The 72,089-nt window shown below is 38.5% G+C and overlaps 2 protein-coding genes and 1 long non-coding RNA gene across 4 annotated transcripts; 1 reads left to right on the top strand and 2 right to left on the bottom strand.

Moving 5' to 3' along the window:
- Positions 1–18,820: 18,820 nt before the first annotated feature.
- Positions 18,821–20,256, bottom strand: LOC122435352 (transcription elongation factor A protein-like 3). The gene is given in 2 exon segments (XM_043459476.1): positions 18,821–19,713; positions 20,064–20,256. Coding segments are annotated over 2 exon segments (798 nt in total). The 5' UTR covers positions 20,213–20,256; the 3' UTR covers positions 18,821–19,064.
- Positions 18,851–21,793, top strand: LOC122435354. The gene is made up of 3 exons (XR_006267645.1): positions 18,851–18,936; positions 19,212–19,282; positions 20,265–21,793. It is a non-coding gene; the product is annotated as an uncharacterized LOC122435354 (long non-coding RNA).
- Positions 21,794–29,954: 8,161 nt separating this feature from the next.
- TCEAL4 (transcription elongation factor A like 4) lies at positions 29,955–32,120 on the bottom strand. 2 transcript variants are annotated; one of them, XM_043459477.1, is made up of 3 exons: positions 31,970–32,120; positions 31,318–31,390; positions 29,955–30,962 (listed from the first exon to the last, which is right to left on the bottom strand). In XM_043459477.1, exon 3 carries the CDS (start codon positions 30,934–30,936, stop codon positions 30,250–30,252), a length of 687 nt encoding a protein of 228 aa, XP_043315412.1. In that variant the 5' UTR covers positions 30,937–30,962; positions 31,318–31,390; positions 31,970–32,120; the 3' UTR covers positions 29,955–30,249. The 2 variants fall into 2 exon arrangements, with proteins under 2 accessions (XP_043315412.1, XP_043315413.1); XM_043459478.1 differs by having other exon boundaries at positions 29,955–30,957.
- Positions 32,121–72,089: the final 39,969 nt, after the last annotated feature.

Genomic DNA, 72,089 nt, shown 5'->3' with positions numbered 1-72,089 from the left:
GATCTTAGTTTTCTGAATGTTGAGCTTTAAGCCAACTTTTTCACTCTCCTCTTTCACTTTCATCAAGAGGCTCTTTAGTTCTTCTTCACTTTCTGCCATAGGGTGGTGTCTTCTGCATATCTGAGGTTATTGATATTTCTCCTGGCAATCTTGATTCCAGCTTGTGCTTCATCCAGCCCAGTACTTTGCATGATGTACTCTGCATAGAAGTTAAATAAGCAGGGTAACAGTATACAGCCTTGACGTACTCCTTTTCCTATTTGGAACCAGTTCCATGTCCAGTTCTAACTGTTGCTTCCTGGCCTGCATACAGGTTTCTCAAGAGGCAGGTCAAGTGGTCTGATATTCTCATCTCTTTCAGAATTTTCCATAGTTTATTTTGATCCACACAAAGGCTTTGTCATAGTCAATAAAGCAGAAATAGATGTTTCTCTGGGACTCTCTTGCTTTTTCGATGATCCAGCAGATGTTGGCAATTTGATCTCTGGTTCCTCTGCCTTTTGTAAAACCAGCTGGAACATCTGGAAGTTCACTGTTCACGTACTGCTGAAACCTGACTTGGATAATTTTGAGCATTACTTTACTGGTGTGTGAGATGAGTGCAATTGTGTGGTAGTTTGAGCATTCTTTGGTATTGCCTTTCTTAGGGATTGGAATGAAGACTGACCTTTTCCAGTCCTGTGGCCACTGCTGAGTTTTCCAATTTTGCTGGCATATTGAGTGCAGCACTTTCACAGCATCATCTTTTAGTATTTGAAATAACTCAATTAGAATTTCATCACCTCCACTAGCTTTGTTCGTGGTGATGCTTCCTAAGGCCCACTCAACTTCAAATTCCAGGATGTCTGGCTCTAGGTGAGTGATGACACCATCGTGATTATCTGGGTCGTGAAGATCTTTTTTGTACAGTTCTTCTGTGTATTCTTGCCACCTCTTCTTAATATCTTCTGCTTCTTTTAGGTCCGTACAATTTCTGTCCTTTATTGAGCCCATCTTTCCCTGGAGAAGGAAATGGCAACCCACTCCAGTACTCTTGCCTGGAAAAATCCATGGATGGAGAAGCCTGGGAGGCTGCAGTCCATGGGGTCACAAAGAGTCAGACACGACTGAGCGACTATCTTATCTTTTGCATGAAATGTTCCCTTGGTATCTCTAATTTTCTTGAAGAGATCTCTAGTCTTTCCCATTCTGTTGTTTTCCTCTATTCCTTTGCATTGATCCCTGAGGAAGGCTTTCTTATCTCTCCTTGCTATTCTTTGGAACTCTGCATTCAAATGGGTATATCTTTCCTTTTCTCCTTTGCTTTTAGCTTCTCTTCTTTTCACAGCTATTTGTAAGGCCTCCTCAGACAGCCATTTTGCCTTTTTGCATTTCTTTTTCTTGGGGATGGTCTTGATCCCTGTCTTCTGTACAATGTCATGAACCTCTGTTCATAGTTCATCAGGCACTCTGTCTATCAGATCTAGTCCCTTAAATCTATTTATCACTTCCACTGTATAATCATAAGGGATTTGATTTAGGTCATACCTGAATGGCCTAGTGGTTTTCCCCACTTTCTTCAATTTAAGTCTGAATTTGGCAATCAGGAGTTCATGATCTGAGCCACAGTCAGCTCTCAGTCTTGTTTTTGCTGACTGTATAGAGCTTCTCCATCATTGGCTACAAAGAATATAATCAATCTGATTTTGTTGTTGGCCATCTGGTGATGTCCATGTGTATAGTCGTCTCTTGTGTTGCTGGAAGAGGGTGTTTGCTATGACCAGTGCGTTCTCTTGGCAAAACTCTGTTAGCCTTTGCCCTGCTTCATTCTGTACTTCAAGGTCAAATTTGCCTATTACTCCAGGTATTTCTTGACTTCCTACTTTTGCATTCCCGTCCCCTATAATGAAAAGGACATCTTTTTTGGGTGTTAGTTCTAGAAGGTCTTGTAGGTCTTCGTAGAACCGTTCAACTTCAGCTTCTTCAGTATTACTGGTTGGGGCATAGACTTGGATTACCGTGATATTGAATGGTTTGCTTTGGAAATGAACAGAGATCATTCTGTCGTTTTGAGATTGCATCCAAGTACTGCATTTTGGACTCTTTTGTTGATTATGATGGCTACTCCATTTCTTCTAAGGGATTCCTGCCCACAGTAGTAGATATAATGGTCATCTGAGTTAAATTCACCCATTCCAGTTCATTTTAGTTCGCTGATTCCTAGAATGTCAACATTCACTCTTGCCATCTCCTGTTTGACCACTTCCAATTTGCCTTGATTCATGGACCTAACACTCCAGGTTCCTATGCAATACTGCTTCTTTGACAGCATTGGACCTTGCTTCTATCACCAGTCACATCCACAACTGGGTGTTGTTTTTGCGTTGGCTCCATCCCTTCATTCTTTCTGGAGTTATTTCTCCACTGATCTCCAGTATCATATTGGGCACCTACCGACCTGAGGAGTTCATCTTTCAGTGTCCTATCTTTTTGTTTTTTCATGCTGTTCATGGGGTTCTCAAGGCAAGAACACTGAAGTGGTTTGCCATTCTGTTCTCCAGTGGACCACATTCTGTTAGCAGAGATAGGGGTCTGGAATTCTCAAGGAGGAGGAAACGACAAACATCTTTTTTTTTCTCTACATTCTTTAGTCTTAGTCACATAAAACTTATTTTTCTTTAAGTCCTGAACTGATGATTACTCAACAAACAACTCAGTTTAAACTCTGTACTAAGGATTATATAACAACAATGTATCCTGCTTGAGAACAGTTTCTCCTTCCTGAAAACCTTCTGGCTAATCCTGTTATCTTAAAATGTAAATCATGGGAGTGAGTCTAGTAAGATCTTTACAACCTCAAGACATTCTTTTGATTTATTGTAATAACTAATTTATAAAGTATATAACTCCCTTGCTAACACTAGTGAAGGGGGACACTCTCCACCCCCCTTCTGATGTCTATGTCAGAAGCTTTCTTTGTCCCTTTGCTTACTTTAATAAAACTCTGCTACACAAAAGCTCTTGAGTGATCAAGCCTGGTCTCTGGTCAAGAACAAGCTAAATCTTGTTCTTCGGAGATCAAGAATCCATAATCTATTACCATAATCAATTGGGAGTCATTTCTTTAACAAATATAGAGCTTAATAATGTCTCACATTTCTCTGAGGCTCTGAACATTTTTTGTCAGCTTTCTTTCTTTCCATTGTTCAGATTGATTAATATCTATCAGTTTATCTTCAAGTTAACTAATTAGTCTGCCTGTTTAAATCCACTGGTACACTGGGAAGACCCAGAGGAATCGGGTGGAGAGGGAGGTGGGAGGGGGGATCGGGATGGGGAATAAGTGTAAATCTATGGCTGATTCATATCAATGTATGACAAAACCCACTGAAATGTTGTGAAGTAATTAGCCTCCAACTAATAAAAAAATTTAAAAAATAAATAAATAAATAAATAAATAAATCCACTGTTGAATTTTTCTTTTCAGTTATTGTAACTTTCAATTCATACCCGAATTTGTATTTGTTTTCTTTTTAATTCTCTTTATTGATTTCATATTGTCATCACATCTTCCTTTAATTTTTTAATCATTTTTTTTTAGTTCTGTGACTACATGTATAGCAGCTACTTTGAAGTCTTTGTTAAATCTGAAATATGTTCATTCTCACAGGCAGTTTTTTTCTTCCCACAGGCAGTTTCTGTTGCCTGTTTTTTTTTCCCCCTGATATATAGGTCATACTTTCCTCTTACTTTGCATGTCTCATAAATTTTTGTTGAAAACAACATATTAGATAATATAGCAACTCCTCCTCCCCATATGGGGCTTGTTATTGTTTTTTTCAAGGTTGTTTAGTGACTAGCTAGGTAATTTTAGATAATTTAGATTATTTTTGGTAATCCAGCTAGTCTCTAAATAAGTAATGCCTGTGCCCACACACATAAGATGTGTGAAACCTCTTTTGTTGTTCCTCAGTGTGCACAGCTTTAGGTATGCCCACAGTCACCTTGGAATGACAGTGCTTTTTGGCAGGACTCTCTTTGTCCCTGACCAAATGCAACAACTAATTGCCACTAAAACACCACTAATTGCCTGCTGATTGCATTACTGTTTTCAACAATACCCTGAGGCATAAATTATTCTGCAGACTGAGATTAGTTCTGCTCTCAGGCCTCCTAGCTCTCTCTTTCCAGGTTTTCTCTGGTAAATGAGTTGACCTACAGTTTAGTTTGTATTGCCAATTAATCTATCAATGTCCTCTCAATTGCTTTTTACCATGTGTGGTGTTATGTGACACCATTTCTGATATCAAAGGCAGTGCATTTTTCAGCAGCAGCCAATTTTCTGATTCTCCAGCGCCAACTGGCCTGCTGATTGCTCTATTGTTTTCAACAATGTCCTGAGGCATAAATTGTTCTGCAGACTGAAATTAGTTCTGATCCCAGGTCTCCTCCCAGCTCTCTCTTTCCCAGGTTTTCTCTGGTAGATGAGCTGACAAGCAGTTTAGTTTCTATTTCCATTGAATCTATAAATGTCTTCTCAGTTGCTTTTCACCATGTATGGTATTACCTGACACCACTTTTGACAACAGAGGCAGCATGTTTTTCAACACTAACCAGTTCTCTGAATTTTCAACCCCAACTGGGTGTCCTGCAAGTCAATTCAATTCTGAGACTAACATCACTGGTTAAAGATTGAGTCCTAGAAGAATATCTCCACTTCAGACAGCAGCCACAAATGGGGTGCCCTGGTTGCCTACACTTCTGCCCTGCCAACTACAAATTTGGGGATGCCCATGACCCTCTGCTCAGTTTCAATAATTTACTTGAACAACTCACAACCCTCAGAAAAATGCTTTAGTTTCTAGTATTGATTTTAAATGATACAACTCAGGCATAGCTAAATGGAAGAGAGGCATAGGGCAAGGTATTGGGGGGAAGTAGAAAGGCAGGGCTTCTTTGCTGTCTTTAGACACACCACTTTCCCAGCACATTCATGTGTTCTCCAACCCAGAAGCTTCCCAAACCCTGTCATTTAGGGTGGCTTATGAATGTTTTATTACATAGGAATGATTGATTAAATCAACCAATGGTGACTGAACTCAATCGGCTGCAAAAAAAAAATAGAAATGAGTTTTTTTTTTTTTCCTCTCTCCTGAAAAACAAGGAAAATAAAGAGAACAGTGAACAGGCTAGAGAAGAAACATAAACTGGCCTGAAAGAGCTAGCTAATTTTAGTTTTAACTATTACTAATCTGGATTTCCCTAGTGGCTCAGATTGTAAAGCGTCTCCCTACAATGTGGGTTCAGTCCCTGGGTTGGGAAGATCCTCTGTAGAAGGAAATGGCAACCCACTCCAGTACACTTGCCTGGAAAATCCCATGGACAGAAGAGCCTGGTAGGCTATAGTCCATGGGGTCGCAAAGAGTCAGACATGACTGAGTGACTTCACTCACTATTATTAATCTGTGGTGTCTGTACTAGATCTGTTCTTCAGAAAGCTAACCTATCACCCCCTAATACTGTGTAAATTAAATCCTGCACCTGGTATTTACCCTTCCTGCACTCTCTAGTAGCAGATTACCTCTTATAGCTGTTTACATTTCAGAAAGAAGGTCACAGGCCAATAACCCAGATATGAATGGACCCAATTATCAAGCTGCCTGATGCCAGCAGTGACTATTTTATAATGCAAGAAGAAGAAGAATACAAAACCTTCACTCACTCTGGACTATGAGTTCCACCTATAAGATCCCCAGTACCCCAGGAAGGAGCACACAGTTTTTAGCACTAGCCTACTGTGTTTCCCTTTTGTCAGGCAAAAATAAAACTACTCTTTAAAAAAAAAAACAAACAACTCTTTTCTATTTCCTCCATACTGTCTCCGTATTTCTATTTGGCATTGGTGGACAGGGAGCCAAAATTTTTGGCAGGAAATCTCCAGTCCTTCCCTCTCCAGAGGTCAGGGAAGAGGGGTAGGATGTTAAGACTGAAAGTTTCAGCTGTGAATTGAAAAACAATGCACAACCTAAAAGTTGAGAATTGTGTTTTATTCAGTGGCCTTGCTGAAGACTATAGCCCAGAATACAGCCTGTCAGATAGCTCCGAGGAACTGTTCCAAAGAGATAAGGCAGGAGCCACGATATATGGGAGTTTTTATTGAAAAACAAAACCAAAAACAAACATGTGTGCTTGAACATCAAAAGTTATTGTTAATCACAAAAACAGACATCTCAAGTTAATGGTTTTAGTGCTTTTCTATGTATGGTAAAATACAAGAGTCTGGGCTCACTGAAATTTTTCCTTCGATATGAATCTTAACTACCTAGGGCCAGTGTCCTGTTTTTCTTCATCCTGAATTCCCCTCTGGGTGCAGCGTTGTAGGTGGTTGCAGTGGCTGATGGCTTGATAGTAGGCAACATCTTGTCTACCTGAATGGCAGGTAACATTTTTTTTTGTCCATATATCCCTCTAATAATTTATTTGGTCCTTGTGGTGGCCAGCCCCTAACCTGAAGGTATCTGGGGACTCACCATGAGTTACCTCATTAGTATAAACTCAGATGTTATCTGAGAGCTCCAGTTTATCATCATCCTCAATAAAATATGTCATTTTCCATCATTTTCATTTTAACCATCATAATTTATATGAAGTGTTCTCTCCTTTTGATTCTGATTTACATTTCCCAACAACTAATGGTATTGAGTTTCTTTTCATGTGCTTATTGGTTATTGGTTATCTATATGACTTTCATAAATATCTATTCAAATCATTTGCCCATTTTTAATTGGGTTACTTGTCTTTTTATAGTTGAATTTCTAGAGTTCTTTATATTTTCTGGAAATTAGTTCCTTATTAAATAAATGATTCACAAGTATTTTTTCCCACTCTGTGGGTTGTCTTTTCACTTTCTTAGTGGTATCATTTGATGCACAATTTTTTTTTATTTTGATGACTTCTAATCTTATCTTTTGTCACATGTGTTTTTGTTGTCATAGCTAAGAAAACACTGTGAAACCTAAGGACATGAAGGTTTACTCCTATGTTTTCTTCTAAGAGTTTTTATAATTTTAGCTCTTGCATTAATATTTATCACCCTTGTTGAGCTAATTTTGGTGTATGTTATAATGTAGTGATCTAAATTCAATCTTTGGCATTTGGATATCCAATTGTTCCGTCACTATTAGTTTTAAAATGATTCTTCCCCCTTTGAATTGTCTTGTTACATTTGTCAAAAATCCATTGACCCTATATGTGATAGTTTACTTTTGGACTAAATTCTTTTCCATTGATCTATATATCTGTCCTTATGGCAGTACCACTCTGTCTTTTTTTTAATTTATTTTTATTGAAGTATAGTTGAATACCAATGTGTTAATTACTACTGTGCAATTAAATGTCTCAGTTATACATATATATTTATTCTTTTTCATATTCTTTTCCATTATGGCTTTTCACAGTATATTGAATATGGCTCCCTGTGCTATACAGTAGGACCTTGCTGCTTATCCATTTTATATATATATATATCAGTTGCATATACTAGCCACAAACTCCCGCTCCTACCCTCTCCCACCCGCTTCCCCCTTGGCAACCACCAGTCTGTCTCTATGTCCCTGATTTTGTTTCTGTTTCATGGATAGGTTCATTTGTGTCATACTTTAGATTCCACATATAAGTGATATCATATGGTATTTGTCTTTCTCTTTCTGACTAACTTCAGTTAGTATGATAATCTCTAGTTGCTGTCCCACCCTGTCTTGATTACTGTCATTTGTTAGTAAGCTTTGAAATTAAGAAGTTTAAGATATCCTATGTTATTCTTTCTAAACTAAGTTTTATCTATTCTGCATCCTTTGATTTTTGAAATCACCTTGTCATTTTCTACATAAAAGCCAGATAGGATTTTGATAGGGATTGAATTGAATCTGTAGATCAGTTAGGTAATATGACCAATAGAACAATATTGTCTTTTAATCCACAAACATGGAATTTATTTCCATTTATTTAGGTCTTCTTTAATTTTTTCAACCACATTCTGTATTTTCAATTTATAAGCCTGAAATTTCTTTTGTTAAATGTATCCGTAAAATATTTTTATTTTTGATGTCATCATAAGTAGAATCATTTTCTTCAGTTCAATTTCAGATTGCTAATTTCTATATAAAGAAATACAATTGATTTTTGTATGTTGATATTATATCCTGCCACCATGTTCCACTCATGTATTAGTTCTCATAGTTTTTTTTCATGGATTCCTTAGGTTATGCTATGTACAAGACTGTTATCTTCAAATAGAGACATGTTTACTTCTTCCTTTCCTAACTGGATGCCTATTTATTTATTTTTGCCTAATTACCTTGGCCAGAACCTCTAGTACAACCTCTAGAAATGGCAGTAGAAGTCATCTTTGTCTTGTTTCAGTTCCTAGAAGGAAATTTTTTAGTGTTTCATCCTTATGTGTAATGTCAGTTGCATCTTTTTGTAGATTTCCTCTATCAAGTTGAGGAAGTTACCTTTTATTCCTAGTTTGTTGAATATTTTTATCATGAGAAATTGCTGGATTTATTTTTTTTTCCTGTATCTTTTGAGATGATCATGTGGTTTGGGGCCTTCATTATGTTAATTCAGTGGTTTATATTCTCTGCTTTTTCTGTGATATACCAAATTTGCATTCCTGGAATAAATTCCACTTGGCCATTGTGTATAATCCTTTTATATATTGTTAGATTCAACTTGCTGGTAATTTGTTAAGGCTTTTGTCTCTATATTCATAAAAAAATATTGGTCTGTACTTTTCTTGTTGTACCTAGTCTTGTTATGACATCAGAGTAATACTGCTTTCATAGAGTCAATTGGGAAGTGTTCCTCTTCTATACTCTTACAGTAATCAAACAAGGAGACTACTGAACTGAGGTGGCTCTAATGACTTGGTAGTCCATGTAAACAAACCAAAACCTAAGCCAGAGTCAATTCCTATAAGTTTCTCAAGGTTAAGAAGAACAACTAATCACAAGCAGCCAACTAGACTTTCCCAAATAATGCAACCACTTAAGCTATAGCAAATCAAATAATTTTCTTTTTGCTTTGCTTCTATGTCTTCTCTATAAAATCCTTCCCCCTAGGTCCTGTTGGTGGAGTGCTTCTAACCGCTTCTGGTTTTGTACAGCCTAGTTTGCATCAGTGTTTGCTCAGATAAACTTTCAAAAATATTTATTGTGGGTTGTGCTGGGTCTTTGTTGCTGTGCATGGACTTTTCTCTAATTGCAGTGAGTGGGGGCTGCTTCTCTAGTTGTGGTGTGAGGGTTTCTCATACTGTGGTGCCTTCTCTTGTTGCAGAGCACAGGCTCTAAGGTGTGCGGGCTTCAGTAGTTGCAGCATATAGGCTCAACTGTTGTGGCTTCTGGGTTCTAGAGTACAGGCTCAGTAGCTGTAGTGCACAGGCTCAGCTGCCTTGCGACATGCGGGATCTTACCAAATCAGGCATCAGACCCGTGTCTCCTGCATTGGCAGGTGAATTCTTTACCACAGAGCCACTGGGAAAGCCCCAGATAAACTATAAAATGTTTAATATGCTTCAGTATATTTTTTAATTGTCCTGTGTGCTTAGTCACTCAGTCATGTCTGACTCTTTGCTACCCTATGGACTGTAGCCCCTCCAGGTTCCTCTGTTCATGGGATTCTCCAGGCAAGAATACTGGAGTGGGCTGCTATTTCCTTCTCCAGTGGATCTTCCTGACTCAGGGATTGTACCCACGTCTCTTATGTCTCCTGCATTGGCAGGTGGGTTCTTTACCACTAACGTCACATGGGAAGCCCTTTAATTGTCCTGGTGGTATCCAAAGGAGATCACCAATGGTCCTAAGGAACAATGAGCAAGAGCAGATACCTGCTGATCCCACTGGTTCATTGCCTTCTTGCTCTCTCTGGGGGGTCATGAATAAGTCCCTCTTGGATATCCAAGCTCTACTGTTTTTGCATAATGAGTGAGCTGACTTCACTTGAGCATTTCTTTTTCTAGACTGGGTCTGCAGTTGGACTGGTCCAACAAACTGGACTGGGCCAGTGTGAGGCTTCAAGTAAATACATTTTGTTTTAAGAGAGAAAAAGAAAAAATGGGTTTCTTCAAGTCCGAAGAGTCAGAAACTCCTCCATCTGGGATTCCAGTTAACTGGAATTATATGTATATATAAAAATTAAATATAAATATGTATATTATGCATATTAAGTATAGATGTGTATAAAAATTAAGATCTCCAAACATGTTTTTCTGAACAAATGGTTTAATTTTGCCAAAGATAATCTTTTAATTACAGTGGCCACAGTGAGAAAGTTTTAGCCTAGATGAGCTCATCTATTTATAAGATGTCCTAGAGAAAAACAGTTATCAGCCAAATACTCAGAAGGGTAGAGAGAATATTATTTTTCTTCCCCTGCAATTTCTGATGACCCAAATGAGACCCTCTGGGACATGTCATTTGTTCTAGAGCCTATAGATAGAACCCCAGGAAAAAGATGGAAGCCAGTGAAAAGTAAGAATTCTTACCAACTCAGCTGTCCTGGATCTCAACCTGTAGTGTCCAATTAAGAGAGGAAAGTAAAATTTTATGGTGTTCCTTCTTTTCTAAATTCAGACTTCTGTGAGTTTGGTTTGGGGATACCCATTTGTTATTAATCCTTTCCACCCCAATGACAACTATTACTTTCCTGCCTGTCTCTCATTTTGTGTACTGAGGAACTAGCTTGGGTTTCTTCCTGCTGGGGAGCACAAGTTGTCACTGCTTACATGTACAGGCAGCTGAACTGTCAGGTTTGGACCCCCAAGAATATGGCCAGACAGAAATGTGACTTGCACTCCATTTGCAGCTAGTGTCTTACTGATTGTTGCTAGCTCTCAGGGGAATTGTCCAAGTCTTTCTTTCCTTTGGTTGTCGTTGCAAGTGGTCCTGGATAATGGGAAAACTACATCTTTTTACCATCTTTGGAGATGCTTGAAGTGTCCATGGTTAATCCATAAAAGGCTTATTGATTTTGGTTGGAAATAACTTGATAGGTATATATTTGACTTAAAGGTAAAGGGAAAAAAATTAAAGAGTTCAAAACCGCCAGGAATATTTACTGTTTCTGAAAACCTTATAAGATATTTGAGAAAATTTTTCTTTAAAGGAAGCTCTGGTCAGAAGTTTGCCAAATTGGAAGCTGATATTCACAGCCTAATAGGAACATTTTTAGCCCTTTCCCCTAAGCAAGGACTTCCCTGATAGCTCAGTCAGTAAAGAATCTGCCTGCAGTGCAGGAGATCCGGGTTCAATCCCTGGGTTGGGAAGATCTCCTGGAGAAGGAAATGGCAAACCACTCCAGTATTGTTGCCTGAAAAATCCCATGGACAGAGGAGCCTAGCAGGCTACAGTCCATGGGATCACAAGAGTTGGATGCGACTTAGCGACAAAACCACCACCAGCACCCTAAGCTAAAATGAAACTATGTACCCAGAGCACAAAAAACAAAATGAGACCTTCTGAAGTCTTTGTGGGAACATTTACTAAAACATTCCAAAGATAAGTTCAGTTCAGCTGCTCAATCATGTCCAACTCTTTGCAACCCCATGGACTGCAGCACACCAGGCTTCCCTGTCTATCACCAATTCCCAGAGCTTGCTCAAACTCATGTCCACCGGGTCAGTGATGCCATCCAACCATCTCATCCTCTGTCGTCCCCTTCTCCTCCTGCCTTCAATCTTTCCCAGCATCAGGATCTTTTCCAATGAGTCAGCTCTTCGCGTCAGGTGGCCAAAGTATTGGAGTTTCAGCTTCAGCATCAGTCCTTCCAATGTATATTCAGGACTGATCTCCTTTAGGATTGAATGGTTGGATCTCCTTCCAGTCCAAGGGACTCTCAAGAGTCTTTTCCAATACCACAGCTCAATAGCATCAATTCTTTGGTTCTCAGCTTTCTTTATAGTCCAACTCTCACATTCATACGTGACTACTGGAAAAAACATAGCTTTGACTAGATGGACCTTTATCAGCAAAGTAACGTCTCTGCTTTTTAATATACTGTCTAGGTTGATCATAGCTTTTCTTCCAAGGAGCAAGCATCTTTTAATTTCATGGCTGCAGCCACCATCTGCAGTGATTTTAGAGCCCAAGAAAATAAAGTCCAATAATACAGCTCTAAATCTAGAACATATGATTCTTTTGATTTCTGTCTTAGTTGGATATCTTCTCCCTGATATAAAGAAGCTAATTGAAGATAGTTGGATGGGTGGGCTAGCCTCTTGATATCATTCAGGTTTCAACCCAATTCTTTTAAGAATTAAAAATAATTGTACTTGTCTTACAAATTGAGTCTTTTAGAGAACTCAATTTGTGGCTCTAGAAGCAATTAAAGCCTATCTATCATTTTTACCAAATCCTAAATTTGCTCTATTTGTCTCAAAAATGCTTATAGATATTGTAAATGATCAGGATAGTAGAAACAAAACTGTAATTCAAAAAGACACGTGCACCCCAACGTTTACTGCAGCATTATTTACAATAGCCAAGACTTGGAAACAACCTAAATGTCCATTGACAGATGAATGGATAAAGAGGATGTCATGCATATATACAGTGGAATACTACTCGGCCATAAAAAAGAATGAAATAATGCCATTTGCAGCAACATGGATGCAACTAGAGATTATCATACCAAGTGAAGTAAGTCAGAAAGATAAAGACAGATACCATATTATATCACTTATATGTGGAATCTAAAATATGACACAAATGACCCTATCTATGAAACAGAAACAGAACTGGGGACATAGAAAATAGACTGGTGGCTGCCAAGGGGGATGGTGGTGGGAGAGGGTTGAATTGGGAGTTTGGGATTAGCAGATGCAGACTGGCATGTAACAGCAAGGTCCTACTTATAGCACAGGGAATTATACTCAATATCCTGTGAAAAACCACAATGGAAAGGAATATATATATATATATATATATATAAATAACTAAGTCACTTCACTGTACAGCAGTAATTAACACAACATTGTAATTCAACTATAATGAAAAATGAATTTAAAAAATTTACTTCTAGAATGCCCTATTTCATGTTTTTTATACTTTCTAGTTACTGGCTAAAACTTCCATGAGTCAGTCTTTTATCTCCTATTTAGTATGAAAAATTATTATTATTATTATTATTATTATTAGCTGCATTGCACAGCAGATGGGATTTTAGTTTCCCAACAAAGGATCAAACACAGCCCTTGTAGTGGCAGTGGAAGTGCAGTCTTAACCACTGGACTGCCAGGGAATTCCCAGAAAAATTATTTTTAAATTGAGTCTTGTAATTCCAATATCTGGAACTCCTATAGATCTGTATTTGCTGTGTGTTGTTTCTGCTGAATTTTTTTTTCATGTCTGCACTCATTTTGTACCTGGCTATTTTTTACTATGTAGACAGACTATTCACCAAAATGACTGTAGGGTTAGGATGATGTAAACTTCCTGCAGAAAAAATTTACACTTGTTTATGCTAATCAATCATGCAATTCAGAATCCCCTGAATCTTAATATAGGAATTTGGATAATTGAAAGTTGGGCTGTTGATCCAGTAATTTTTTTTAAGTATTCTCTCAGAAATACAGAAATTAGCCCAAATATTTTTCAAGTTCATGTGGTCTAGGATAATCTTTCATAAATAAAAGTTAGTCTAACTTCGTTGGTTTAATTAAAACAGGCATGTCTTCAGAGTTATCAGCATTAAATATGATGCAAACACAGCTTTTTCTATCCAGGTTTACTAAAAGTCATATTATCTCTGTTACAGGATTTGTTAGAAAGAAAAATAATTTAAGATGATGGTTAGCTATTTAATGCCTCAAGAAGTTTTCATGAGTAATCTAAAAGGTTAATTACATAGATGCAATTAAGATAAAACTTCATATATGAACTTTTCAACAGTAATTATGTTTCATGGTATGTCTACTTAAAAATAGTTTCAAAAATCTTTTTGATAACTTGAAAACTTAAAAGTTATATTAACTAATGATGGATATGCATTGAATATCTAGATCATTTTCAGATAAAATAAAATACTGAAACAGACTGCTAAACATGGGTTTATCTACTTTGGCATCTTCTCATAAAGGAACTGAAGATTTTTGGATGTATCAGCAAACATGTGTTGTGCAGTATTGGAAAAATCACTGTCAGGAAGAATATGCTTTTAGAAATTATGAAATATATTTATAAATTTGCCAATCATAGAATGCTTAAGTAACAGGCAGTCCTCAATTGTTTACTTTTTAGTTTCTCTAGAAATTAAGGTTTCTAAGGGTTAAGAATGCTAATCTATATATGTAATTAAAAATACTAGAAACAATAAGGGTAAAAGGAAACAACTGTGTATGAAAAGTAGGTAAAAAAAAAAGTAGGATGTGTGTTTTGGATAAGAAGTATGAAAGCCATGTTTTTGTTAAGGGAAAAGGAGTAATTTTGTTCTAAAGTCAAATGACTGGGTATTCTAGAATGAGGAAGAGGAAAATACAGGAAAAAAACCTGAGGAAAATACAGGAAAAAAACTGGCTGAGTGGGTAGAAAGTTTCAGTAAACAGAATCTTGGGAAAGGAATTTTATGTGTGGTCAAGCTGGCTAAGATTAGAATGGATTTATTTATAAGTTTTTTAAAGAATGAGCTTTAACATCAAAAGTACAGTGGTACAAGGACTTTCCTGACAGTCCAGTGGTTAAGACTCCATGCTTCTGCTGCAGGGGGAAAGGATTCGATCCATGGTTAGGGAAGTGAGATCTAGCCTGCTTAGAGGTATGGCAAGAAAAAAAGAAAGGGAAGGAAGGAAGGGAGGGAGGGAGGCAGGGAGAAAGGGAGGGAGGGAGGGAGGAGTACAATGGTACAAAAAAAGTTTGGCTTTCTCTCCGTTAAAAAGAAAAAGTCTTTTGGACTATTGGTCTTCTCTTGATAAGAGATTGTGAAATGTTTTTCTTTACCTTTTGGGTAATCTTCCTGGAAAGCAAAGATTTTGTCTTACCAAAGAATTTTTTGTTTCATGTTGTCTATATCAGGTCTTTGATTATGTGGGAGAACTGAGTCTTCTCAATGTGAAAAGAGCTATATTTTCATTCAGTTTTGTAACCTTGTGTATTTACCTTAAAATTTTTTTGATTGTCCCTTTGGTTAAATAGATAAGTATTGTTTCATATTGACTTGTGATCCTGTTTAATCAAATGTTCAAACTTTTTGACATTTTTGGCAGCTTCCCAAAATAAAAATCTAAATGGAATCTTTTTGACCTCAAACTAGTTTTGAAATTTCCCAGAGGGTCCTTAGAAAATCTCAAAAAAAATTGTCTCTCACTTTATAAAAGACATGTTAAAACAATTAGAGGGGTTTTTTGGTATTTAAATTACATGGTAAACATTGTCAAATAAGAAATATTATGCTTTCTTAGGTTATATATGTATGGATATATGTTACTAATATAGATATTCTAGACTTGTTTGAACTTCACAGAAATTTGTCAATACCCTCATTGTCCAGTTATTATCTTAAATTGTCATATGGCACAAATTCATGTCATATGCTAATCCAGGATTATCCTTTTCCCTATTTTTCTAATGATATCTTAAATTTTATTGTCCACATGTAATATTTTATAATTAGCATTTGCCTTTCCCATTTCCTAGTAGAAGAAACCTCTGGAACTTATGAAGTAGATAGTGGCAGAAAATTCATTTCAAAAATCTTTGAACTGGGCTTACTGGTGGCTCAATGGTAAAGAATCCACCTGCCAATGCAGGAAACACAAGTTCAATCCCTGGTTCGGGAAGATCCCACATGCTGTGGAGCAACTAAACCTGTACACCTCAACTATTAAGCCTGTGCTCTAGAACTCACATACCGCAACTACTGAAGCCCGAGTGCCCTAGACCCTGTGCTCAGCAACAAGAGAAGCCACCACAATAAGAAGCCTGTGCACTGCAACAAAGAGTAGCTTGGCCTTCACTCACCGCAACTAGAAAAAAGCCCAAGCAGCAATGAAGACCCAGTGCAGCCTAAAATAAAAAATTACAATACAAAATCTTTAAATTACTTCAGAATTAATAAACAATAATAGTTTACTCTGAAACAACAAACTATTCCATATTGTTCCTATCTTTAAATGAAATTTTAATTTTTATTTTATTTTGGTTTTTTTGGCCACATCATGTGGCTTATGGGATTTTAGTTCCCTGACCAGGGATTGAAGCCAGGCCCTTGGCAGTGAGAGCTCAGAATCCTAACCACTGGGATCACCCAGGAATTCTCTAAATAAAGTTTTTATAATTTGGGGTTTTACATTTTTGTTCTGTGAGCCATTTTTAATTCATGTTTTGTATATGGTGTGAGGTAAGGGTACTTTTTTTGTATATTGATGTCTGCTATAGACTGAATGTTTGTGTAACTGCAAAATTCATCCAGTTGGATGGTATTTGGAAGCAGGGCCTTTGGCAATTAAGCCATGTAAGTGGAGCCCTCATGAGGAATTAGTTTCATTATGAAAATGACTCCAGAAAGCTCCCTTGCCCCTTCTGTCATGTGAAGATATCTGGTTATGAACCAGGAATCTGACCCCTACTAGATACCAAATCTGCCAGCATCTTGATCATGGGTCCACACTCCAGAACTATGAAGAATTCCTGCCTGTGGTATTTTTGTTATAGCAGTCCAAACTCACCAAGATGACATACAGTTAGTTGTTCCAGTATCATTTGTTGAAAAGTCTTTCTCCACTGAATTCCTGTGGGTCCTTTTTTTTTTTTTTTTTCTGTGGGTCCTTTTTAAAACATGAATTGACGATATACATGTGGGTCTACTTTTGGACTGTGTCTTATTCCATCAATCTATATGTCTATCCTTATGCCATACTACATAGTCTTGATTACCATAGTTTTAGTTAGCCCTGAAATCAGGCAACAAGTCCTTCAGCTGTGTTCTTCATTTTCAAAATATTTTGGCTATCCAGTGTCCTTTGCTTTTCCATATATTATAGATATTTATAGATAACTTTTGGAGAGAATTACCATATTAACACTATCAAGTCTTCTAATCCATGAATAGGGTATCTTTTTTTAACTCAGGGCTTCTGATTCAATCATAATTAATTAAGTATATGTCTCACATAATTTATTAAACATATGTGAATAAGAAAGTCCTCATTTGGAAAAAGCGACATACTAGTGGGTTAAATTAAAATCCCTAACATTAAGAGTTTTTAATATTTTTAAGAGCACTGTTACAGTTTTTAGTTGGAATTGGTCTGGAATGGGAAGGGATATTTTCCATTTGAAACTCAGTTGTGTAACCCTCTCTGATTATGTGTGGACAAGTCCTTTGAATTTATGTAGGAAACCAACCAGGCGACTTTTTAGAGAGAAAACTCACACTAAGAATGGTATATAAATTTAGATATGGCTTCCCTGAGGTACTGTGGTGTGTAGTTCAAATAGTTATCAACTGTTTTATCCATAGATGTGTCTCAGGATACAATCCCCAGGGGACCCAAAATATATGAGTCCTGTAAGAGATAAGAAACTACTATAAGCAAATATAAAATGAACTAAAATGTTAATGACTATGTTGCTAAGAAATATGTAATATAATGGAGCCCAAACCCCTGGGGCAGTGCCACCAGAGTAGATACAACTCTGAAGTTGGGAGAGGGCGTTTACCCACATTCCTATAGAAGTCAAATAGGGGCTTTGACCCTTTGGGGACTAAAGGGAACCAGAGGGGCTTTGTCACCATAAGGACTCCATCATATCAATACCTGTCAGCAGAGGGTACAGGGCCCAGCAGAGCAGGAATGCCCAGCAGATATGGTAGTATCCAGAGAAGAGTGGCAGTCTCATCTCAGCTGCTGAGACTTGTTTCTAGGTATAGGTGAGACCTACCCTCAGCTGTCTCCTGAGTGTCTGACAAGGTTCAGAGTCCTACTGCTACAAAGTAGCTTTCCCAACACAGCTAACATATTCAGTACCTCATCTGATCCACTCAGCAGATTGTGAGGCAAGTTTTATTCCCATTTCACAGATGACAAGACTGACCTTTAGAGCACTGGATCTGTTGTAACTGTCAGGTTGATTCCTTTAGCTATGAGTCCTAGATGTAATGTTTTACTTATCATTTTACAGTCTGACAACAGGAATCTTCATTGCCCTCATAAGCTCACTGAACATTTCAATTTTTTTTTATCATGTATTGATTTCTAGGAATTTTTTTATTATGACAAACATCATTTAAGAAAAAGTAGAGATGAGTGAGCAAAGACAAGAAAAAGAATCACACATGTTGGGAGCCATAAGATGGTAGAGGACCCAGGAGAAGGGCTGGCAGTGCCCACTGACATAGTTACAACTAAGGGAAGACATGGGGCTGGACATACTTGTGGAGGAATGATATGGAGGTACCATCTAATGATTGGACTCATCTTTAAGTACAAGCAAGACCTATTTTCTGGCTACAATGTAGGAAAAAACTATCACCTAGTTTTTAGTTTTCATGGTTTTCTTCTGTGCACAAATGCATTATGCAAACATTTACTACTTTTACAAAGTGAAGTGTTAGTCACTCAGTCATGTCTGACTCTTTGTGATCCCATGGACTGTAGCCCACCAGGCTTCTCTGTCCATGGGATTTCCCAGGCAAGAATACTGGAGTGGGTAGCCATTTCCTCCTTCAGGGGATCTTCCAGACCTAGGGATCAAACCTAGGTCTCTTGCATTGCAGGCGAATTCTTTACAGTCTGAGCCACCAGGGAAGCCCTTTTACAAAACTGGTTTGATACTATACATTTGGTTCTGAAAAGTGCTTTTTTATTGTTCTTTTTATAGTGTACCATGAACATCTCTTTCATGAACATGGGTGAAAACCCCCTACTGAAACACAGAGCACTGTAGTTGGATCAAATGGCTGCTGGTAAGGACAGTGACACCTAAAGCAAAGTATCAGCTTGAGGATAAAGCACACAGCCTGGCAAGTGACTGCCAGGGAAAGCAGGGTCAGTGATATTCTCATCAAAGAAACCAGAATCAAATACCAAAGCATTAACAATATGGGATATCATGTAAGCCCCTTTGGCTCCTCCCTCCTCCCCTCATTCCCTTGACACCTCGTTGCCCTCTTGAGGTGAATGGATCCTGTACATCTCTTTGTATCCAATGAAATCCACCCATTTTCTGTCTTTTCCTTAGCTCTTCAAGCTGAGTCCTTGACAGATCTCCACATTCTTTCAGCATCTCCTCACCTCCCAGATGCCTTTCCTGTAAGTTGTCCTGATAGTCCTTGGGGGAATCCTCCATCGTCCTGTCCGTTTTTCTTTTTGCCTTCTGGGGCACATAATCTTCAGGAGGGCACTTTTCGGCAGCACGTGACTGGCTCTCTGACTTTGCCTGGGACTCTGGCTTGCCCTTCTTGAGTGGGTTTCCCTCAGCTTTGAACTTGCCTTGCTTTTCTTTCTTCCCCTCATTTGCTGGTTGTCCTTCATCTGCGGTTTGTCTCTCATCATCTGGCTGTCCCTCATTCTGGAGCTCTCACTCCTGTTCTGACTTCCCCTCCACTTCCGGCTTTTCTTTCTCATCTGATTTTCCTTCATTTTCAGGCTCTACTTCATCTTCTGGCTTTCCCTCACTTTCCAACTTTCCTTCATTTACATTGCAGTTTTTCCAGGTTGAGATGTCCCCTCCTTTTCCTGTCCTGGGAGATAAGGGTGGTGGTGAGGGGAGAAGAGACAAAGAGGAGACAAGGGAGACTGAGGGCTTGGGTGGCAGACGGGTCTGGACAGCACTGGCATCTCACCCGCGTCAGGGGTCCCCTGACCTGGCCCGGCCTAGTTTGCCTTCTGCCTACCCTTTACCCCACCATTCCTCCTGCACTGAGAGCCAACCATTCCCTGGAAGGCCCTGCCACCTTGTACCATACTTTAGCATGGCGGGGAGGGTGTATATTGTATCTGGTGGGGGGATGGGAAGTGGGGCCCTCAAATGCTACCCAAGCTGTGCCCCCCAGCCCCATGCCTGTCCAGTGCCCTCCCCTTTTTCACTGACCTGCAGGGATTCTGGCCAGGTTCCTCCTCCTTTTCTAGTCTTGCAGAGTGTTGGGAACAGACATGCAGACCTGCAGACAGACAGGAGATGGAGAGGGACTGCACAGTCCATGGACTGGGGTCCCTTTCCTGAATCTGAGCCCTCCTCATCCTACAATTTTTCCCCTACCTCTCCTGCATCCCACCCACCATTACTTTTCAGGCCTCAGGCACCAGACCAGGATGCTTTCCAAACTATTTTGGATCTCTGTGTCTTCCTCGTGCGCAAGCAACCCGCCGTGTCTCTACCCCTTTACGTGAGGTCAGTTCTTTCCTCCTGGGCTCAGAGTGTGAAAAGGAATTATTTTCAGAATTTGTCTAAGTTTCACCGTCGCACTGCGGGGACACCCCCTCCCCTCCACAATTTCAGGCTCAAAAATGGGTGGAGGGCACAGAGGAGGGCCATCGAGGAGGAGACGGGGCCACCTGCCCATGTTGTGCCTCGCCATTCTCCTCATTCATCTCGGGACCCCCTCCTCCCTCCCCGTCTCTCCCCGCTGCTCCTGGATCCTAGTCCCATCAGCTTCCACCCCTGCCCAGGACGCCAGCAGTGGCCACTTTCACACTGACCTGTGGGGCCCGGGCCAGGTCTGTGCCTCCTTGGGCTTGCCTAAGCCCTCTCGCTCCTCACCCGGGCAGCTCTGGGAACTGGTTCTCTGCGGGCAGGGCGGGCATGGGGGCTGCTCCCCACATCAGCGCCCAGCCAGTCATGTGAGCGTTGCATCACCTGATCCAGGTCCCCCACCCCACTCCCTCGCCCCTAGCCCAGAGGGACCCGACAGCTCTGGAAGGTGGGGGCTGGCGGGGGTGGTGGTTGGAGAAGGAGGCATTACCGATAAAGCAGGAGTGGAGAGGCTTCCTGTCTGCAGGTGCTTTACCTGGAGCATCTCGGGTCCTCACTCATGCCCATTATCCCCAGTTGTGGCAGCTGATCACAGGGAAGGTACCAGATTTTGCCTAGAGCACCACATAGCCCCACAGCCCGCTTTCAAGACTAGCTCCTCCTGACTCTAGAGCCCTGGTGCTAGTTCCACCAGGGAGCTGCGCTGCCACCTTGTGTAACTGTGTCCTGAGCCTCAGCTCTTCTCAGTCCATGTGTTCTCTCTCCCTGACTCTGTCCGTTTTCCTGTAAATCAGTTCAGTTCAGTTCAGTCCCTCTTCCCTCCCCTGAATCTCAGACTCATTTTTGCTTTCCCACCAAAAATATAGGTGAGTGCTTATTTCCCCAGTTTTCAACATAATGTGACATACTTTTTAATTTTCACTGATATAATAAATGAGTAGTAGTATATCCATGGCATTTTATCTTGCATTTCTGTTTAATAGCAAATTAAATATCATTGTGAATTGTCTGTTCATGTCTCTTCCACATCTTTTTCTTTTTAAAAAAATATTTATTTTTATTCATTTGACTGCACCATGTCTTAGTTGTGGCATGTGGGCTCTTTAGTTGTGGTGTGTGAGATCTAGTTCCCTGACCAGGGATCAAACCTGGGCCCCCTGCATTCGGAGCATGGAGTCTTAGCCACTGAACCTCCAAGGAAGTTCCTTTTCTACATTCTTCTATTGGGTTATTGTTCCTTCACACTTTTCAAGTGTTCTTTATACATTATATTAGGCCTTTATCTGTTATAAAAGTTGCAAATATTTACTTCCAACTTGTTAGTTGCTTTTTGACTTTTTTATGATGTATTTCTGCCATGCATTAAAAAAAAGTAGTCACATTTATCACATTTGTCTTTTATTGCATCTAGATTTTTGACTCATAGTTAAAAGCTCTTTTCCTACATGAGGTCAAAGAGGAATTCCCCATTTTCTTTTAGTACTCATATGGTTAACTGTATTTGTCTTAAGGGCATCTATGGTTAAGAAGTAAAGGTTAAGGAATAAACCAGTGTTAAGTGAGTTGAAGCTTTAGAAGACTCAAAGAACTAGAATAACAAAACTCAAAGCCCAAGTCTTATTAAAAGGGAAGGAGTTTCCTAGGAACTTCAAATGTTTCACTTTAAGGGTAATTATAAACTGGAAATAAACTAGCCCTCACAAAGTCTTTTAGCTTGGCTTTGCAACATCTAGGTGGACTAGGTAAAGTTTAATTTTTGAATATAGATTATGGTAGTTTTAGACAGGAAGTATCCTTATGGGCCTAACCAGTGCAAACAAAATCTTCTTTGGAGAAAGATTCCATCATCCTCAGCCTCAAATTATTCCAACAAACAGCTATTTAAGTACAATGCCCATACACAAAGATAACCAGAAAAACAAAGAAAAGAGACATCATAGATAAGAAGCACCATAGGCAATAGACAACACAAGCAGATCCATTAGCTTTGAATTATTCAAATTATCAGATACAGACTACTAAACCACAGTGCTTGGCATCACCAACTCAATGGACATGAGTTTGAGCAAACTCTGGGAGATAGTAAAGGGCAGGAAAGCCTGGCATGCTGCAGTCCATAGGGTTTCAAAGAGTTAGACACGACTGAGTGACTGAACAACAAAACCATGATGCTCAGTGTATTCAGATAAATAAAATCCAATCTTGAAAATTTCAACAGGGAACCAGAAAACCAAAAAAAAGTAGAGAAAAAAGAAAACTCCAAAACTGAAAAATAACAAAGCTGAAATTAGAAACTCAGTGGATGGCTTTAACAGCATATTAGGTGCAACTCAAGAGAATTAAATAACTAGAAATTATATTCAGATGAAATTATCTGTAAGGCTGCACAGGTGGTCAAAAAGATGGAAAATACAGACAGGACGGTAGGATAAGGTCTAATACATGTTCAATTGGAATTCGAAAAGGAAAAGAGAAATGGAACTGTTCAGAGGCAATCTTTGAAGATTTAATGGCTGAGGATTTTTCAAAACTGATGAAAGACATCAATCCATAGATCTAAGAAGTCTAACAAATCCCAAACAGGATAAATAAAAAGAAGCCCATGCATAGAATACATAATAGTGAATTTACAGATAATTCAAGACAAAGAAAAAATCATAAAAATAGCCAAAAAGATAGAGTATGTCTCAAAAGGAACAAAACTTAGGCTAATTACTGGCTTTGCAATGGCAATGATGAAAGCATGAAGATGGTAAAGTGACATCTTTAGTATCTTGAAAGAAAGTAAATGCCAACCAAGAAAATAACCAGCAAAAATACCCTTCAAAAATGAAGGCAAAATAAAAGCTTTATAAATAAACCAAAACAAAAGAGTTTCTAACAGTAGTCAGAAACCAAAGGAAATACTCAATTCTATGGGGCATTCTTCAGATAACAGGAAAATGATCTCAGATGGAAGACTGGGGATGAAGGAAGGAAAAGAAAGCAATTAAAGGTTAAATATCTATCTATAAACCAATACTGCATAAAATAATATTATCTTGTTAATTTATACTGACAACACAGGAGTCAAGAGGACTAGAGTAAAAGTATTTAAAGTTCTGGCATTATCTAAAGAGTATGTATAAGTATAAATTAATGTTAGCCTTTAGTAAGTCAAGACTGTATGCTATAATTACCAGATAACTATTAAGGAAGAGTAAGAGAGTAAAACTTCGAAGCTAATAGAGGGGCAAAAATAAGAAAATAATCAATCCTAAGGAAGAAAAAACTAACATAAACCAGATGGGGTATAAGAGAAGGAATGTGGTACAATGGTTATATCCAATATCAATAGCAGTAAGTACATTAATGTAAATAGTTTACATGAAACAATTAAAAAACAAAGATTTTTGGACTGGAAAAACCCAACTATATACTATTTACAAAAGACATATATGAAATATAAAGATACATAAAGACTGAAAGTAAAAGCATAGGGAAAAAATAACATGAAAACACTAAGCAAAAGAAAGCCATTATAGTTAAATTAATAACAAAATAGACTTTAAAGCAAAAAGCATTACAAGACATAAGCATCACTTAATGATATTTAAAATTTCTATGCATTTATTAAACAGACCTCAAAATAAATAATATTAAATTTGACAGAACTACAAGGAGAAATAAAAAAATACCTTCCATTTCAGTGTTAACACTCCTGTCTCTATAACTGTAAATATTTAAAATGTTGAAAGGGAAAAAAAACACTAACCTAAGATTCTATACCCAGTGAAATAATCCTTCAAATGTGGAGGAGAAATAAAGAGTTTCTCAGACAAACAAAAACTGATGGAATTCAGCATCAGCAAACCTTTCCTTCAGGAAAGATTTTCTTCAGGCAGCAGAAAAATGGTGCAGGCCTGCAACTCAGACCTACATAAAGGAAGAGCATTGAAAATGCAATGAATGAAAGTATAATGAAATCTTTTGTCTTATTCTTAGTTGATGTAAAAGACAACTCTTTATCTAAAGTAATAAAATAACAGTGTATTGAATGATTGCAGGAAATGGATGAGTGAAATGAATAATGAACACTTAAGTTACCTGTACTACATATAAGTGAGGCAGAACAATGTTATTTGAAAATGTTCTTAGTTAAAAATGTAAACTTGAGGAAAATCATTGAAAAACTTTTAAAGAAATATAATTGATACACTAAGAGAGACAAGTGGAATCATGTAAAATACTTAATTAAAACTAGAGAAGGCAGACTTCCCTGGTGGTCCAGTGGCTAAGACTCCACACTCCCAATGCAGGGGGCACGGGTTTGATCCTTGATCAGGGATATAGATCCTACATGCTGCAACTAAACTGAAAGATCCCACATGTCATAACTAAGACCTGGTGCAGGCAAAAATAAACTAGAGAAGGCAGAAAAAGAAGCCTCTGGCAACAAATAGAAAACAGTTATAAACATGGTTGATACTAAATCCAAATATATTGAGTCATTTTAAATATGAATGGTCTAAATACATCAATTAAAGATTGAAGCTATCAGAGTGAATTAAAAAAAAAAACAACTATATGCTGTGTACAAGAAGCCCACTTTAAATATAAAGAGTGAGTGAAAGTAAAAGTTGCTCAGTTGTGTCCAACTCTTTTGAGACCCCATGGACTATATATGTCCATGGAATTTTCCAGGCCAGAATACTGGAGTGGATAGCCTTTCCCTTGTCCAAGGGATCTTCCCAACCCAGGGACTGAACCTAGGTCTACCCGCATTACAGGTGGATTCTTTACCAGCTGACCACAAGGGAAGCCCAAGAATACTGGAGTGGGTAGCCTATCCCTTCTACAGGAGATCTTCCCAACTCAGGAATCAAACTGGGGTCTCCTGCATTGCAGGTGAATTCTTTACCAACTGAGCTATTAGGGAAGCCCTGATAAAGAGTGAGAAGTTAAAAGTAAAGCAACAGAGAAAGATCTGCACTAGTCAAAAAAAACCTGGACAAAAAAAGAAAGCTGGAGTAGTTACATAATTTTAGACAAAGCAGAACAAGGAAGATTATCAGAGATCAAAAGAGGCACTACATAATGATAAAGGGATCAATTCTGAGCAAAACATATAATAATCCTAAACATGTATATGTACATGACAAAAGTGTCAAAATATATGAAGCGAAAACTGATAGAGCTGAAAGGAGAAACAGACAAACCTATTATTATAGTTACAAACTTTAATGCCCCCAATCAGTAATTGACAGATTAAGCAGGCAGAATATCAATAAGGATCTAGCCAGAGAAGGAAATGGCAACCTACTCCAGTATTCTTGCCTGGAGAATTTCACTAACAGAGGAGCCTGGCGGGCTACAGTCCATGGGATCACAAAAAGTCAGACACGACTGAGCGACTAACACATAGTCTATCTGAACAGCATTATTAATCAACTTGATTTAATTCACATTTATAGAACATTCCATTCAACATTCAAGGTCATATAAAACATGAGCTCAAGAGTCCATAAAACCCACCTTAACAAATTTAAAAGAATAGAAATCATAAAAGTATGCTCTCAGTAGACTTAAACTAGAAATCAATAACAGGATAGACGGCGAACCCAAATATTTGGAAATTAAGCAACACATTTCTAAATAACATGAGTCAAAGAAGAATTCTCAACAGAAATTTAAAAATGCTTTGAACTAAATGAAAATACAACATATCAAAATCTCTGGGGTAAAGCAACAGCAACACTTAAAGGGAAATTTCTAGCTTAAACACATATATGGAAAAGAAGGCTATGCTTTCTTCTTAGGAAACTAAAGAAAGAAGAGTAATTTAAGCCTAGTGAAAGTGAAAGTGAACGTCACTCAGTCGTGTCCGACTCTTTGCAACCGCATGGACTGTACAGGCCATGGAATTCTCCATGCCAGAATACCGGAGTGGGTAGCCTTTCCCTTCTCCAGGGGATCTTCCCAACCCAGGGATTGAACCCTAAAGCAAACAGTAAAAAAGAAACAACTAGAGACAAAATCAAAGGAAAGTGAAAACAGGAAAACAACAAAGGAAACCAACAAAACCAAAAGTTGGTTCTTTGAAAAGATAAAATTGTTAAATCTCTTATGAGGGTAACCAAGAAAACAAGAAAGACTCAAATTAACAATATCAGAAATGAAAGTGGGGTTATCACTCTTGATCCCATGGACATTAAGAAGGTAATGAAGTAATAACTATGAGAAATTCTATGCCTACAAATTAGATAACTTAAGATGAAATGGACTAATTACTCAAAAGATACAAACTCCTAAAACTCACACAAGAGGAAAAAGATAACCTGAATAGTTCTGTATCTATTAAAGAAATTGAATCAATAATTAACAACCTTCCAAAGATAGAAATCACTAGGACCAAATTCTGCCAAACATTTAAGGATCACCAGTAAACATTTAGAAATCACCAGTGAATTCTACCAAACATTTAAGTTAGAAATAATACCAATTCTCCACAATCTCTTCCATAAAACTGAAGTAGAGAACACCTGACTCATTCTGTGAGACCAATATTACCCTAATTCCAAAACCAGGTAAAAGATACTACAAGAAAGGAAAACTACAGACCAGTATCACTAATGGACACAGACACAAATCCTCAACAAAGTATTATAAAACTGAATCCAGTAATGTATAAAAAGTTATGTGCCAAACAACTGAAATTTATTCCAGGTATTCAAGGTTGATTCAACATTTGAAAATCAATCGATATAATCCACTACATGTTAACAGACTAAAAAAGAAAAAATATATGATATTATTTGATACAGAAAAAGTATTTGACAGACTCCAACAACCATTCATGATAAACGCTTTCAAGCTGGGAGTAGAAGGGAACTTCCTCAATTTGATAAAGAATATCTACATGGTGACTGAACAACAAAAACTACAAGAAACTAACATTATACTTAGTGATGAAAAAGGAGACACTTCACCTGGAGTGTCAGGAAGAGGACAAGGATGTCCCTTCTCATTGCTCCTATTGAACATCATACTAGAAGTCCTAGCTAGTGCATTAAGACAAAAAAGGAAATAAAAAGTGTACAGATTAGAACTGAGGAAATAAATCTATCTCTATTTGCAGATGACATGACGGTCTATGTAGAAAATGCCAAAGCATTGACAAACTCCTAGTCACAAGATCACAGGATATAAGTTAATATATAAATTTAATTGCTTTCCTATATACCAGCAATGAACAACTGGAATTTGATATTTAAAAGTGCATTTATAACAACATTCCCACAACACAGAATCTGACAAAAGACTCTTAAGTATATCACAAATGCACGAAACTTCACTGAAAAGGATGGAAGAATAAGACACTGATATAGGTAACTTTGGAAATGAGTGGAGTCTGTTAAGACTAAAGACAAAATTTTCTCTATATATATTTTAAAACATATAAAGATGTATAATGTACATACATATATATATATATATGGAGAGAGACAGAAAGAGATGCATATAGATCTTCTTTCTTTATCAACTGAAAGGGCCTAGAAGCAATGATATCCAAATGGTAGGGTGTACACTTAACATCTAAATCTTGGCTTTTAGTACCATTCTCCAACCAAAGGTACCAGAGTCCCTTGGAGAAATGATTGATTCTAGGATTTGGGCAGGAAATATGCAAGATATGACTAGACCATTTTGTAGTGCCAGAAAGTTTTATAAAAACACACACACATGTACACAATGATGGGGGTATGTTAAACAGATGCAAGAGCCAACTCAAAGAACTTCCAATGGCCAAAAGTGGAAAATTTGAGCAATGAAAATATATATAGTAGTATTATAGTCCAAAGTATATTAAATAAATGGGGAGAAATCAAATATGCAGAATTCCAAATAAATGTTGGAGATACTTCATCTTCAACGAGATTGAACATAATACCGCAGTCTTTTAAGTGTAGACTGTGCAGAGTGACTTTCTTCCAAAGAGTATAGTCTAGAAAGGGAGAAATAAAAGAGTAACTTTACCATGTAGAATCCTGAGACCACTACTTCAGCCAGGTGACCAACATTAACATCAACAGTGATAATATTGATAGTATATACCCTTTATATGATGCAATTTTGCCTGTTTGATCCTCTTCCCAAATAACACACCTGTGTAACCATAAGAGAAAAATCAAGCAAACTGAAATTGTGGTACACTATACAAAGTACCTGACCAGTGCTTCTCAAGAGTGTCAAGGCATCAGAAACAGGGAAAGTGTGAGAAACTGTCACAGCCAGGAGGAACCTAAGGAGACATGATGACTAATTGTAAGATAACCTGGATGGGATCCTGGGACAGAAAAAAGACATTAAGGAAAAACTGAGGTATTCTGAATAAAGAATGTATCTTGGTTAATGATAATGTATCAACATTGGTTCATTGTGACAAACGCTTCGAGCTAAAAAGTAACGATGTTAATAACAAGTATGGGGTATGTGGAAACTGCATCTTTGTAATAATTCTGTAAACCTATAACTGGCCTAAAAGTTTAAAGAAACACTATAAGCAAATAAAAGGCTAAGGAAGAGCCAGAGGGGAAAAAAATCACATAGGTAGATGGGTCTGCTGAAATGATAAGCCAGGGCTTAACAGGAATTTCCTAGGAGACAACTTCTAAGAAAAAAGCGTCAGCAGATGAGATTAACAGGTGAGAACAGCACAGCATCTGGTCACAGATTTTTCTCCTGGTTCAATCTCTAGTATCTAAATCCAGTGCAGATGGCTGTATGCAGAAACACACACAAACCAACAAAATACTTGGAAAGGTATGTTTTATAAGATCTTTATAAATAGCAAGACCCAAGTGATAACTGGGTGCTACCCAGGTGAGTTAGGGTAACTTTACTGTAGAGAATTGTCCACCTTTCAGTAGTGACACGGTATTGCCTTAGACCATCATGGTCTCCAGCCCATCAGCCCAGTTGGTGGGAGCCTTAGGAGGGTACAGTTCCCACAAGCAGAGGCATACCGCCCAAGAGTCATGACATTACCCCAGCTGGAAGGGCCACCCACCCTACAGCTATCTGGACTTATTCCTGCACACACTTGAAACCTCCTCAGCCCTCTCCAAAACATCTGATGGGGCTCTGGCCCTGCTAGTGCAGGGGAGAGGGTGGGAAGCAGCTCACATACTCAGCATCTTATTGAATATTCTCCACAGCCCTGGAAGGCAAGTTTTATCCCCAATTCACTGATGCCAAGAGTCTCCCTTACAACAATGGATCTGTAATAACTGCCAAGTTGATTCTTGCACCTTTGAGTCCCAGAGGTAATGTGACTTTTACTCAGTTCACATCCTGGCAACACAAATTTTGTGTGTCTCCACTGCCTTCAGAAGGCACTTCACTGAATAATACTTGATTGCTTGGTATTGCTTTCCTATTTTTTATCTTTCATTATTGCTATGATAAAAAGTAATCTGTGTTTTAAGAGAATATAAACAGATGAACAAAAAAACAGAAAAAAAAATCAGCCACAGATAACCACTGTTGATTTTTAGTAGACAGTTTTCAGTTTTTCCTGTACATGGATCACTAGTAAAGTATCTTTGTAGTTTTACAAAAATAGACTGATGCCATATATATGGTTCTGAAAACTATTTTTGTTTTTAATTTTACAATGCACCATAAACATTTTTCCATGCAATGGATGAAAATCTGCTACTGAAACACAGAGGGCTGCAGTTGAATAATGAGAGCGACACCTAAAGTATAGGATTAGCATAAGGTTAAATAAAGCACAAGGCCTGGGAAATGCCTGCCAGAGGCACTACACAAAAGGAATGTCTTCAAAGCCCCTTTGCGGGGCCCTACAGCCACCCCTGAGTTCCCTTGGGCCCCGTGGGTGGAAGGGGTCCTGTAAACTTTTTTGCATCCACATAAACCCCCCCAATTTCTGTTTGGTTTTCTTCACCTCATCCTCTACCCTGGCCATCTCATCAAATTCTCTTATCATCTCTTCATTGCTCAAATGCATATCATGTATGGCCTCCTTGTATTCCTTGAGACACTGAGCCAGCCCCTTGTTGGTTTTTCTTTTGGCCTTCCTGGGTACATCCTCCCCAGCTGGGCGCTTTCCGCCAGCCCTTAGTTCCCTTGGTTCGCTGGCTGGCTTGTCTTCTTTTGGTTTTCCCTCACTCACTGGCTTTCCTTCACTCTCTGGCTTCCCCTCACTCTCTGCTTTTCTTTCTTTTGCTTTTTCCTCACTCACTGGCTTTCCTTGGCTCTCTGGGTTTCCTTCTTCTGGCTTTGTCTCATTCTCTGGCCTTTCCTTAACCTTTAATATTTCCTCATCTGTCTTTCCCTTGTGATCTGTCCTTCCCTTGTTTTCTAACATTTCTTTGTCTTCCTTAGTAGAAGCTGCTCCTGGTTCTCCTGCATCCAGTGGCTGTTCTTTGTTTTCCATCTTGCCTTGGTTCTCAGGCTTTGCTTCATTTTCACTGCAGAGTTTTTCCATGTTGAGTGTCCCCTCCTTTTCCTGTCCTGGGAGTGGGGCGGGGGAAGAGAAGACAAAGAGGAGACAAGAGAGACTGAGGTTTTGGGGGTGAAATGCAGGTCCGGATAGTAGTAGTCATTTCTTGCCGTTTGTCAGGGATCTCCTGACCTGGCCTGGCCCTCCGTGAATGCCTTTTGCCCACCCTTTACCCCACCATTCCTCGTGCACACGTGAGACAACACTTCCCTGGCAGGCCCTGCCATTTTTCCCTATGCTTGCTCAGCGCGGCAGTGTGTAAATGTGTTGGGAAGTGGGCAGTGGGGCCCCCAATTCTTCGCGGGCGGTCCCTCCACACTCCCCTCCCCTCTGGGTCCCTGTCCAGTGCCCTCCTCCTTCACTGACCTGCGGGGATTCTGGACAGGTTCCTCCTCTTTCTATAGCCCAGTAGAGAGCTGGGAACAACAGACACGTAGACCTGCAGACAGACAGGAGACCGGGGATGCGCATCGGTGAATGCACAGGGACTCGGGTCCCTTTCCAGAATCCCTGCCCTCCTCACCCAACGTTTCCCTCCCTCCACCTCCTCCGCCCCATGCACCCCAGCCGCCATTTCTTTTCACGCCTCGGGCGCCAGACCAGGATGTTTTCCAAACTAATTTTGGATCTCTGCGTCCTTCTCTCCCAAGGGCAACTAGCCTCCCCACCCTTGAGGTCAACTTTCTACTCCACGCACAGAGTGGCAGAGAGGATTTATTTCCACTGCCTCACTGCTGGGGCGCCCCCTAGCTCACAATCTCCGGCTCCAAAATGGACGGAAGGCAGAGAAGAGGATGTGTAGAGAAAGGGGAATGGGTACTCGGGGTGTCCGCTTTCCCCTCCCTCCGCCCAATGGCCGCTTGCTCCCCCTTAGCCGTTTTCCCACCGCCATCACTAGCTACAGTCTGGCCAGCTCCCCTCGACCAGAACCCCATCCCCAACCTTTCTCCTTTCCGCGCCCGTTCCTCCTCCCCCATTCCGGTGTCCCACAGGCAGCGACGAGAACCCTCACACTGACCTGAAAGAACCAGGAGCAACAACTAGGGGCTCGCAGACGGCTCCGGGTCCGACAGCACCGAGGGAGGGCCAGTATTCGGACCGGTGCCCACTTCTGGGCCCAGCGGTCACGTGAGCGTCGCGTCACCCGAGCTCCGCCCCCGTACCCCGCCCACCAGCCGGCGTCTGCTAGCCGCCCACCGCCTCCCTCCGGCAGGTGCCTCTTAACCTCTCTGGGCCCTTTTGTCCTTTTCCTCTTCTTGAGAAGTTGGTCAAAGAAATAATTTTAGTAAAAACCACAGAGGTGGGGACTTACCTGGCAGTCCAGTGGTTAGCACTCCGCGCTTCCACTGCAGCGGGCACGGGTTCTATCCGCGGTGGGAGAACTAAGATCCCACATGCTGCCTGGCGCCACCAAAACAAAACAAAACCTCAGAGGCTTTTTTTTTTTTTTTTAATGGTTTGGGCAGTCTGGGGGAGGAGTCTAACTTTGCTCTTAAATTCCACTGAAAGAACATAGACTTACAAATGAAATCCTATGACTGTGAACTTTAATATTGTACAAAGAGTAGAATATTGCACTTTTAGGAAAAAACGTTACCGTCAAAGTGAAATTGTCCCTTTTTCCTGGTATGCAAAACATAAGTTTTCTAATCAATTAAATATTTAGATCTGAAAATGATTTTATATTTGAAACAAAATGAAAGAATGATTTTTATTTTTAAGTGAGAGACTGAATACACGGACGATGACCAGATGACAATAGAATTGTAACCCACAACCTCTGTAGCAAGCAGCCCCACAAGCCAAACCACAGCCTCTACAGCAATGTTCTGGACTTCTGATCAATGACTACCAGCCTTCCTATTTTTGCCCTGCTGCTAACTAGAGAAATCTAAATATGCTCCCCAAACCAATCACATAAAATACCTCTGGCTCACCAGCGTTTCACTGCCAACAACTTCCAATCAGAGAAAATACGGTCTTCGTTTTTTTCACTCTCAAGTTTTCCCATTGCCCTGCCTCTCTTTAAGTCTCAGCCAAACACAAGTTAGGGTGGCTAACTCCCTTGTTAATAACAAGCTCTGAATAACTAGCTTCTGCTTCTACATAAGCTTTTCGTGTAGAAGGTCTTTAAAAACATAATAAGTGAAAGTTGAACAATTAAGAACAGGATTGATGGATTTGATTACATAAAAACGTAAGAGATTGGGGACACATGCATTTCTCCCTGCTCTTTTTTCTAATTTTTTTAATTGAAGTATAGTTGCATTAAAACATTGTGTTAATTGTTGCTGTACACCAAAGTGACTGTTATGTATACATGTACATTCTTCTTCATATTCTTTTCCATTATGGTTTATCACAGGGTATTGAATATAGTTCCTGTGCTATACAGTAGCACCTTCTTTATGCATTCTATATATATCAGTTTACATCTACTAACCCCAAATTCCTGCTGCTATCCTCTCCCACCTCCCTCCCACCCCCGACCCCTCCCTGCTCTTGTAGAGTGTACTGGTAAAAATTTTCTGCAGGGCAATTTTGTAAATTGTTTAAAAATAAAAATATTTGATATTTTGGTTCAGCAATTCCAACTCGAATATTTACCCATGGAGATAATTAATAAAATGCTAAAATAGAATCTTGTGTTTTAATGTTTTAAAATTCCCATACCAATTATTTATTATGCATTTATCCTTTGCTGGAATTGGGGCTACAGTAGTGATTCTGTAGGCTTTGTTTACAATGGGAAAAAAAGGAACATCACAGTTGTCCATCAGTACAGATATAGTTGCCTATCCCTTCACCAGGGGGTCTTCCCCACCCAGGAATCAACCAGGGTTACATAATCTTCTTAGTATATTTGCTTACCCTGGTTATCTTTGGACATTTGGTTAGAAAAATAATCCTTTTATGTTGGGTGCTCAAAATGCAGTAAAAATAATGATTAACCATCCATAACCCAAAATTACTGTGGATGGTGTGACCCAAAGGATAACCACAGGATGTGGTATTGACCTGTGGAGCAGCAGTCCCCAACTTTTTTGGCAACAGGGACTGGTTTTGTGGAAGATAATTTTTCCATGGACCCTGACTGGGGCTGGTTTGGGAGTGAATCTCATAAGGAGGGCACAACCTAGATCTCCTTTATGCACAGTTCACAGTGGGGTTTGCGCTCCTGTGAGAATCTACTACCGCCACTGACGTAACCAGAGGTGAAGCTCAGGCGGTAATGTGAGCTATGGGGAGCAGCTGTAGGTACAAATGAAGATTCCCTCACTCACCTGCTATTCACCCCCTGCTGTTCAGCCCATTCCTAACAGGCCACAGACCAGTACTGGTCCATGGCCCAGGGGGTTGGGGACCCTTGCTCTAGAGAATACCACCTATGTGCTAGGCACTGTGCTAGTTACCTTATGTTATCTGGTGTGGATTTCATTTATACTTGATGGAAAAACTCATACTTCAGTGAAACAGAATGATTTATAAAGCTACAAGCTTAACTCACTGTAGTACTGAAATACAGTAAGAGGAACAAAACATCTCCAAGTATAAAAGTTTTTAGTATATGATAAAGAAGCATTTCTGTTCAGTAGTAAGGTATAGGTTATTATGGAAAGTAAATTTGTATAATTATTTAAATAGTTAAAGAAGATGAAGAGCCTTATTTTCTGACAAACACTCAAATTCTTTTCAGATTAGGCAAGAAAAATAAAATGAAAAGTTTCTAGATTGGAAGGGAAGAAGTAAAAACTATCTCTATTTACAAATGATATGATCACACATATAGAAAATCCCAAGGAATTCACTAAAGAACTATGAGAATGAAAGAGTTCAGCAATGTGGCAGAAATACAAGATCAATAAACAAAAATTGAGTGTGTTTCTATATACTAGCAATGACTAATTCAAAGAGGAAAGAAAAGTAGCATTTCCATCTAAAATATCAAAAAGAATAAAATACTTAGAAATAAAATTTGAAAGTCCAAGAATTTTATACTGAAAACTATAAAACGTTGTTGAACAAAATTAAAGAATACATAAATAAATGGAAAGTTATCCTATGTTTCATAGATTGGTAGACTTCATATCATTAAGATGGGCAATATTTCCTAAATTGATCTGCAGGCTCAACACAACCTCTCTCAAAATCTCAGATGGTTTCTCTGCAGATTTTGACAAGCTGATCCCAAAATTCATACAGAAATGCAATGAACTCAGAATAGACAAAAATAATTTTGAAAGAGAAGGATAAAGTTTGAGGTCTCACACTTTCAAGTTTCAAAACTTAACCATAGATCTACAGGAATCAAGACAATGTGGCACTGGCAGAAGGACATACAGACCAACAGAATTGAGAATACATAAATAAAGCCTCAGATTTACAATCAATTGGTTTTCAACCAGAATGCCAAGAAAATTTAGTGCTTAAAGAAGAGTCTTTTTAGCAAATGATGGTGAGACAACTAGATATCCACATGCAAAAAATGAATTTGGACTCCCACACCACACCGTATACAGAACTTAAAATAAATGAAGTCCTAGATATAGGAGTTAAAACTATTAAACTCTTAGGAGAAAATAAAGGTGTAACTCTTCATGATCTTGGATTAAGCAATGATTTCTTCAATATGACACTAAAAGTTCAAGTAATAAAAGAAATATAGAAAAATGGGGCCTCACCAAAATGGAAAACTTTTAAATTTAAACAATACAATTAATAAAGTGAAAACACAACCCACAGAAAAATTTTGAAAGTAATATGCCTGATAAGGGACTTATATCTAGAATATACAAAAAGCACTTACAACTCAATTAAAAATAGGCAGGGAATTCCCTGGTTGTCCAGTACTGTGTTTACTTTCACTGCCAAGGCCATGGGTTCTTCCCTGGTTGGAACTTAGATCCCACAAGCCTTGTGGTGCAATGAATAAATAAATAAATAGAAATGGTCAAAGATCTGAATAGATATTTCAGCAAAGAAAATGTATAGAAAACCAATAAGCATGATGTTCAACATTATTAGCTGCCAGGGTAATGCAAATCAAAACCACAATGAGATACCACTTCATATCCATATAATAAAAAGGCAGAAAATAATAAGCATTTGCAAATATGTGGAGAAATTAGAACCATCACTCAATGATGGTGGGAATGGGAAATGGTGTACCTGTAGAAAACAGGCTGTCTGGCAGTTTCTCAAAATGTTAAACATTAAGTTATTGTATGATTTGACAATTCCACTTCTAGATAAATGGGAAAATATCACACAAAAACTTATATGCAAATGTCCTTGGCAGCATTACTCATAATAATTAAAAGGTGGAAATATCCCTAATGTTCGTGATCTGATGAATGGATAAAAAAAAAATGTGCTATAATAATGGAATACTATTTTTCAGTAAAAATGGAATAAAGAGCTGATACATGCTAACGGGCACATGAAAAAATACTTAACCTCACTAATCATCAGAGAATTACAAATAAAAACAACAATGAGGTATCATCTCACCTGTCAGAATGGCTATTATTAAAAAGACAACAAATAACAAGTGTTGGCAAGGATGTGAAGAAAAGGGAGCCCCACTGTTGGCGGGGATGTAAATTGGTGCAGCCACTATGAAAAGGGCTTCCCAGGTGGCTCAGTGGTAAATAATTTGCCTGCCGGTGCAGGAGATGCAGGAGATGTGGATTCAATCTCTGGGTTGGGAAGATCCCATAAAGGAGGAAATGGCAACTCACTCCAGTATTCTTGCCTGGGAAACAGAGGAGCCTGGTGGGCTACAGTCCCTGAGGTCCCAAAGAGTCAGACACGACTGAGCATGCATCCACTATGGAAAACACTATAGAGATTCCTCAAAATATTAAATATAGAACTACCATATGATCCAGCAATTCCACTTCTGGGTATTTATCTGAAGAAAACAAAAACATCAATTAGAAAAAATATATGCACCCATATATTCATTGCAGCATTCTTTACAATAGGCAAGATAGGGAAGCAACCAAAGTGCCCATCAATAGATGAATGGATAGAGAAGATGTGATATATAATGGAATATTACTCAGCCATGAAAAAAGAATGAATTCTTACCATTTATAGCAACATGATTTGATCTAGGTGGTATTAGGCTGAATTAAATAAATCAAAGACAAATGTTGTATGATTTCACTTATATGTGGAATCTAAAAACCAAAACAAATGAATAAACATAACAAAACAGAAACAGTTACATATACAGAGGACAAACAGGTGGGTGCCAAAGGAGAGGGGAGTTGGGGGAGGAAAGAACTAAGTGAGAGAGATAAAGAAGTACAAACTTCATGTTGCAAAATAAATGTCACCAGTATGAAATATGCAGTGTGGAATATAATCAACAACTATGTAATATAATGGTATGGTGACATATTGTGACTTGACTTATTGCAGTGGTCATTTTGAAATGTTTAGAAATTCCAAAGCACTATGTCGTGTAACAGGAACTAACTTAGTGTTGTAGGTCAATTAAACTTCAAAAACAAATAAAGAAAAAGAGATCAGATTTGTGGTTACCAGAGTGGGGAAGGGTGAAAGAGAATTGGATGAAGGCAGACAAAAGGTACAACTTCCAATTATAAGATACGTAAGCTGTTGTTGTTTAGTTGCAAAGTCATGTCTGACATTTTTTTGACCCCACAGACTGTAACTCACCAGGCTCCTCTGTCCATGGGATTTCCCAGGCAAGAATACTGGAGTGGGTTGCTATTTCCTTCTCCAGGGCATCTTCCCAACCCTGGGATCCAATCTGTGTTGCTTGTCTCCTGCATTGGCAGGTGAATTCTTTATCATTGAGCCACCAGGGAAGCCCAAGATAAATAAGTAGTAGGGACGTAATGTACAAGATAATATATTTAACACTGCCATATGTTATACATGAATAATAAGAGAGTAAATCTTGAATTCTCATCACAAAAATTTTTTTCTATTTCTTTGATTTTGTATCTACTTAAGATGATGCATGCTACGCTAAGTTGCTTCAGTCGTGTCCGACTCTGTGCGACCCCATAGACAGCAGCCCACCAGGCTCCTCTGTCCACAGTATTCTCCAAGAATACTGGAGTGGGTTGCCATTTCCTTCTCCAGAGGATCTTCCCTTCCAACCCAGGGATCGAACCCAGGTCTCTTACATTACAGGCAGATTCTTTACCATCTGAAACTTATACAGTATTATATGACAATTATATCTCAGCAAAACTGGAAGAAAATAATAGTGGAATAACAATAATAAAGAACCTAGCAGCTGAATACTTTCTGAATATAAATGATTATTTTAATCTGCTAATTTTTGGAGTAATTTGTTATGCACCAATAGTAACCAGAACAACCTATATAAAGGAAATGAAAATACCAGGTTTGATAATAGATAGTGCACAAAGCCTAAAATATTTACTATCTGGTCCTTTACAAAGAAATTTTGTCAACCCAGGTCCTAGACCAAAGGAAACAACTAAACCTCCACTACCACCACAACCATTACTATTAAGATATGATGTTGAGTAAGTACTAATATTCATGCATTTCAGGGTAAATTTCAGGTAACATTTCATTCATTTAAGAGGGTAACTTTAATATAATTTTAATCTTACAAAAAATCATTGCATGTATTTTTGAAACAACTAATTCTTGAGTACTGAAAACCCATGCAGTAAAAGTTGATGGCCTAGTGGGAAGAGCCTAGAATTCAGACTTGGAACTTAAAAAAATATATTTAACCTCTTTTAGGCCCAGTTGGTTTGCCCATCCATATGTCAAATGGGAGAATGAATAGCAGTCAAAAGACTGACAGTGGACTTCCCTGGTGGTCTAGTTGTTAAGAATCCACCTGCCAATGCAGAGGATGCAGGTTTGATCCCTGGTCTGGGAGGATCCCACATACCTTGGAGCAACTAAGCCTGTGGGCCACAACTACTGAGCCTGCATGCCCTTTCCACAGAAAGGGGGGCCACTGCAATGAGAAGCCCTCACACTGCAACTAGACAGTGGGCTCTGCTCGTCACAACTGGAGAAAGCCCACTCATAGCAAAAGAGACCCAGCATAGCCAAAAATAAATAAATTATTTTAAAAAAGAATCCATTTCTAAAAAAAAGACTGACAGTCAAGTGTTGGCAAGGATAGAGAATAACTGGAACCCACATATGTACTCTAGGTGGAAGTATAAATTTATATAGCCACTTTAGAAAACAATGTCTACTAAGGCTAGACATTCATGTACATTTTGACTCAGCAGTTGCAGTCTTGGTATATTTCCACAGAAATATGTCTTTGTGTCCACCAAAAGATATGAAGAAGACTAATTGGTAAGCTTAAAACGTACAGCAATGCAAATGTCCATCAAGCAAAAAAGAGTGTTATAATCCTATAATGCGTTATAATACAGACATGAAAATAAGCAAACTACAAACACAAACAACATGGGGTAAACATCACAAATATAACACTGATACTTCCATTGTAAATCCTTCTCTCTCTCCTGCCTACAAAAACACTTAGCAGAGGAGTCACAAATGGAGGCAGATTTGTGGCCACAAGAAAGAATTTAGGGAGAGGGAAAAGCAGAAGCAGACCCTGGAACTCAACCTGATGTGTGACATTCCCAACTGTTGGAGTTTATTAAGGGAAAAACATTATGCATTTTATGTTTATATATTTTAATTTGGATTAATTCCCCAAGTGGAGGCTGAGATGGGTCAAGGAAATTAACACTGTATTAGCTTTTATTTATTTTTTATTATTTTATTTATTATTTGTTGAATCATGAAGTAAACAAGGGAGTTCCAGAAAAGAAATTCTACTTCTGGTTCTTTGACTACCCTAAAGCCTTTGACTGTATGGATCACAACAAACTGTGGAAAATTCTTAAAGAGATGGGAATACCAGACCACATACCTTTCTCCTGAGAAACCTGTATGTGGGTCAAGAAGCAACAGTTAGAACTGTACTTGGAATAATGGGCTGATTCCAAATTGGAAAGGAATACAACAAGGCTGTGTACTGTCACCCTGCTTATTTAAATTCTATGCAGAGAACATCACATGAAATGCCAGGCTGGATAATGCACAAGCTGGAAACAAGATTGCCAGGAGAAATACCAACAGCCTCAGATATGCAGATGATACCACTCTAATGGCAGGAAGTGAAGAAGAGCTAAAAAACCTCTTGATGAAGGTGAAAGAGGAGAGTGAACAGCTTGCTAAAAACTCTACATTAAAAAAGCTAAGATCATGGCATCCAGTCCCATCATTTCATGGCAAATAGATGGGGGGAAAGTGGAAACAGTGGCAGATTTTATTTTCTTGGGCTCCAAAATCACTGCAGATGGTGACTGCAGCCATGAAATTAAAAGATGCTTGCTCCTTAGAAGGAAAGTTATGGCAAATCTAGACAGCATATTAAAAAGCACAGACATCACTTTGCTGACAAAGGTCCATATAGTCCCTAACCCATTCCAGTACCCTTGCCTGGAAAATCCCATGGACGGAGGAGCCTGGTAGGCTGCAGTCCCTGGGGTTGCGAAGAGTCGGACACGACTGAGTGACTTCACTTTCACTTTTCATTTTCATGCATTGGAGAAGGAAATGGCAACCCACTCCAGTACTCTCGCCTGGAGAATCCCAAGGTCAGAGGAGCCTGGTGGGCTGCCGTCTATGGGGTCGCACAGAGTCAGACACAACTGATGAGACTTAGCAGCAGCAGCAGCAGCATGGTAGACTACATCACTAGTCATGTACAGATGTGAAAGTTGGACCATAAAGAAGGCTGAACACCAAAGAATTGATACTTTCAAATTGTGGTGCTGGAGAAGACTCTTGAGAGTCCCTTGGACTGCAAGGAGATCAAACCAGTAAACCCTAAAGGAAATCAACCCTGAATATTCATTGGAAGGACTGTTGCTGAAGCTCCAATACTTTGGCCACCTGATATGGAGAGTCGACTCATTAGAAAAGACCCTGATGCTGGGAAAGATTGAAAGCAAAAGGAGAAGGGGGTGACAGAGGATAAGATGGTTGGATGGCATCACCAACACAATGGACATGAGTTTGAGCAAACTCCAGGAAATAGTGGAGGACAGAGGAACCTGGCATGCTGCAGTCCATGGGGTCAGAAAGAGTGGGAAATGACTTAGCGACTGAACAAATAGCTTTTCTTTTAAATTATTTCCTGTCAAGCAGATTAATGCAGAGAAACAATTTCTATAAGCTTCTGATAGGTCCAAACACTCAAAGGCTAATACCATGTCTGATAGACCAGACACAAGAGAGAGATTTGGGAGATCACCTGGGTCCTGGTGTCGGTTCTTACCCAGTAGCTATGTGACCTTGGGTAATGCCCTTTACCTCTCTGTGAAGATCCCATCTGGAAAAAGACACTGTGTTCCTATATGTGATAGAATTCACTATGCCAGTCAAATTATTTTAGCAAGAGCAATAACTGAGTCTTATGATTTCTTACAACAAAATTCCCAGTGGTGTATGACAAAATATCTGGTCAAATATCATGTCTTCCCAATGTTATATGGTCCCCACCTAACTCCAGTTCCCAAGAGGTGACATTTTTCACACTTACCTCTGTGTAAGGAACATTTTTAAGGAAGACTTAGTTACATCATAGACAGGTTTCCAGATTTCAGAAGAATTCTAGGGCACCAGCAGAGGTGGTGAGCAGCAGGACTGGCCGAGTCACAACCCTTAGATGGACGCTAGGCAGCATGGCGAGGGCTGGATTGACAACCAGCTAGAGGGGAGTATAGAGCTTCATGCTCCGCTCGTGCTCACCAATAATCCTAGATTTGCTTTTAAAGTCCTTTTTATTAAGAAGAAAGCATAAATGTCCACTTTTTCAAGCTTTCTTCCCCTCCACCCAACACTCATTTCATCCCCTTCTTATTCAGGAGGGACTGGTCATAATCAAGAAGGAGGAGGCCGATGATGGGTTAGGAATCAGGGCCAACCTCATCGTATTGGTCTCTGTCTTGGGATGAAGTTTTCATCCTGTCAAGTTAATATTTTGGGTTTTATTTTGTCAGGCATACATGCTGGGTAATGAAAAAAATAAAATAACTTTAATATTCAGATAGCTTGACGAAAAAGATCGTGGGGGAGAGTCATATTTCTCTTGATCTATTACCATCAATTAATATAATTAATACCATTGTATTAATATAATCAAGAGTCAGGTCCTTCACTGGCTGAACTAGTGGAGAATGGGACATGAACTACTCTCACTGGATGCTCTCATTCTCAGAATGACACATAATTGCAGATCATGAAGGCTTATGTTTTTAAAAATGAAAGATTATAGGCCAGAAAAGAACAAAAACAAATAAATCTGAATGAAATATAACAGTAATTTCAGAATCTTGGAGACTTAACAAAGATATTATTTTTTGAAAATTTTGATTTTTCTCTTTCTGGGCATTTTGTTGCTGTTACTTATTAAAATGAATTCAAAAGAAGTTTATGGTATTTTTATTCTGTTGACACTGTTCCTCCCTGATTCACACTTGCAGTATGTTATTTACTGTAGTTACAGCTGGTGGCTGAGGATAAAGCGTCTGCCTGCAATGCGGAAAACCTGGGTTCGATCCCTGGGTCGGGAAGATCCCCTGGAGAAGGAAATGGCAACCCTCTCCAGTACTCTTGTCTGGAAAATTCCATGGACGGAGGAGCCTGGTAGGCTACAGTCAATGGGATCACAAAGAGTCGTACATGACTGAGCAACTTCACTTCCCTTATTTAGCCTTTTCCAAAAACACAGCATCAGAGCATGATTGTTCCTCATTCTCCCATCAGGTTAAAAGTCAGATGTACTTATTATCCTCATCAGTTTTTAACATCAAGCCAGGTTTGTCTCTTTATTCACCAGATTCACCTGTCTCAATCACCCCTGCACTCTCAGCTGAATTATCGGGCATTTAAATGTTATTTTATTAATGCTTCTGTTTATTTCCTGAATTTACAAGTGCAAAACAGCCAAAACATACAACTGTCCTAATGGATTCGATATATCAAAATGCCTTCTAACACAATATGTATGAGACCAATGTGCTACAATAACTTTAGTAAAAACATTTGTATGGCATAGTGAGAAATATTGGCGTTTTGAAGCAACAACAATTAGCATGATACAAAGTGACTTAGTGAATTTTTTTTTGGAAAATATCCATAGCTCTTTCCCTGAACACACAGCTCTGAAAAGAACCTTCACTTTCCCCAAATTTATTTTGATGTGTAGGTCAATCATGTGGCATCCCACCCCACCAGGTGGATTTACTTGTTGCTGATTTTGCGAGTTTGTCTAGGTCTTGCAGTAAAATCCTTTTTTCAAGTTCTTTTATAAGATTTTTCTAATATTTCTAATGTTTTTCTAATATATCAGATAAGTTATTCCTGATGAGAAAGTCAAATTTTGTGCATCTGGTCTCTAAAGATAGTAATTTTAGTATCTGACCATGAAACAAACATCATGTTAGCAAAGGAGACTAATTAAGGTTTTTTCCCTTTAACATTGTAAAGTGAATCATTTGTAATTTACTCAGTTTGAAATATTTTGTCTGTTTGGCTCATCTTTTCCCATACCAGATATAATTGCTAATCATTTATACAGAATTTTTATATCCTTATTTATAAATGTGACAACTCAAAACTCTTTTTAGTGTGCTCTTTTCATATTATGCTTCTCTAAGTTGTTTCAGTCATGTCCAACTCTTTGCAGCCCTAATGGAGTCCACCAGGCTCTTCTGTCCATAGGATTTTCCAGGCAAGAATACTGGAGTGGGTTGCCATGCCCTCCTCCAGGGGATCTTCCCAACCCAGGGATTGAACCCGTGTCTCTTATGTTTCCTGCATCAGAAGGCAGGTTCTTTACCACTAGTGCCACCTGGGAAGCCCCCTTCATATTCTATTTCCTTTAAATAAAAATGTAATTTTCTTCGTTATCTGACACTACTTCATTAACAACAACAAAAATGTTTGTGTCTGTGCCAAGTCTCTTCAGTTGTGTCCAACTCTTTGTGACCCTATGGAGTGTAACCTGCCAGGTTCCTCTGTCCATGGGGATTCTCCAGGCAAGAATACAGAGTGGGTTGCCATGCCGTCCTCAAGGGGATCTTCCCAACCCAGGGATCAAACCCGCATCTCTTATGTCTCCTGCATTGGTGGCGGTGGGGGGAGGGGGCGATGTGTGCGGTTCTTTACCATGTGAACCACCAGGGAAGCTTAACAACAAAAATACTTAAGTATTAGACCATTAAGAAATGGTCTGACATTAATACATTTGGATACTTGGCCATTTGGGATGGCAGTTCCTTGGTGACCTCAATTTCTTCCATTTCCTTAATCCTTAAGTCTTTTTGTGGGGAGGGGAGAGGGTTTAATTTCTGTGATTTATACTTTCCACACACCCACACATTTTTCCAAAATTCTCCAATTAAAATAAACAAATTAATTTTTAAGAATTTTCAATGTATCATCACAAATGTTTGAAAGAAACATCCTTTGTACAGAATAATACTTTCTGTATTATTCCTTTTCTCTCACTAAGAAGGTTACTCAGATGTGTAATCTTTTCCCCCCAGGCAACAACTCTCATATTTATTCACCAAGTATACATTTAAGGCTGTTTTTCTGGGATTAAAGCATTGTCAAGAAAAAAACATTTATCTTGGTTGACTTTTAAGGATATTTTACTTTTCTATAAATATGTTTAGTTCTGTTTGTGTTTTATATTTGGAGACTGATTTTGCCATTTTTCCTTTTATTCCAATTCACTGAGGTTTTTGTTCAGAATTGGAGGCAGTGGCTTGCCAGACTGGTCCCATTTTCCAGGAGCTCCTTCCCTAGGTTGGAGAGTTACTGTTCAAGCTAGGGTTGCTTAACCAGGCTTTTAAATACTCAGTTGGTGCACAAATGGCCCAAACATGGCCTGCATCCTTCCTCTGGCATTATGGACCTGGTTTACAGAAGTCAGACTCTCAAAGACCTGAAGCTGAATTTTCTTCAACTTAGGTGCTATAGATGGCTCCTGCAAAGTGCTCTCTAGGCCTAGGTGAAGGCTACAGAAGCATTTAGATAGTCTGATTATTCCATATGTTTCATTTGGCTTTTGCCAGGTAGAACTACCCAATCACATATAACTACATTAGGTTATTGATGGGGTTTCCTGCATTACATTTCATTCAATCAGATGTTAGTTGCTCAGTCGTCTCTGACTCTTTGTGACGCCATGGACTGTAGCCCCCCTGGTTCCTCTGTCTATGGAATTCTCCAGGCAAGAATACTGGAGAGGTTAGTTTCCCTTCCCTAAGGGATCTTTGTGACCCAGGGATCAAACCTGGGTCTCCCACATTGCAGGTGGATTCTTTACCATCTGAGCTAGCTCCTTATTGCAAAATTCAGAATTACATTGAAGAAAGTAGGGAAAACACTAGGCCATTCAGTTATGACCTAAATCTAATCCCTTACAATTATACAGTGGAAGCGACAAATAGATTGACGGGATTATCTGATACAGAGTGCCTGAAGAACTGTGGATGGAGGTTCATAACATTGTACGGGAGACAGTGACCAAAACATCCCAAAGAAAAGGAAAAGCAAAGCAAAATTGTTGTCTGAGGCAGCCTTGGACTTCCCTGGTGGCTCAGATGGTAAAGAATCCACCTGCAGTGGGTGAGACCTGGATACTATTACTGGGTTGGGAAGATCCCCTGGAGGAGAGCATGGCAAGTCACTTTGAAAACAGACTATGATGAACACATAGAGATAGTATAGTAGATATCGCAAGCACAGATAACTCCCTAGGGTTTTGTGACTTGGCTTCCTGTACTTCATTTCATCCGGTCAGATGTTGCATCTGCACAAGGCTTAATTTGCATACAATATATAAATATGGAAAATACGCTTGCCACTGCCTTTCTCTTTCTATCCTAGATTCTCTAAATTTCTGTCCTTCCTGGCTGAGCATTCCTCTGTCTATCTTTGCCCAGAAGGCTGGCAAGAAAGCCACTTCTAGCACAGACAAGCATAGATGAATAGAGATAGCACAGTAACAATTGCAAGCACAAAACTCCCTAGAACGTTTTGACAAGTTTTATTTGCATTGCATAAAATTAGATGTAGCTTGTATGCAAGGCCTTATTTGCATACAGCATATATAAACAGACCCTATAGATCTCCATTGCCTTACTTTTTCATTCCAAGATACTGTAAAAGTCTGTCCTTCTTAACTGAGCATTCCTCTAAGTCTATCTTTGCCCAGAAGGGTGGCAAGAAAGCTATTTCCAAAACAGGGAAGAATAGATGGATTGAGATAGTCCAGGAACTATTGCAAGCACATATAACTTTGTCAGCTTTTCTGACAGGGTTTCTTGTACTGCATTTCATCCAATGAAATATTACCTCTACACAAGGCCTTATTTGCATTTGTTGTGGTTCAGTTGCTCAGTCATGTTCCACTCTTTGCAACCCCATGGACTGCAGCACACCAGGCTTCCTTGTCCTTCACCATGTCAGGGGGCATGCTCAAACTCATATTCATTGAGTCGGTGATGCCATCCAGCCATCTTGCCCTATGTCATACCCTTCTCCTCCTGCCTTCAATCATTCCCAGCATCAGGGTCTTTTCTAATGATTCACTCTTCTTCATCAGGTGGCCAAAGTATTGGAGCTTCAGCTTCAGCATCAGTTCTTCCAATGAATATTCAGGACTGATTTTCTTTAGGATGGATTGGTTTGGTCTCCTTGCAGTCCAAGGGACTCTCAAGAGTCTTCTCCAACACCACAGTTCAAAAGCATCAGTTCTTCAGTGCTCAGCTTTCTTTATGGTCCACCTCTCACATCCATACATGACTACTGGAAAAACCATAGCTTTGACTATGTGAACCTTTGTCGGCAAAGTAATGTCTGCTTTTTAATATGCTGTCTAGGTATGTCATAGCTTTTCTTCCAAGGAGCCAGTGTCTTTTAATTTCATGGCTGCAGTCACCATCTGCAGTGATTTTGGAGCCCAAGAAAATAAAGTCTGTCACTGTTTCCATTGTTTCCCTATCTATTTGCCATAAAGTGATGGGACCAGATACCATGATCTTAGTTTTTTGAATGTTGAGTTTCAAGACAGCTTACTTACATCAGTTCAGTTCAGTTCAGTCACTCAGTTGTGTCCAACTCTTTGCGACCCCATGGACTGTAGAACACCAGGCTTCCCTGTCCATCACCAACTCCCAGAGCTTGCTCAAACTCATGTCCATCAAGTCGGTGATGTCATCCAACCATCTTATCCTCTGTCGTCCCCTTCTCCTCCCACCCTCAATCTTTCCCAGCATCAGGGTCTTTTCCATTGAGTTAGTTCTTTGCATCGGGTGGCCAAAGTATCAGAGCTTCAGCTTCAGCATCAGTCCTTCCAATGAATATTCAGGACTGATTTCCTTTAGGATTGACTGGCTTGATCTCCTTGCAGTCCAAGGGACTCTCAAGAGTCTTCTCTGACACCACAGCTCAAAAGCATCAATTCCTTGGTTCTCAGCTTTCTTTATAGTCCAACTCTCACATCCATACATGACTACTGGAAAAATCATAGCTTGGACTAGATGGACCTTTGTTAATGTCTCTGCTTTTTAATATGCTGTCTAGGTTGGTCATAGCTTTTCTTCCAAGGAGCAATCATCTTTTAATTTCATCAAAAGACACTTATTTGCATACAGTGTATACCCCTTGCTCTTTCATTGCAAGATACTGTAAAGCTTTGTCCTTTGTAACTGAGCATTCCTCTAAGTCTATCTTTGCCAGGAAGGGCGGCAAAGAGGACCCTTCTGAAAGAGAGAAGGGAAAGATGGATAGAGATAGCGTAGATTGCAGTCACATATGAAGCCTGAGACTTCTTAACAGAGTTTCCGGTATTGCATTTAATCCACTCAGATGTTGCCTGTATGCATGACCTTATTTGAATACAGCATATATGCATAGACAGCAGTGATCACCACCACCTTATTCTTTTATTCCAAGGTACTGTAATGGTCTGTCCTTCGTGGCTGAGCATTCCTCTATGTCTATCTTTGCCCTGAAGGTTGGCACGAAAGCCACTTCCAAAGCAGAAAAGGATAGAGTGATAGAGATAGACCAGTTACTATGGCAAGGATATATAACTCTCTTGTGTCTTGTGACAGGGTTTCTTGTATTGCATTTCATCCAATCAGAAGTTACCTGCATGCAAGTCCTCATTTGCATATGTATATAAATGGAAAGCACTCACGCCACTGCCTTTCTATTTTATTCCAAGATACTGCAAATGTGTGTCTTTTGTGGCTGAGCATTCTTCAAAATCTATCTTTGTCAAGAAGGGCATCATGAAACCCACTCCCAAAACAGAGAAGGAAAAAATGAATTGAGATACCCTGGGTTCCTTGGTAGCTCAGATGGTAAAGAATCTGCCTGCAATGCAGGAGACCCAGGTTTGATCCCTGGGTCAGGAAGATCCCCTGGAGAAGGGAATGGCAACCCACTCCAGTATTCTTGCCTGGAGAATCCCATGCACAGAGGAGCCTGGCAGGCTACAAGTCCATGGGGTCGCAAAGAGTTGGACATGAGTGAGCGACGTTCACTTCACTTCACTTCATATCTACAAGGATCTGAAGTTGATTCACTGTAATATTGGTATTTGTTTAAATGTCTTGCACAGCATCAATTATTTTCTTAACGATATCATTTCGAGTGTGTCTGGCTATGCCTCCCTCATTGCCTGCTCAACCTAGTGTTCCTTCCTCACCTCCAGTGAGATCCTCACCTCCATGCACTTGCTGTTGAGCATGGTGGTTGAAAAGCCGGCCATTTCCAAGGCCAGCAAGGCAGTCATCAGGTACACATCTTGTAAATGAGCTGCCTGAGGACCACCTGAGCATTGCAGGCTGAAGGCTCTTTTCAGAGCCAAGGCAGTTTTCTTTATAAGAACTGTATTCTGGTAAACTTTGATCTACTTTATTTTTACAGCGTGGTATCCTGCTAGTTTTACAAGGTTTTTTTTTTTCTTTTTTTACAGAGAACTGAATATTGGACTTCCCATTTGGCCCACTGATAAGGAATCTGCCTGCAATGCAGGAAATGTGTGTTCAATCACTGGGTAGAGAAGATCCCCTGGAGAAGGAAATGGCTACCCACTCCAGTATTCTTGCCTAGGAAATCCCCTGGACAGTGAAGCCTGGAGGGCTACCGTCCATGGGGCTGCAAAACAGTTGGACACTTTTTGTTTAGAGACTAAACAACAACAAAATATTATCGATTTTATTTTAGCATATCTATGATTTAATTTGGTCAAAATGAAATAGTATGTTTTATTCAATAATGTTTCATTATACCACTTTCCTGAAGACTGAGTTCTTTTATTTTTATAGGTCAACCTTTCACAAGGTTTGTAAGATAATGTCATTTACCTTTTCCACTCTTATTTTCTCATGAATGTATGGCAAAATTTTCTAGAGATGCACTGTGTGTCTGTGTTAGTCACTCAGTTGTGTCCAACTCTTTGTGACCCCATGGACTGTAGCACACCAGGCATCCTTGTCCTTCACTATCTCCTGGGGCTTGCTCAAACTCGTGTCCATTGAGTCCTTGATACCATCCAGCCCACTCATCCTCTATCACCCTCTTCTCCTGCCCTCAGTCTTTCCCAGCATCAGGGTCTTTTCCAACAAGTTGGCTCTTCGCATCACGTGGTCAAAATATTGGAGCTTCAGCTTTAGCATCAGTCCTTCCAATAAATATTCAGAGTTGAAATGAACTATAATTCTGAAGGAATATAGATCACATTTATTTAAATTTTTAGCTGTAGTCACTGAACTTGACTTTATTTTTTGCCTTTTTAGATTATAAACCATATGGAGCTAATTATCATTCCCACATTAATTTCAATGTATCAAAGAGTTAGGCAAATGTGTTTTAAATATATATTGAATATTATTTTTATGCTCCTCAGTACTCTTACTGTTTATCATAATATCTTCCATATATACTGCTTCATGATGGGTTATCAATATAAATAATTTATGTGTGGTTTAATATGCTTCACAGCTGGACAAAGTGAAATCCTTTGCATTCCACTCCCCAAAGGTAACCACTGCTACTGTTTGATTGGTACTTGGCATACAATTTTCTATGTATATTGAAATACACATACATAAATAGATACATTGGTCTGCTCATCAACTGATTTACTAATCTGTTAGATATGAAATTGGAATCACAGAATAACACTGATCTGCTACTCACATTCTTCACTTAACAAGATGTGTGCTTTTAAATTGTTTTCATTAAGGTATAATTTAGACAAAATAAAATTCACTCCTTTTAGTGTCCAGTTCTGTAAGCCTTGAAAGGTACATACAGTTGTATAACCACTACACAATTAGGATATGCAAGAGCTCCATTATACCAAAAATATCTCCTGTGCCTTTTTGTAGTCAACCTGAAAATGACCTATGTGTTTTCTGACTCCCCAATTTTGATAGCTCTAGATTTTTACTTTTATTTTTGCTTTAATACTGTTCTATGTATTTTTCATTTCCCTTGAGACTTCCTCTTTGACCCATGAATTAAATATGTATTGTTCAGTTTCCCAGTTCTTGGACATTTTCATGTAATCTTTCTATTATTGATTTCTAGAGTTTTATTCCATTATTGTCAGATAACACAATATGTTTGGTTTCAGTTTTTTTAATATATTAAGGTTTGGTTCTTGACTCAGGATATAGTCTATCTTGCTGAGTGTTCTGTGTGCATTTGAAAAGAATGTGCATTCTGCTATTTTGGGGTGGACCACTCTATAAATGTCAATTAAATCTAGTTGGTTGATGGTGGTGTTCAGTTCATCTATAACTTTGCTGATTTTTTGCCTACTAATTCTATTAGTGAGAGAGGAATATTGAAGATCACAATTATAATTGTGGATTTGTCTATTTCCCTTTCAGTTCCTTCAGTTTCGCTTCATGTATTTTAAGACTGTTGTTAGGTATAATACATATTTATAACTATTGTATCTTCCTGGTGAATTGACTGCCCCTCTTTACCCCTGGTAACTATGTTTGCTTTCAAGTTGACATTGTCTGATATTCTCCTATAGATTCTGATCAGTGTTTCTATGGTGTGTTTTTATTCATCGTTTTACTCTTAAGCTACCTATGTCATTATATTTGAAGTGAGTTTCTTGTAGACAACATATAGTTGGAGCATTATTTGTGTTTCACGTTGTTGTTTTATAAATCCATTCTGACAATCTAGTTCATTTAGTTATGTATTTAGGCTATTGACAATTAATTATTGGTGGTATGTTTTGATTTAGATCTACCACTTTATTTTTCATGTTTTGTTGGTCTTCTCTGTTTCTCATTACCCCGTTTCCCCTTTCTTGCTTTCCTCTGGGTTATCTGAATGCTTTTGAGTATCTCATTTTAATTTTTTTTACTCTGATTTTAAATATCTCTGTTCACATAACATTTTTGTGATTTCTCTGTGGATTATAAACTACCTACTTAACTTTTCACAGTCTATTCAGAATCAGTATGTTACCACTTCAATTGATATGTAGAAACCTCACCTTAATATGTCCTGTTACCACTCCCCTTTATGCTATATTTGCCTTATGTATTATATCTATATTAAAATGTACATAGATATCTACTATAGCTACTTTATTGAAGTACTGACTCCATCAGTCAACGTTATATTTCGCTGTGGTTTTCCACTTCATGGTCCAACTCTCACACATCCGTACATGACTAGTGAAAAAAGTATAGCTTCGACAATATGGACCTTTGTCGACAAAGTGATGTCTCTGCTCTTTAATATACTGTCTAGGTTTATCATAGCTTTTCTTCCAAGGAGCAAGCATCTCTAATATCATGGCTGCAGTCACCATCTGTAGTGATTTTGATAGTTTGACACTGTTTCCATTGTTTCCCCATCTATTTGCCATGAAGTAATGGAACTGGATGCCATGATCTTCGTTTTTTGAATGTTGAGTTTTAAACCAGCTTTTTCACTCTCCTCTTTCACCTTCATCAAGAGGCTCTTTAGTTCCTTATCACTTTCTGCCATTAGAGTGGTATCATCTGCATATCTGAGGCTGTTGATATTTCTCACAGCAATCTTCATCCCAGCTTGACCTTCATCCAGCCCTAGCATTTCACATGATGTATTCTGCATAGAAGTGAAATAAACAGGGTGACAACATAAAGCCTTTTTGTACTCCTTTCCCAATTTGGAAACAGTCTGTTATTCCATGTCTGGTTCTATTGCTTCTTGTCCTGCACACAGGTTTCTCAGGAGATGGATAAGGGGTTCTGGTACTCCATCTCTAAGAATTTTCCACATTTTTTTGTGATCCACATAGTCAAAGGATTTAGCATAGTCACTGAAGCAGATGTGGTTTTTTTTTGGGGGGGGGCGAAATTCCCTCGTTATTTTGATGATCCAATGGATATTGCCAATTTGATCTCTGGTTCATCTGCTTTTTCTAAATCCAGCTTGCACATCTGGAAGTTCTTGGTTCACATACTGTTGAAGCCTAGCTTGAAGTATTTTGAACATTACCTTGCTAGTATGTGAAATGAGTGAAATTGTACTGTAATTTGAACATTCTTTGGCATTGCCTTTCTTTGGAATTGGAATTAAAATTGACATTTTCCAGTCCTGTGGCCACTGCTGAGTTTTCCAAATTTGCTGACATATTGGAATCTCTTTAAAAAACTAATAATAGAGTTGCTATATTATTCAGCAACTCCACTCCTGGGCATATATCTGAAAAAAAAAACCTCTAATTTGAAAAGATATATGCACCCCAATATTCATAGCACACTTTTTAAGTAGCCAAGACTTGGAAGCAACCTAAATGTCCATCAGCAGATGAATGGATAAAGAGGATATATATAATACTCCTATATATAGATAGAAATTTTATTTGGCCATAAAAAAGAATAAAATTAATGCCATTTGCAGCAGCATAGATGGACCTAGAGATTATCACACTAAGCACAGTAAGTCAGAAAAAGAAAGGTGAAGGAGTCTTTTGGGCCTAGAAAAGAGAATCATCTAACTTCGGAGAAAACAAAACAGAATTTTAGTTCCACCCTGATGCTCCAGGCCGGTTGCATCTCTCTGGGACTTATCACCCCCTGTCCAGAAACCTTCCACCCCCTACACCTGCCCAGAAGACTTATCACCTCCTGCCCAACTACAGATGTCATCTCAACAAAAGAATACTCAAAATATCCTGCCTGATTAACGTGTCCCTTATCGCTTCCACAAACCTCCCTATAAGTATGAAGCCTCCCTGACCCCTCTCGGCACTCAGCCTGGTCATTTGGCCTACTGTCTCCCCTCCTTGCCTGAATAAATGTAACCTACTTCTGTTGAGGTCATCTTTCCTTTTCTGCCTCGCCCGAACTATACCCTACAAAAGACAAATATCATATGATATCACTTATATGTGGAATCTAAAATATACAAGTGAACTTATTTACAAAACAGATACAGATTCACAGACATAGAAAACACTCTTACAGTTACCAATGGGGGAAAGGGGAGCAGGGAGGGATAAATTAGGAGTTGGGAATTAGCAGATACACACTAACATCTATACAACAAGGTCCTACTGTATAATACAGGGAACTATATTCAATATCTTATAGTAGATTATAATGAAAAAGAATATTAAAAAGGATATATGTATATGTATGTATAATGAATCACTTTGCTCTATACTAGAAACTAACACATTGTAAATCAACTATACTTCAATTAAAAAGCAATATAGATCATTATTAATAAATCAAGCAATAATTTGGGCAGCACTGAATGCCAGTGTTCAGCGAGATTAGAGCATTTAGAGACCTGGTAGCTTCAGGATATAATGGGAAAAGTTTTAGGGTTATTTCAAGTTTAAGTACTGTGCAGGCATTCAAAGCAGTTTCCCTGGTTTACTTCACCTCTTCTAACTTCTTACCCTTATCTGAAGTATAAGATTAAACAGGTAACTGAATAAGTGTTAAGTTTAAAGGAAATGCAATTTAGAGTACCACTTGTCTACATTAATTTTGTAAATATTAATTTTCTTTACCCTCCATATCATCTTTCATAGGGGAAACATCTGTTGCTAATTCACATAATCCCCATACTCAATTCTCTTGACCCTAGGGGTAGGATTTCATTGCTTTCATCATCATCAGTCATCATTACCATCATCATCACCGTCACCAACAAGAGCAGTTGTCCTATGGGGAATTTTTAATGACCTGTCCTCAACTCCTGGAGGCCTATCACCTACATAAGAGGTCACTGTGTATATACAGTGTTTGTCAATCTCCTTTCATTGTCAGGAGCCTTTTCAGATTTTTTTTTTTTTTTTTTTTGCCTAATCACCTCTAACCCCACTCCCTAGCAGAATGTGAAATTTTTAATACTCCAGATATAGTTGATCTGTTTGTGTACTGTGGCTGTGGTCCTTTGGAGGTTCACAGACCATTGTGGGTCTTGTTTTGTTTTTTGGTCTGCAATACACAGTTTGTGGGATTTTAGTTCCCTCACCAGGGATGGAACCCAGGCACTCAGCAGTAAGAGGGCAGAGTCCTAACCACTGGACTTTCAAGGAATTCCCTCACAAACCATTGCAATATCTAGGAAATCTGACCCTCAAGAACCCCTCCTTTGCCTCTCTCTCTACTTCAACCTATCTCATTCATAGGCTTCCACTGACTTTTGTCACTATAGATTAGCTTTCCTTTCCTATAATGTGGAACTATCCCATTATTTGGATATATAACAATTTGTTCTGTCCATTCACCTGTTAATGGATATTTGGGTTGTTTCCAATTTGGGGCTCTTGGAAATAAACCTTCTATGAACATTTGTATATAATTCTTTCCTGGGACATATATTTTCTCTTTCTATGTAAATACTTATAAGAGCAATGGCTGGGTCATATGATAGTTGTAAAATTAACTACGTAAGAAACTGCTAAACTTTTTCCCTGAGTAGTCAGAGCATTTTCCATTGCCACCAGCAGTGTATGAGATATGAGAGTTCCATCCTCCACAACCTTGCCAGTATTTGGTATGGTCATTCTTTTTAATTTTGGATTGGACTTTCACAGAGGGGTGTAGTGATTTCTCATAGTTTTCATTTATATTTTCCTAATGACTAATGATGATGAGCATCTTTTCATGTGCTTGACATGTGTTTGACACGTGTCATGTGTTTGACAAGTGTATATCTTAGGTGAAGTATCTGTTCAAATCTTTTGTCCACTTATTTATTGAAGTGTCTGTTTTCTACTGACCTCTGTGAGATTTTTAATTCTAAATAGCAGATCTGTGAATTACAAATATTTCTCTCATTCGCTCAATGGCTTGTCTTTTTATTCTCTCAACAGTGTTCTTAGAAGAACATAAGTTTTAATTTTGTGGAAATTCAGTGCATCAATTTGTTCATGTATGGTTTTGAATTTGCTTTTGATGTCATTTATAAGAAATCTTTATGAAACCTAAGGTCACAAGAATTTTCTACTGTAATTTTTCTAGAGTTTTAAAATAGTTTTAGCTTTTATGTTTACATCAGTCATTCTTTTTGAGTTAACTTTTGTATGTAGTGCATTATATGGATCAAAGTTCACACTCAGATACTCAGCCATGTCCATCTCTTTGCGACCCCAATGGACTGTAGCCTGCCAGGTTCCTCTGTTCATGGGATTTCCCAGGCAAGAATATGGAGTGGGGTGCTATTTTCTCCTTCAGGGAATCTTCCCTATACAGGGATCTATCCCACGTCTCTTGTATCTCCTGCATTGGCAAGTGGATTCTTCACCACTAGTGCCACCTGGGAAGCCCCATCTATCACAGTTTATGTGCATATGGCTATCTACTTGTCCCAGTACCATTTGTTGAAAAGACTCCTTTTTCTGCTGAATTGCCTTTGTAGCTTTGTTGAAAATCAGTTGCCCATATATATGTGGGTCTATTTCTAGAATTTTAATTTCTTTCCTTTGATATACATTCCTACCTTCATCCCAATACCACAGTGCCTTGATGACTATAGATTTGAGTTTTGAAATAAGATAGTGCTTATCCTCCAGCTTTTTTCTTTTCAAAGTTGCTTTTTGTAGACTAAGCCCTTTGCATTTCAATGACTTTTTAGAATAATCAATTTCTTTAAAAAAATGAACACTTTAATTTTTATTGGGATTGCAAGGAATCTATACATCAGTTTGGGAAGAATAGACATCTTCACAATACTGAGTCCTCTGACCCAAGAGGATGACATATCCCTTGATTTATTTAGGCCTGCTTTAATTTTCTCAGCAATGTTTTATAGTGTTCAGAGTTTAGAACTTGCACATTTGTGGACACAGATGTACAATATAGGTTATCTTTATGTAGTTCATACTTTTCGATGATATTGTCATGGGAATATTTTTTTATTATAATTTCCAGGTATTTTCACTGAACATGTCAGTAGCTGACTATTGCTGGGAAATCTTTGTGGTTGAAAGCACAGGTTACGCTAGGATGGAAAAGATACTTGATTTTTAATACCTATATTAGTCAGAGTTCTCAAAGAGAACCAATGGGATGTATATATAGAGAGATTTATTTTAAGGAAGTGACGTTAGTTTGTGGAGTCTGATGGGGGAAGCCGACAGACTGGAAACTCAGGAAAGAGTTTTAGTTGGAGTCTGGAGGTAGTCTGCTGGTGAGTCATGAGGAGCTGATGTTGTAGATGAAGTCCAGGTTTGGGACTCTGCACTTTCACTGCTGAGGACCAGTTGGGGAATCTGTCTAAGCTTCTTCCTAGCTCCTGATGGCAATATTTGCATTTCTTGACTTGGCACTGTAGAACTCTAACCTCTGCTTGCATCATCACATGATGTTATCCCTGTTCTTCTGTCTTTATGTGGCACCAGTCACATTGTTTTAGGGACAACCCTAAACAGTATGACCTCATCTTAACTAACTACATCTGCAACAGCCATAGTTCCAAGTAAGGTTATGTTCAGGGGCACTGGGAATTAAGACTTCAACATATCTTTTTGGGGTGACATTTCAATCCATCACATTCACTGAAACTAGTTTCTGGGGATGCAACACAGTGAATAAGAAAGGGCAGTATCCCTAGAGCTTTTACTCTAGTTTGAGAAACTGGCAATAAGCAGGGAAACAAATCAGTAAGCTGGGCTATTTTGTATGGGAATAAATGCTTGCAACAAAATAAAATTCATTAGTAGAAAATTACAAGGACAGGGATTGTTGTAGACACAGTTGTCAGTGAAGCTCTTTCTTAGGACATGATATTCGAATTGAGTCTAAATGACAAGCTTTATTACAGACAAATGGAAACTTCGTAAAAATATCAAAACTTGCATGTCCTTATGAAAATTCCACCATTTATTGAGCTGATATCGTGTGCCTCATGCCATTCTAAGTATTTGCATGTACCAATTAATTCTCAAAGCAACAACCCATGAGGTAAAGACAGTTCTTAAAGGAGAAAACTGAGGCCCAGAGAGGTTCTTTCATTCTCCCATAGTACAGAGAGAGCCAGCTATCTCAAGGTTTTTGCAGTTGAATTTTTTAAATTATGTAATTCCTCACCATTTATCCTTGTAGAAACCAAAACACAAGGCAATATTTTTTACTTTGAACTTCTTTCTTCTATGATCAGTTCTGCATAATTGGTGTTTTGCAGATGAGGCACTTGAGTGACTATGAGGTGAAGTAAAAGTGTTCAAATTCATACCATTATTTTTTTTTCAAATTCATACCATTTTATAAGTGGTAGAATGGTGGTTTGGACCTGGTCTGTCTCTGGAGCCCACACTCCTCACCATTATACTTAGGAAGAAGAAAGAGACATTTGTTGAACTATGTCAGCCCCTGTTAGGTGTTGTCAGGTGAAAACTATGCTTTGGTAGGCATTTTTGCATATACAGAGTATTTATTTGACAAAAATGTGAAGATAATGATTGTAAAAATTAGAAGATAATATTCATCACAGTTTCTATGCATTAGACAATTTGGTATTTTCCATCTTTCTCCTTTTTGTTGTTCTTATAGATACGTGGTAGCAGCTCATTGTGGTTTTAAGCTTAATTTCCCTGAAATCTTGATCTCTTTTCATCCAAATGTCCTCTTTAAAATCTCCATTTATTTACTTAACAAACTGGATCTTTTTCCTGTGGAGTCTGCATTCTGGATTATGCTGATTATGTCTCTATTGTGCTGTTGGTTCTACTGGCATATCCTATTTCTTTTAAATTGGTAATTACTGTACATATAGAGGCTTGCTTAGATTCGGATTTGTGGAAAGAGTACCTGAGATGTGGTGGTGTACTTCCTATAGCCCTATATCAGGAGCCTCTTCATTTCTGTCCTTCCTCTGTCCTTGAGACTGATCACTGGGTCCAGGTGTTGTCTGATCCATCTATTATGACATTTCCCATCTGCCTTTTACTCATGTTTTCTTAACCTCTTAAGATGAAGACCTCGATATATATTTCATTAATGGTTGCAAATGGTAATATTTTAATTCTATAATTTCTTTTCCATGTATTAGCTGGAATTCTTCTATAAGACAAACTTCCTCTCATCAACTATGAGGTTACACTGATGTCTGGTTGACACAGAAGAGAGGAATTAATGCTTAATTCTTTTGCAATATTTCTACTCTTTAAGATGGTGAGTTTTTTCTGTGGGATCCTCCAAAGGTGAAAATTGAGTTGTTGTTTTTTTTCTTTTAGAGTGTCATCATATGCTCTAGATGTTTATATACTTGATGTTTTAATCCATTGCAGGTATTAACATTTTTGATGTTCAAATTGTTCTATTTTTGGACTGTGAGAGCCTTTTGGTTGGCTTCTGAGTCTTTAGGGTGGCTGTTGTCTCCTTGACATGTGTTGCTAGAATGAGAGTTTGGTTCAGACTCATCTGCTGCAATTCCCACTTAGTCTTGGAATCAGCCTTTTCTCCAAAGAATGCTGGTTCCTTTTAGTGTGAAATGTGTCTAATTCAATCTGATCAAGTAGAGTTGCTCTTTGCTACTGGGTTGGTCATTGTTTCTTGTCCTTTTTAGTACCTGGAGTCAGTAATTATGTATTGTATTTTTAATGAGAATAAATATCATCTTCCATCCTGAGCTGCTGCTCTGTCATCTTATAGGTAATCACTTTTATAAATTTGAGTTTTAACTTTCAATTTTAAAAAATATAATCAATTACAATATATATATTTATTTCTCCCCACATTGCAAGGTGGGTTCTTAACCACTGGGCCACCAGGGAAGTCCATAACTCAAATTTAATAAAGAGATGTGATGTAGATTCAGGAGTAAGCAGGAAATGAAAACTACCTATATGTCCTTTCATTCTCTTTATACACATATGATGGAGAAGGATATGGCAGTCCACTCCAGTTTTCTTGCCTGGAGCATTCCATGGACAGAGGAGCCAGCGGACTACAGTCCATAGGGTTGCATAGAGTCAGACATGACTAAGCAACTATCACTCACACACTCACATACACACTACGAATTCTTTAAAGGGCAATTGGGATCATACAACAGTTAATTTTTATAATCTTCTTTAAAGGAAACTTTTTGTTTCTATTTCTAAAAATTGTCTCTTCTTTGGAAAAAAATAACCCAAGGAAAATGAAGAGAGATGCCTCTAAGTAGATGTCTGTGACCATATAGTGGGTCATCTAAGAAATGGCATATTGATACCTACCTCACAGATCTGTTGTCAAGAATAATGAACAAACTGATAGAAGATATCAGTTTTTCAATATTGTAAAAGTTCAACAAATATATGTATAATTTCTCCTGTGTTCTCTCCCAAGAAAAGAGATGACTTAAATAAGAAGAGCTCATAGAAATCATTTGGATTTGAAGGAGCAGAAAGGAAATGTATATGTTATGAATGTTATGCCATGTATATTCTCTTTCAGAGCTTCTATAGCTTCCAAAATGGACACACCCATTTTCTCAATTTCTGTGCTGAAGGAGGCACTAAGGGAATCAGCAGATACTATTTTTAGTCACTTTTTATCTGCCATGTTCAAAGTCTTAGAGTTGCCAGGTCTCAGCTAGCTCTAAACTGTGTCTCAGTACCTCCTGAATATGAAACTTCTCTTTGTCCAGGCTTAGTTTTCTGTCTTTCATTCACACTGTTGCTCAGCTATACCTCTATGTCCAGAACCTAGGTGAAAGATGACATGATCGCAGGTAGTCCTCCTGTGTTCAGACTAACTCTCAGATCCCTCAGTTGGCTTGAGCATGTATCCCATTTTGAATTTTTTTGAAGTGCTGGGCTTTTGTATATTTTCCTTTTCTTTTCTTAGTTTTAGTTGCATAAAGAAGGTACTTTTTTTCTTTTCTTTCCTTTTCTTCTCTTTTCCTTTTTTCTAGTGATGAGGTTGCAATTTTATTTTTTAATATTTATTTGTTTATTTGGCTGTGTTGGGTCTGAGATGTGGCATGTGGGATCTTTATTGTGGCATGTGGGCTCTTCATTGCGGCTTCTCTCTAGTTGTGGCCTGCAAGCTTAGTTGCCCCCACGGCATGTGGGATCTTAGTTTCCTGACCACGGATCAAACCCACATCCTCTGCATTGGAAGGTGGATTCTTAACCAGTGGGTCATCGGGAAAGTCCCAGGAAGGTACTTTAAAGTTTATTTCATTCTCACATGTTGATTGTGCCTGGGAACTTTGTCTGATTGAAACTGTGACTAAACTTTCCCCCTGAATCCTTCTGTTTAAGCATTCTCCCCTCGGGTTGCTGTGGGGCTGGGCGATATCATGCAGACCCTCACGTTTTCCTTTCCCTTGGAGCTCACTCCTTGGCTAACTGGTGGTTAAAACCATGGCTTGCTCTTAGCTCAAGGGGCTTTAATTGTGAGAGTACAGAAGGAAGCATCTTGTGAAGCTGCTTTTATCTCACAACCTTTACTAAAATCCTGGGAAGTGTAGATGTCATTGGACTGCTGCATGTAAGCTTTACTTGAGAGACATGATTGCCATTCCTTTAGGCATGTCTAATTCTCTTGACATTGCCCACTGAGAATGTCATGTGGTAGATTAAAAAATTAGTTCTGAGACCACTTGTTACCTAATTCCTATGGCTTAGGGAGTCCCCATTTTGACACTGACCCACTTTCCTATGGGAAGGGCTAGGGATATTTATTCTTACTATATTTTGCACTTCCCAAACCAAGCACTTTGTTGTAGATAAAACTGGGTAGACAACACACGAAGGGAAAAAAAGTCATTAAAATTCTTAAAGGCCTATTTCTTATGGATAAGAACTGTCTACATTTGACTACATTTTTTTTTCAGAAATTGTACTATGCCAGTATCATTATGCATTTTTTAAGAATAGCAATGATGTAAAATCCTTCTTATGGTTTTATAAGCTACTTTTTTATGATAAACACCATAGGTCAATTCAAGCCAATCAGTATACGCTCACAGAATGATAAAAATGATCCTGTAATTTCTAATGATTCATTTAGGTATGATAATAATGATAAGAATTGTACATATTTATTCCTGACCTCTTCACTACCTAACACTGTTGTACATGTTCAACCTACACTTAGTCTTTTCCTCCTCACCACAGCCTAGAGGAGATACTGTTCCCCGACTTTGTTTTTTCTTTTTTTTGGCTGCACCATGGGGCATGAGGGATCCTTAGTTCCCAGACCAGGGATGAAACCTGCAAAATATGGAGTCTTCACCACTGGACCACTAAGGAAGCCCGTGTTGTCGGACTTTAACCATCAGGGAAGTGAGGCACAGTGAGGGTAGGGCTAGCCGGTCCCAAGACCAAGATGTGAACAGATTCTGTGTGGTCTCTGAGCCCCACATGTGACCAGTACACACTACTGCTTCTCACCTGATAAGACCCTCAGCCTCACTGTTCACCAGGGCACAGCAAAACTAATCAAACTGAGGTACAACACTTTTTCCCCACTTAAATAGGTAGGAATTTAAAATATTGATAGTAAGTAGTGTGATTTGGCATTTGGGGAATTGTGTCCTGTTATAGTGTGGAATGGGCTCCCCAACATCTTCTTATCCCTTCCTGTGCCTCAGGGATGGTCCTGTTCTAAATTTATGGCTCTCTTGTAGGCAGAGCAAAGATTGCTTGTGTTCCTCAGTGATTTTATTATTCTCTGTATTTACAAGAGTAACACAGGTTTATAGGTTAAAAAATGGAACATATAAACAGAAATAAAATAAAAATACCCTAAATATAGCACTCAAAGATAATCCTTGCTAATGTTTTCATCTGGGTTATATGGGTCCCAAAGCTTTCTTATATGGGAATATGTGTATTCATGCATGTACAGATGCATTCATATGCTCTGTACAAAAGGTAAGACCTTATTTTAGATTTTTAATCTGCTTATATCACTGTAGTGGGTTGAATTATATTCCACAACAAGATATGTCCAAGCCTTAACCCATACCTGTGATTGCAACCATATTTAGAAGTATGGTCTGAGCATATGTAATTGAGATGAGTTCATACTGAATTTAGGATGGTCTCTAAAACCAATGACTGGTGTCCTTATAAGAGAAAGGAGAGAAAAAAAAAAAAGGAGAGGGTGATTTCACACACAAGGAAGAAGGCCATGTAAAGAAAGATGGAGGCAAAGACTGGAGTCTGCTGCTCTAGTATGGCCCTGTCAATACCCTACTTTTGGACTCTGGTCTCCAGAAGTGAGAGAGGGAAAAAGTTCTGTTGTTTTAAGCCATGAATTTCATGTTTTCTTTTTTATTGCCAGTTCAGAAAAGTATAAAGTTAATGTGCAGGAGCCATGTCATCTCAGATTTAACCATTGACTTTCCCCATATTTTCCTCTTATTTCCAGTTCAGATTTAGTGAGTAAGCGCTAATGGAATAGTATAGGTTTCAAGCTCAATATATATTTACTGATTAGTGTATGAATGAGTGATACAAAGAAATGGTAGTATTAGGAAACTAATACACTCAGTAAAAACATCCCTCAAATGTCACTGAATATGAATAAAAATCAGTGTAAACCCTATTTTTCACAACCGCCAGGATAGTAGTATCAATAAAGATAGAGAAAACAAAATACAAAATTGGCTAAAATTGTATTTGTGCCAAGTCCTTTTTATGTATCATATGCCAAGTCCTATTCATATATCAGTTCTTCAGTGCTTATAGCACCTCTTTGAGGTAGATACAATTGCTTATACTCATTTTATAGATTAAAAAACTGTGTAACAGGAAAATAAGGATTTGGCCCAGGACTGCACAGTTAGGCAGCAGGTCATCTTGGGTTTGAACCCAGCACCTCCTGCTCCAGAGCCTGGGAAACTGTTGAAGATTTGATATTAAGCAATAGGAGCAATGTGTACAAACATGCATATTTTATATGGTTATTAAAAGAACTTTCAAGATGTTAATGTATTTATACAAAATATCTGAACCTAGAGACAAAAAGGAGACTTGTGACCTTGGTGAGAGCACATTCATTGCAATTATGGGGACAAAAACTATAGTGCGGTAAGGTAAGGGGTCGGTAGGAAGAGAAACATATTAAAAACCAAATGCAAAAATGCTTTCTGGAACTTTGATGTTGAAGGGTGGGGGAGAAAGGAGAAAAGAGAGAGAAAGAAGGCCTGTGATTGTATGGGGATGAGCGGTACAAACAGGGATTAAAAAAATATTTTTTCGCTTCTTAAAAGTACAAAGTTAATTTGCTGGAGCCATGTCACCTCAGAGCAACCACTGACTTTTCTCATATTTTCCTCTTATTTCCTCTTTAGAGTTAATGTTTTGTTAGTTCAGTTCAGTCGCTTAGTCCTGTCTAACTCTTTGCGACCCCATGGACTACAGCACGCCAGGCTTCCATGTTCATCACCAGCTCCTGGAACATGCTCAAACTCATGTCCTTCAAGTCAGTGATGCCATTTAACCATCTCATCCTCTGTTGTCCCCTTCTCCTCCTGCCTTCAATCTTTCCCAGCATCAGGGTCTTTTCCAATGAGTCAGTTCTTTGCATCAGGTGGCCAAAGTATTGGAGTTTCAGCAACAGTCCTTCCAATGAATATTCAGGACTGATTTCCTGTAGGATTGACTGGTTTGATCTCCTTGCAGTCCAAGGGACTCTCAAGAGTTTTCTCCAACACCACAGATCAAAAGCATCAATTCTTTGGCACTCAGTTTTCTTCATAGTCCAACTCTCATATCCATATAAGACTACTGGGAAAACCATAGCTTTGACTACATGGACATTTGTCGGCAAAGTAACGTCTCTGTCTAGTTTGGTCATAGATTTTCTTCCAAGGAGCAAGTGTCTTTTGATTTCATGGCTGCAGTCACCATCTACAGTGATTTTGGAGCCCAAGAAAATAGTTTGTCACTGTTTCCATTGTTTACCCATCTATTTGCCATGAAGTGGTGGGACCAGATGCCATGATCTTCATTTTTTGAGTGTTGAGTTTTAAGCCAGCTTTTTCACTCTCCTCTCTCACTTTCATCAGTAGGCTCTTCAGTTCCTCTTCACTTTCTGCCATAAGGGTGGTGTCATCTGAATCTCTGAGGTTATTGATATTTTTCCCGGCAATCTTGATTCCAGCTTGTGCTTCATCCAGCCAGGCATTTCGCATAATTTGCACTCTGCGTATATATTAAATAAGCAGGGTGACAATATACAACCTTGATGTTCTCCTTTCCTGATTTGGAAACAGTCTGTTGTTCCATGTCCAGTTCTAACTGTTACTTCTTGACTTGTATACAGGTTTCTCAGGAAGCAGGTCAGGTGGTCTGGTATTCCCATCTCTTTAAGAATTTTCCATAGTTTGTTGTGATCCACACAGTCGAAGGCTTTGGTGTAGTCAATAAAGCAGAAGTTGATGTTTTTCTGGAACTCTTGCTTTTTCTATGATCCAACGGATGTTAACAATTTGATCTCTGGTTCTTCTGCCTTTTCTAATTCCAGCTTGAACATCTGGAAGTTCACAGTTCATGTACTGTTCAAGGCTGGCTTGGAGAATTTTGAGCATTACTTTGCTAGCATGTGAGATGAGTGCAACTGTGTGGTAGTTTGAACATTCTTTGGCATTGCCTTTCTTTGGGATTGCAGTGAACTGACCCTTTCCAGTCCTGTAGCCACTGCTATGTTTTCCCAATTTGCTGGCATATTGAGTGCAACACTTTAACAGCATCATCTTTTAGAATATGAAATAGCTCAACTGAAATTCCATCACCTCCACTAGCTTTGTTTGTAGTGATGCTTCCTAAGGCCCACTTGACTTCACATTCCAGGATGTCTGGCTCTAGGTGAGTGATTACACCATCATGATTATCTGGGCCATGAAGATCTTTTTTGTATAGTTCTTCTGCATATTCTTGCCACCTCTTCTTAATATCATCTGCTTCTGTTAGGTCCATGCCATTTCTATCCTTTATTGTGCCCATCTTTGCATGAAATGTTCCCTTGGTATCTCTAATTTTCTTGAAGATATCTCAAGTCTCTCACATTCTATTGTTTTCCTCTATTTCTTTGCATTGATCACTGAGGAAGGCTACCTTATCTTGTCTTGGTATTCTTTGGAACTTTGCATTCAAATGGGAATATCTTTCCTTTTCTCCTTTGCCTTTCACTTCTCTTCTTTTCTCAACTATTCGTAAGGCCTCCTCAGACAATGATTTTGCCTTTTTGCATTTCTTATTCTTGGGGATGGTCTTGATCATTGCCTCCTGTATAATGTCACGAACCTCCATCCATAGTTCTTCAGGCACTCTGTCTATCAGATCTAATCCCTTTAATCTATTTTTCACTTCCACTGCTTTTTTTGACTATGCCAAAGCCTTTGAGGGTGTGGATCACTACAAACTGGAAAATTCATAAAGAGATGAGAATACCAGACCACCTTACCTGCCTCCTGCAAAATCTGTATGCAGGTCAAAAAGCAATAGTTAGGACTAGAAATGGAACAACAGACTGGTTCCAAATCAGAAAAGGAGTATGTCAAGGCTGTATATTGTCACCCTGCTTACTGAACTTATATGCAGAGTACATCATGAGAAATGCTGGGCTGGATGAAGCACAAGCTGGAATCAAGGTTGCCAGGAGTTATATCAATAACCTCAGATATGCAGATAACACTACACTTATGGCAGAAAGCGAAGAACTAAAGAGCCTTTTGATGAAAGTGAAAGAGAGTGAAAAGGTTGGTTTAAAACTCAACTAAGATCATGGCATCTGGTCCCATCACTTCATGGCAAATAGATTGGGAAACAGTAGAAATAATGCCAGGTTTAATTTTGGGGGGCTCCAAAGTCACTGCAGGTGGTGACTGCAGCCATGAAATTAAAAGATGCTTGCTCCTTGGAAGAAAAGTTATGAGCAACCTAGACAGCATATTAAAAAGCAGAGATATTACTTTGCTGACAAAGGTCCATCTAGTCAAAGATATGGTTTTTCCAGTAGTCATGTATGGATGTAAGAGTTGGACTATAAAGAAAGCTGAGTGCCGAAGAATTGATGCTTTTGAACTGTGGTGTTGGTGAAGACTCTTGAGAGTCCCTTGGACAGCAAGGAGATCCAACCAGTCCATCCTACAGGAAATCAGTCCTGAATATTCATTGGAAGGACTGAAGCTGAAGCTGAAACTCCAATACTTTAGCCACCTCATTTGAAAAGACCCTGATGCTGGGAAAGATTGAAGGCGGGAGGAGAAGGGGACAACAGAGGATGAGATGGTTGGATGGCATCACTGACTCAATGGACATGAGTTTGAGTAAACTCCACGAGTTTTTGATGGACAGGGAGGCCTGGCGTGCTGCAGTCCATGGAGTCAGAGAGTCCAACACGACTGACTGACTGAACTGTATAATGGTAAGGGATTTGATTTAGGCCATACCTGAATGGTCTAGTGGTTTTCTCTACTTCAGTTTAAGTCTGAATTTACAAAGGTGATAGAAAGTGTGTTAGAGGGTATTCTAGTGGGGAGAGAGGTGGGAGGGGGGTTCTGGATGGGGAACACATGTACATCCATGGCTGATTCATGTCAATGTATGGCAAAAACCACTACAATATTGTAAAGTAATTAACCTCCAACTAATAAAAAATAAAGGAAAAAATTTCAGACTAAAAAAAAAAATAAAGTAGATTTCCTATAGTCAAAAAAAAAAAAAAAGAAAAAGAAAAAAGAAAGTGTTCTAGTTTAGAACCTTTTGAAATGGTGTTAGATAGTGTTCTAATTTCAGTCTTTTATACATGGTTGACCAGTTCTCCCAGCACCGCTTGTTAAAGAGATTGTCTTTTCTCCATTGTATATTTGCGCTTCATTTGTTAAATATTAGGTGTTCATAGGTGCATGGGTTTCTCTCTGAGCTTTCTATAGTGTTCTATTGATCTATATTTCTCTCTTTGTGCTGTCACCATACTCTCTTGATGACTGTAGCTTTGTAGTATAGTCTGAAGTCAGGAAGGTTGATTACTCTAGTTCGATTCTTCTTTCTCAAGAATCCTTCAGCTATTCAAGTTTTGTTATGTTTCCATATGAATTGTGAAATTATTTGTTCTAGTTCTGTGAAGAATACCATTGGTAGCTTGATAGGGATTGCATTCAATCTATAGATTGCTTTGGGTAATATACTCATTTTAACTTTATTGAGTTTTTAATGCATGAATATGGTATATTTTTACATCTATTTGTGTCATCTTTGATTTTTTTCATCAGTGTTTTATATTTTTCTACATATAGCTCTTTTGTTTTTTTAGGTAAATTTATTCCAAAGTGTTTTATTCGTTTCATTGCAATGGTGAATGGAATTGTTTCCTTAATTTCTCTTTCTGTTTTTCATTGTTAGTGTATAGAAATGCAAAGGATTTTTGTGTATTAATTTTATATCCTTCAAATTTACTATATTCATTGATTAGCTCTAGTAATTTTCTGGTGGTATCTTTAGGGTTTTCTATGTAGAAGATCATGTCATCTGCAAACAGTGAGAATTTTACTTCTTTTTCAATCTGTATTCCTTTTATTTCTTTTTCTTCTCTGACTGCTGTGGCTAGGATTTCCAAAACCGTGTTGAACAGTAGTGGTGAGAGTTGGCACCTTTGTCTCTCCCCTGATTTTAGAGGAAATGCTTTCAATTTTTTGCCATTGAGAATATTTGCTGTGGGTTTGTCATATATGGCTTTTATTATGTTGAGGTATGTTCTTTCTGTGCCTGCTTTCTGGCGAGTATCTTTCAATTTATTAATATGGTGTATCACATTGATTGATTTGTGAATAGGGAAGAATCTTTGCATCCCTGGGATAAAGCCCACTTGGTCATGATATATGGTTTTTGTAATATGTTGTTGGATTCTGTTTGCTAGAATTTTGTCGAGGACTTTTGCATCTATATTCATCAGTGATATTGCCCAGTAGTTTTTTTTTTTCTTTTTTTTTTTTGGTGGCACATTTGTCTGGTTGTGATATTAGGGTGATGATGGCCTAATAGAAGTTTACCTTCCTCTGCAATTTTCTGGAAGAGTTTGAGTAGCATAGGTGTTAGCTCTTCTCTAAAATTTTGGTAGAATTCACCTGTGAAGCCATCTGGCCCTGGGCTTTTGTTTGTTGGAAGATTTTTTATTACAGTTTTGATTTCTGTGCTTGTGATGGGTCTGTTAAGGTTTTCTGTTTCTTCCTGGTTCAGTATTGAAAGGGTACACTTTTCTAAGAATTTGTCCATTTCTTCCAAGTTGTCCATTTTATTGGCATATAATTTACTCATAGTATTCTCTTAAGATCTTTTGTTTTTCTGGGTTTTCTGTTGTGATTTCTCCATTTTGATTTCTAATTTTCTTGATTTGCTTCTTCTCCCCTTTTTTTCTTGATGAGTCTGGTTTTATTTTATTTTATTTTATTTATCTTCTCAAAGAACCACCCTTTAGTTTTGTTGATCTTTGCTCTAGTCTCTTTCATTTCTTTTTCATTCATTTCTGCTCTCATATTTATGATTTCTTTCCTTCTACTAACCTTGGGGTTCTTCTACTCTTCTTTTTCTCATTGCTTTAGGTGTAAATTTAGGTTGTTCATTTGATGTTTCTCTTGTTTCTTGAGGTAGGCTTGTTAGCTATGAATCTCCCTCTTAGCACTGCTTTTACTGAATCCCATAGGTTTTGGATTGTCGTGTTTTCCTTTTCACTTGTTTCAATGCTTATTTTGATTTCCTTTTTGGTTTCTTCCAATATCTGTTGGTTATTCAGGAGGGTGTTATTTACCCTCCATATATTTGTGTTTTTTATAGTGTTTTTCCTGTAGTTGACATCTAATGTTACCTCATTGTTATCAGAAAAGATGCTTGAAATGATTTCAAGTTTTAAAAATTTGCCAAGGATAGATTTATGGCCCAGGGTGTGATCTGTCCTGGAGAATGTTCCATGTACACTTAAGAAAATCGTGAAATCCATTGTTTTTGGGTGAAATGCCCTGTAGATATCAATTAGGTCTAACTGGTCCATTGTATCATTTAAAGCTTGTGTTACCTTGCTAGTTTTCTGGCCGGGTGATCTATCCGTCAGTGTGAGTTGGGTATTCAAGTCCCCTGCTATCATTGTGTTACTGTTAATTTTCCCTTTCATATTTGTGAGCATTTGACTTACATATTAAGGTGCTCCTATGTTGGCTGCATATATATTTATAATTGTTATATTTCTTCAATTGATCCTTTGGTCATTATGTAGTGTCCTTCTTTGTCTCTTATTACGGTCTTCATTTTAAAGTCTATTTTATCTGATATGAGTGTTGCTACTCCTGCTTTATTTTGGTCTCCATTTGCATGAAATATGTTTTTCCAGCCCTTCACTTTCAGTCTGTATGTGTCCCTAGGTTTCAGGTGGGTCTCTTGTAGGCAATATACATAGGGGTCTTGTTTTTGTATCCATTTGGCCAGTCTTTGTCTTTTGATTGGAGCATTTAACCCAGTTACATTTAAGGTAATTATTGATAAGTATGATCCCATTACCATTTACTTTATTGTTTGAGTTCGTTTTTATAAACCTTTTCTGTGTTTCCTGTCTAGAGAACATCCTTTAGCATTTGTTGAAGAGCTGGTTTGGTGGTGCTGAATTCTCTCAGCTTTTGCTTGTCTGTAAAGTTTTTTATTTCTCCTTCATATTTGAATAGGATAGTTGCTGGGTAGAGGAATCTTGGTTGTAGGTTTTTCTCTTTCATCACTTAAGTATGTCCTGCCATTTTCTTCTGGCCTGAAGAGTTACTGTTGAAAGATTAGCTGTTATCCTTATGGGGATCCCCTTGTGTGTTATTTGTTGCTTTTCCCTTACTGGTTTTAATATTTGCTGTTTGTGTTTGATCTTTGTTAGTTTGATTAATATGTGTCTTGGGGTGTTTCACCTTGGGTTTATCCTGTTTGGGACTCTCTGGGTTTCTCGGACTTGGGTAGCTATTTCCTTCCCCATTTTAGGGAAGTTTTCAACTATTATCTCCTCAAATATTTTCTCATGCCCTTTCTTTTCATCTTCTTCTTATGGGATGCCTATGATTTGAATGTTGGGGCATTTAATGTTGTCCCAGAGGTGTCTGAGGTTGTCCTCATGTCTTTTAATTCTTTTTTTCTTTTTTCCTCTCTGCTTCATTTATTTCTACCATTCTGTCTTCCACCTCACTTATCCTCTCTTCTACCTCAGTTATTCTACTGCTGGTTTCCTCCAGAGTACTTTAAATCTCAGTTATTGCATTGTGTATTATTGATTGACTCTTCTTTTTTCCTTCTAGGTGTTTGTTAAACATTTCTTCTATCTTCTCAACCCTTGTCTCTAGTCTATTTTTCCGTAACTCCATTTTGTTTTCAAGATTTTGAATCATCTTTACTGTCATTCTGAATTCTTTTTCAGGTAGACTCCCTATCTCCTCCTCTTTGGTTTGGTTTGGTGGTTTTTTTTAATCATGTTCCTTCACCTGCTGAATATTTCTCTGCCTTTTCATTTTGTTTAAATTGCTGTGTTTGGGGTGCCCTTTCTGCAGGCTGGAAGTTCAAGGTCCTATTAATTGTGGAGACTGCTATCTGTGGGTGGGGTTGGACCGGTGGCTTGTCAAAGTTTCCTGGTTTCGGGAAGTTGTGTTCTGTGTTCTGGTGGGTAGAGCTGGATCTTTTCTCTCTGGAGTGCAATGAAGAGTCCAGGAGTGAGTTTTGGGGTTTCTATGGGCTGGGCATAGCTTTGGGCAGCCAATCTTTTAATGTTCAGTGTTATGTTCCTGTTTTGCTGGAGAATTAGCATGGTGCATCTTGCAATGGAACTTGTTGACTCTTGAGTGGAACTTGGTTTCAGTGTAGATATGGAGACTTCTGGGTGAGCTCTTGTCTTAACTTTCACAACCAGATACATCCACAACTGTGCATTGTTTCCACTTTGTCTCATGCTCTTCTTTCCTTCTGGAACTATTTCTCTGCTCTTCTCCAGTAGTATATTGGACACCTGCTGACCTGGGGAGTTAATCTTTATTTTCTTAGGTCTTAGATCTACATTTCATGATTTACGGCATGCTTTACTTTTATTTTTAATATATTTAAATATGTTTAAATATAAACTAATATTTAAGTATACTACACTTTGAGTTATTTTTTTCTATAAGTTGTGAGGTATGTGTTAGAGTCCATTTTTTTAGTTATGCATGTCCAGTTGTTTTGGTTTTATTTTTTCTTTTGCAATATACGTTTCTTGGGATTTTCTTCATAGACGATAATGTCATCCACAAAAATGAAAGAAATTTTTTTACATTACAATTTGTATGTCTTTTATTTCTGTTCTTTTTACTTTGCCTTCTTGTACCAAATAAGATTTCCATTATGAAAATGGAACTCATGAAATTGGGGAGTTCATCTTTCAGTGTCATATCTTTTTGCCTTTTCATAGTGTTCATGGGATTCTCAAGGCAAGAATACTGAAGTGGTTTGCATTCCCTTCTCCAGTGGATCACATTTTGTCAGAACTTTCCACCATGACCCATCTGTCTTAGATGGCTCATAGTTTCATTGAGTTAGACAAGACTGTGATCCATGTGATTAGTTTGGTTAGTTTTCT

The sequence above is a fragment of the Cervus canadensis genome, chromosome X (genome assembly GCF_019320065.1).
Source record: "Cervus canadensis isolate Bull #8, Minnesota chromosome X, ASM1932006v1, whole genome shotgun sequence".
In the NCBI taxonomy this organism is placed as follows: Eukaryota; Metazoa; Chordata; class Mammalia; order Artiodactyla; family Cervidae; genus Cervus; species Cervus canadensis.
This window is presented reverse-complemented; position numbering and strand designations above follow the sequence as displayed.

Coding starts and splice junctions, on each gene's coding strand:
- TCEAL4 (XM_043459477.1), bottom strand. CDS start 30,936: ATGGAAAAACTCTGCAGTGAAAATGAAGCAAAGCCTGAGAACCAAGGC.